Source organism: Triticum urartu, chromosome 4A (assembly GCF_056163025.1).
Source record: "Triticum urartu cultivar PI428250 chromosome 4A, HENAU_Tu73, whole genome shotgun sequence".
Lineage (NCBI taxonomy): Eukaryota > Viridiplantae > Streptophyta > Magnoliopsida > Poales > Poaceae > Triticum > Triticum urartu.
The window spans coordinates 307,789,913-307,862,001 of NC_141876.1; the positions used below are offsets into that span (position 1 = coordinate 307,789,913).

The window sequence follows — 72,089 nt, forward strand, 5'->3', positions numbered from 1 at the left end:
TTTGAGGAAGGTATATGGTGGGTTTAAGGTACCGGCGAAAGTTGCACGGTACTAGAGAGGCTAGCAATGGTGGAAGGGTGAGAGTGCGTATAATCCATGGACTCAACATTAGTCATAAAGAACTCACATACTTATTGCAAAAATCTATTAGTCATCAAAACAAAGTACTACGCGCATGCTCCTAGGGGGATATATCGGTAGGAAAAGACCATCGCTCGTCCCCGACCGCCACTCATAAGGAAGACAATCAATAAATAAATCATGCTCCGACTTCGTTACATAACAGTTCACCATACGTGCATGCTACGGGAATCACAAACCTCAACACAAGTATTTCTACAATCCACAATTACCCACTAGCATGACTCTAATATTACCATCTCTATATCGCAAAACTATTGCAAGGAATCAAACATATCATATTCAATGATCTACAAGTTTTATGTAGGATTTTATGACTAACCATGTGAATGACCAATTCTTGTCATCTCTCTAAATAGATATAAGTGAAGCAAGAGAGTTTAATTCTTTCTACAAAAGATATGCCCGTGCTCTAACAAATATAAGTGAAGAAAAAGAGCATTCTACAAATGGCGGTTGTCTATGTAAAGAGAAACATGCAATCCAAACTTCAAATGATATAAGTGAAGCACATGAAGCATTCTATAAAGCCATACTCAAAAGATATAAGTGAAGTGCAAAGAGCATTCTATAAATCAACCAAGGACTATCTCATACCAGCATGGTGCATAAAAGAAAAATGAAAACTAAATGCAAAAGACGCTCCAAGATTGCACATATCGCATGAACGAAACGAATCCGAAAACATACCGATACTTGTTGAAGAAAGAGGGGATGCCTCCCCAGCATCCCCAAGCTTAGACGCTTGAGTCTCCTTGAATATTTACTTGGGGTGCCTCAGGAATTCCCAAGCTTGAGCTCTTGCCTCTATTCCTTCTTCTCACATCGAGACCTTCTCGATCATCGAACACTTCATCCACACAAAACTTCAACAGAAAACTCGGTAAGATCCGTTAGTATAATAAAGCAAATCACCACTATAAGTACTGTTGCAAACCAATTCATATTTTGTTTTTGCATTGTGTCTACTGTAGTATAAATTTTTCATGGCTTAATCCACTGATATAAATTGATAGTTTCATCAAAACAAGCAAACTATGCATCAAAAACAGAATCTTTCTAAAATAGAACAGTCTGTAGCAATCTGAACATTTACCATACTTCTGATACTTGAACAATTCTGCCAAAATTAGGAAAAATAAACAATTTGTACAGAAAGACAGTGCAAAAAGAATCAGAACCATTTGATGTTCTAGTAAAAAATTAAAATTCATGCACTACAGCCAAAGTTTCTGTCCTGCACCGCACAAACCAACAAGCATCGTAAACATCCTAAAGGCAAACCTTGGCACATTATTTTTATAATACAATGGAATTGTACAAGGGGATAATTATTTTTGCTGAAAAGTTTTGGGTTCCCCTCTTTATTTTTGTTGTTTCTAAACTATATGAAAGCACTCAACAGAAATAAATGACTCTCTAAAACTTTCGGGTTGTCTCCCTAGCAGCGCTTTCTTTAAAACCATTAAGCTAGGCATATAGTGCTCAAGTAGTGAATCCACCCGGATCCCAAGGTATATCAAAGCCAGTTTTAATTAAAAATGATTTGTAATTTAGTAGTGAGCACAAAGCAACATATATCAAGCAATGACGAAGTCTAACTCTCTTCATATGCATCAGCATGTCATAAAAGATCAATTCATGCACACCTAGTAAAGGCCAATGCATAGTATAAACAGTTTCTTGCAATTTTATCATGTGGGAAGCATAGAGAGGTGGAGATATAGTTCCTCTATCATAATAATTGCAAGTAGGAGCAGCAAGCACATGCATATTATATTCATTAAAATCATCATGTGTAACAGTAAAAGGCAACCCATCAATATAATCCTTAATAAGGGCAAACTTCTCCGATATAGTGTAGTTTGGAGAATTCAAAAAGATAATAGGACTATCATGTGTGGGTGCAATAGCAACAATTTCATATTTAACATAAGGAACTATAGCAAGTTCATCTCCATAAGCATAATTCGTATTGGCATCTTGGCCACAAGCATAGCAAGCATCATCAAAAAGGGATATTTCAAAAGAATCGACGGGATCATAGCAATTATCATAATATTCATCCTTCGGTAAGCATGAAGGGGAATTAAACAATGTATGAGTTGAAGAGTTACTCTCATTAGAAGGTGGGCACGGATGATCAATCCGCTCTTCCTCCTTTTGTTCTTCGCTCTCCTCATCATCTTTTTCATCCAATGAGCTCACAGTTTCATCAATTTCTTCTTCCATAGACTCCTGCAAAATATTAGTCTCTTCTTGGACAGCGGAGTATTCCTCAATATATTATTTAACATAGGTATTAGATGCATAATTATCATAGCAATATTTAAGTATAGCAAAATTTTCAGATTTGTGAAAAGTAGCATCATACTTTTCAATCAAAGAAGCAATTTCATAAGCACCCTCAAAAGCAACAAATTCTTCAATTTGTTGAACATCATAGTAACTATAAACACCTTCAGCATAAGAAGATAAGATTCCATTATCAATAAACTCACATTGGTAGGGAAGGTGTTTCTTAGGGTTTTCAGAACAACAAGTAAAATCATATATTTCACATAAATTCCAAGCATAGTATTGCAAACATTGTATTTGACTCCATAACAATTTCCCTTTTTCAGATATACGGTGTCGCACATAACAAGCATGCTCATCTAAAGATTTTCCTTCAACTAAGCTAGTTGGGGTTTCAGCACGAGCACATAGGGATCGAAGATGATCCAAGTAATAAGCTTCAGCAGTGTGATAGATTTTGATTGGTTCTTCAACCATTGGTTCAGTAGGTACAACTAATTTTTTTGGTATTTTGCGTTTCCTACCCATAACTAAAGATAGGAAACAACTAAGAACAGCAAATAAAAATTACTTAGTGACAAAGCAAACAAGCACACACGAGAATATTCACCCCACGCTATTGCTCCCCGGCAACGGCGCCAGAAAAAGGTCTTGATAACCCACAAGTATAGGGGATCGCAACAGTTTTCGATAAGTAAGAGTGTCGAACCCAACGAGGAGCTAAAGGTAGAACAAATATTCCCTCAAGTTCTATCGACCACCGATACAACTCTACGCACGCTTGACGTTCGCTTTACCTAGAACAAGTATGAAACTAGAAGTACTTTGTAGGTGTTGTTGGATAGGTTTGCAAGATAATAAAGATTACGTAAATGAAAAGTAGGGGCTGTTTAGATAAAGAAACAATAAATTAAATATAGCGACTGTGGAAAAGTGGTGGTAGGAGTTGCGAAATTGCCCCTAAGCAATTGACTACATTACTAGACCGATAGCAAGTATTATGTGGGAGAGGCCACTGCTAGCATGTCATCCCTGACTTGGAATTCTATGCACTTGTGATTGGAACTATTAGCAAGCATCCGCAACTACTAATGTTCATTAAGGTAAAGCCCAACCATAGCATTAAGATATATTGGTCCCCTTTCAATCCCGTATGCATCAATTTCTATGCTAGGTTGAAGCTTCTGTCACTCCTGCCCTCCAATACATAGTCCTTTCAACATACAACTAACCCTAGGGTGTGATCCACGCGCGCAATCATATGATGGGCACAAAAGGACAGCAACATAACCACAAGCAAATTAAATCAATCATAGCAATTCATCAACCACCGATAGGACAACGAAAATCTACTCAGACAACATAGGATGGCAACACATCATTGCATAATAATATGAAGCATAAAGCACCATGTTCAAGTAGAGGGTACAGAAGGTTGTGGGAGAGTGGACCACTGTAGATAGAGGGGGGAAGGTGATGGAGATGTTGGTGAAGATGGCGGAGGTGTTGTTGTAGACCGCGGTGATGATGATGATGGCCACGGCAGCGTTCCGGCGCCACCGGAAGAGAAGGCGAGAGGGGGCCCCTTCGTCTTCTTCTTCCTTGACCTTCTCCCTAGATGGGAGAAGGGTTTCCCCTCTGGTCCTTGGCCTCCATGGCATGGGAGGGGCGAGAGCCCCTCCGAGATTGGATCTGTCTCTCTGTCTCTCTCCGTTTCTGCGTTTTCAGATTCCTCCCTTTCACCGTTTCTTATATTCCCGGAGATCCGTAACTCTGATTGGGCTGAAATTTTGACACGGTCTCTATCCGGAAATTATCTTTCTGGCGGCGAAAGAAGGGCATCAACCGCCTTACGGGGTGGCCACGAGGGTCAGAGGCGTGCCTGACACCCTGGGGCGCGCCCCCTACCTCATGGGCCCCTCAAGCATCGTCTCACGTGGATTCTTCTTCCCAAAAATCATATATATTCCAAAAAAAATCTCTGTCAGTTTTTATTCCGTTTGGACTCCGTTTGATATGGATATTCTACGAAACAAAAAACATGCAACAAACAGGAACTGGCACTAGGCACTGGATCAATATGTTAGTCCCAAAAATAGTATAAAAAGTTGCCAAAAGTATATGAAAGTTGTATAATATTGGCATGGAACAATCAAAAATTATAGATACGACGGAGACGTATCAAGGCGACGTACGGCGGCGGGGGCGCGGGTTGCTCGGGGACGGGTGGAGTTCCTGCGGGAGCGGCGGCAAGCTCGGGCCCAGATGGGCTTCCCAGGGCCCGATCTAGGTCATGGCGGGCCGCGCGGGGAGGTGGGAGGTGGAGGCGCGCTGGGGAGGCGACGTGGCGCGTGGGGGTTGGTTGCGCGCGTCTGGCCGGCGGCGGCTGACTCGTTGGTCGACGCCTAGTGGCGGATCTGCAGCGGCTGGGCGTGGAAATCAAGGCCGGCGGCGCTGATTTCGAGGGGGATGCGGCGGCTGAGGGTAGGGGAAGGCTAGGGGTACCCAAAATGACATGGAGGTGGTCTATATAAGGCAACGGGGCTAGGGTTAGGGGGTTTGAGGCCGTTTCTGAGCCGTTCGATCGCCATCGGACGGTCTGGAGCGAAGGGGGTAGGTAGGTGGGCCAAATGGACTGTGTAGAGGGGGGTTGGGCTGAGAAGAGAGGGAAGAACATAGGCCCGACAGCAGTTTCCGGAGACCGAAAACGTCCGACGTATGACCGGCTATAATGTCGCTATATGTTTAACGGTTGGGCTATCAAACGAGCTCCGAATGCGACAAAACTTGATAGGAGGTCTACCTACGCTATAATAAGACCGCACGCCAACTTTCAACCCATTCCGGGAACACTTTCCGGCCACTTATAAAATAATATCTCGGACGTGCCGCGGGCGCGTGCAAGTGTGTCTGGGCTCAGAACGGACAACGGAAGGAACGGGGAGGCTGGGACGGATGCAAGTTTTGAAAACATAATGATGCAATGCACATGATGACATGGCAAGATGCAACACACGAGCGAATGACAAGGCAACAACAGCGAATAACTGGAAGACACCTGGTGCATCGGTCTCGGGGTGTTACTGCCACCCTCGCCTCCCTCTCTCTCCCTTCCCGTTCTTCTTCCTCTCCTCACCGGCTCTCTCTCCCTCGCAGCAAGTCGCCGCCCCGACGAGCTTGCCCTGCCTCTGCTCCACCACCCGGGAACCCACCACCGTCGCGCCCGCTCGAGACCTCGTCCCGCCGTTGCCCGAGCTCACCGCTACTAGAAACGGAACCGCTGCCCTCGGATCCGTCGAGCTCCGCCGCCCGAATGCCGCCCCGCGCCAGATCCGGCGGGATCCAGCCGTCGCCCTGCTTCGAGGAGGCCAGCACCGATCCCTACATTGACCTATTCCGCGTGCTTGATCTATTGCGTGGGCCTCGCCTTTGCCAGATCTAGCCCGCCAGCGCGCCATAGCCTCATCCACCTCAGCGCACACTCCAGAGCCCAGCCACCTCCTCTGACTGGGCCGAAGCCCATGGTGAGGCCAGCTCCAGCGCCTCCTGTTTTTTTCCACTGTTGGGCCAGTAGTTTCGGCCCATGTCATTTTTTTTCATGGTGATTTTATCAATTTCCTGGTCTTTGCATATTTATAGAAAAATGCCATCATATTGATATGCTCACAACTAAATAACTGTGCATCGGTTTAAAACAAACTTTATATGTAAAATGCTTAGAATTTCATCTAGTTTCATTTTATGCAACTTTCATCCATGTTTGAAATGTTTAAATGTGTTGTTTGATTGAATTTTCCCATATGCCATGTTAAAATGATTTATTTCATAACTAAATAATCGTAACTCCAAATTTAATGAACTTTATATGTAAATGGGGTAGAAAAATGCATAGATTAATATGGAACACTTACTTTTCATGTTTAACAACTCTAAAATATGGTTTAGGGCAGAACAGTACCAACTCTAAAATTTGCATATGAGGATTTTCCGGAATTATTGTTTGTTGTTTCCAGCCTCATTTAAACTTGCCTAAATAGCTAGTTTATATATGTTCCACCTCTTGCCTTATTTAACAACATTTAATATTGATGAGTACATAACCAAGAGAGAACTAAATACGTCATGTGGTGTTTCATCAATATGCAACTCGTTGCATATTGAGCTCCGCTTAATTTGTAGTGTTATTTGTGCACTTTGCCGTGCCATGCCTCTTTAAACCGGACATGCATCATACTTGATTGTGCATCATGCTATGTTTATGCTTGTTGGTTTACCATGTTGTTTGCTCCTTTCCGTTGTTTCTTCTTCTTGTTAGTTCTGGTAACATCACGTTTGTGAGGATTCGTTCGACTACGTCCGTTTGTCTTCTTCATGGACTCGTTCTTCTTCCTTGCAGGATTTCAGGCAAGATGACCATATCCTCGATATCACTTCTATCTTTGCTTGCTAGTTGTTCATCCTATCGCTATGTCGTGCTACCTACCACTTGTTATATCATGCCTCCCATATTGCCATGTCAAGCCTCTAACCCACCTTCCTAGCAAACCGTTGTTTGGCTAAGTTACTACTTTTGCTCAGCCCCTCTTATAGTGTTGTTAGTTGCCAGTGAAGCTGAAGTTCGTTGCATGTTGGAACATGGATATGTTGGGATGTCACATATCTATTATTTCAATTAATGCATCTATATACTTGGTAAAGGGTGGAAGGCTCGGCCTTATGCCTGGTGTTTTGTTCCACTCTTGCCACCCTAGTTTCTGTCATACCGGTGTTATGTTCCTTGATTTTGCGTTCCTTACATGGTTGGGGTTATGGGACCCCCTTAACAGTTCGCTTTGAATAAAACTCCTCCAGCAAGGCCCAACCTTGGTTTTAACATTTGCCACCTAAGCCTTTTCCATTGGGTTCTGCAGACTCAAGGGTCATCTTTATTTTAAACCCCCCCCCCCCACGGGCAAGTGCTCCTCTGAGTGTTGGTCCAAACTAGAGCCCTTTGCAGCACCACCTCAGGGAAACTTGAGGGTTGGTTTTAGTTGTATGGATTGCTCATCCGGTGTGCCCTGAGAATGAGATATGTGCAGCTCCTATCGGGATTTGTCGGCACATTCGGGCGGTCTTGCTGGTCTTGTTTTACCATTGTCGAAATGTCTTGTAACCAGGATTCCGAGACTGATCGGGTCTTTCCGGGAGAAGGAATATCCTTCGTTGATCGTGATAGCTTGTGATGGGCTAAGTTGGGACACCCCTGTAGGGTATAAACTTTCGAGAGCCGTGCCCGCGGTTATGTGGCAAATGGGAATTTGTTAATATCTGGTTGTAGAGAACTTGACACTTAACTTAATTAAAATGAATCAACCGCGTGTGTAGCCGTGATGGTCTCTTTTCGGCGGAGTCCGGGAAGTGAACACGGTCTTGTGTTATGCTTGAATGTAAGTAGTTTCAGGATCACTTCTATCTTTAGGAATGTTGTTGTAAGTGCATCTAGTGCCACCCCTGGTTGGTTTTGGAGTATTGACGACAAACCTAGTTGAGGGACTAACGTGTTTGTGAGAATTGCAGGAAAACACAGGTAGAAGTCCCTCATTGATTCGGTTTTATTACCAGAGATGACCCCTAAAAATGTACGAAGACATTGAAGACAATGGTGGTTTATGAAGATATTCATATTGAAGACAATGACATGAGAAGACTCCCTATGAAGCTTATGGAACTCGAAGACTTAGATCCTTCGTAGTTTTATTTCATTTATGTTGTGTCATAGGAATCACCGTACTGTTAAGTGGGGTCCAAGAGAACCAGTCAGAATGACTGAAGTGATGCCTAATTCAAATCCTATGTCTTCGAGCGAAGACTTTGAGAGAAAATCTTGTCCAGAGTCAGACAAGTCAGCTTTACTTGTAGCCCAAGTAAAGTTGCCGTGTGAGTTCAAAATTCGACCGTTGGTACACGTGTCAGTTCCTTAGTGACCCAGGGTCATTTCGGACAGATCAGGTCGGGTTGCCAAGTGGCTATAAATAGTCCACCCCCCACAACCATAAACGGTTGGCTGCTCAGATTTCAGTGCACGGCTTTTGTCGTTTGAGAGCAACCCACCTCGAAGCCTTTGAGAGAAAAATTCCTAGTGAGGAGAAAAGCCCTAACCACCCAGAGCCAGAGTAAATTGGGCATCACTTAAGTCTTCTTGTCTGTGTGATCTGAAGACTTATTACACTTGAGGACTGTGCATCCTCCAGACGGTTAGGCGTCGCGTTCTGAGCATCCAAGAGAAATTGTGGATTGCCAGTGAACGAAGTCTGTGAAGGTTTGGGAGTCTACCTTGAAGACTTACCTGAGTGATTGCGCGAGGTCTGTGTGACCTTAGCTCAAGGAGAAAACGGTGAGGACTGGGTGTCTTGGACTAAGTGTCCTTGACTGGGTGTCCGGGACTGTGTGTCCTTTGGTTTAAATACCTAGCCGCTCCAACCAGACGTACAGTTGTCACAGCAACTGGAACTGGTCCAACAAATCATTGTCTTCAACGTGTCACTGGTTTCATCTTCACTTCCTTTTACTTACAGTTATTCATTGTGAAGCCATTGCATGCTTGCTTTATCTTTTGTCTTCACAACATGAATGTATGATCTGTTTGGCTTCATAACTTCTTCCTACCTGATCCTTATTACACTGAAGCTGTTTGTCATTGTGCTTTCACTCTATTGAATACATGACCATGGCTGGCCTAGTGTAATCTAACTTCCGCTGCATAGTAATAGGCATAATCTTCACTGTTTGTCTTCATAACTCTCACGTTTTGAAGACTTTCATAAAAATCGCCTATTCACCCCCCCCCTCTAGTCGATATAACGCACTTTCAGTTGTGTAGCTTCTCATCTTACTCTCATTTGCGTATGTTAGCCACCATATTTGCTTAGCTCTTGCTGCAGCTCCACCTCATTACCTTATCCTACCCATAAGCTTAAATAGTCTTGATCTTGCGGGTGTGAGATTGCTGAGTCCTCGTGACTCACGGATACTTCCAAATAGTTGCAGGTGCCGACGATACCAGTGCAAGTGATGCTACCGAACTCAAATGGGAGTTTGACGAGGACCTTGGTCGTTACTATGTGTCGTTTCCTGATGATCAGTAGTGGAGCCCAATTGGGACGATCAGGGATCTAGCATTTGGGGTTGTCTTCTTTTATTTTGGTTCCGTAGTCGGACCTTGATTGTACTCTGGATGATGTATGTTTAACTTGTTGTTTGTGTGAAGTGGCGATTGTAGGCCAACTCTTTATCCCTTTCTTATTCAGTACATGGGATTGTGTGAAGATTACCCCTCTTGTGACACAACCACCATGCGGTTATGCCTCTAAGTCGTGCCTCGACACGTGGGAGATATAGTCGCATCATGGGCGTTACAAGTCATTACATCAAATAGATCTCCAAGAGACCATTGTATTGAGAATCAGAAGGAGAGAAGAAGCCATCTAGCTACTGCCTACGGACCCGTAGGTCTATGGTCAACTACTCACGCATCATCGAAGGAGCACCAATGAGGATGATGAACCCCTCTGTGATCGTGTTCCCCTCCGGCGGAGTGCCGGAATAGGGCTCTAGATTGGATCTCGTGGTTCAGGAACTTGTAGTGGGTGCAATTGTGTTTCATTGAATCCCCTGGGGTTTCTAGAATATTGGGTATTTACAGAGCTGAGAGGTGGTGGAGGAGACCCCGGTGGGCCCCACAACCCGTCAGGGCGCACCAGGGGCCTCTTGCGCACCCTGGTGTCTTGTGGGCCCCACGTGCCTCCCCCAGGTGCTTCCTTGGCTCCCAAGTTGTCTTATGGTCCAAAAAAACTCCAAAAAGTTTTGCTGTGTTTGGACTTCGTTTGATAGGGATATTTGCGAAGCACAAAAACAAGCAAAAAACAGCAACTGGCACTGTGCACTAGGTCAATAAGTTAGTCCCAAAAATGATATAAAGTTGCTACAAAATGAATATAAAACATCCAAGATTGATAATATAACAACATGGAACAAGAAAAAAATTATAGATACATTGGAGACGTATCAGCATCCCCAAGCTTAATTCCTACTCATCCTCGAGTAGGTAAATGATAAAAACAGAATTTTTGATGTCGAATGCTGCCTAACATGTTCATCACATATTCTTTTCTTTTGTGGCATGGACATTTGGACTTTTATGGTTCAAAGCAATAGTCTACATTTGACATGAAAACTTCAATACTCAAGAATATCAACAAGCAACCATGTCTTTCAAAATATCCACACTAAAGAAAGTTATCCCTAGCCCATCATGCTCAATCATTGATCCACTCATAAAACACACTCAAATATTAGCTACATCCAATGCTCAACTATGATCATAGTGCTCCCTATATATGAGAAGAGGGAGACTCAAAATTGCGGGAGGAAGGAGAGATTTGTAGAGCTGTCAAAGCTCAAAGCTTAAATTGAGAGATAGAAAATTTTGAGAGGCATACTTTTCCCGTCAATGAAAATGACCGAGTAATTTCCAACACTTTCCATGCTAGATATATCATAGGCGGTTCCCAAACATAAAATAAAGTTTATTCCTTTTTCCACCATACTTTCACACTCCACGGCTAGCCGTATCCACGGGTACTGTCCATACCAACACTTTCCAAGGAATTTATTATTTGCAAGATAAAGTAAATTTCTTTTTCATTTTGGGACTGGGCATCCCTATTACTCCCGTACTATTGTGCAATGACAAGTGAATAAACACTCATCTTGAGAATAACACATCTAGCATGGAAAATATTGGCCACCCCCTGCCGCTTCATGAGCGGTATGAGCACACAAAAAGGAAATTCATTTTGAAAATTAGAGATGGCACATACAAATTTACTTAGAACGGCATGGAAATACCGCATATAGGTAGGTATGGTGGACTTATATGGCAAAACTGGGTTAGAGGATTTTGGATGCACAAGTAGTATTTCTACTTAGTACAAATGAGGGTTAGCAAATAGATTGAGAAGCGTCCAACCAAGAAACGAAAATTCACATAAACGAGCATTAAGCATAACTAACACCGAATAATTCACCTCAAGTAGGATGTAATTTCATTGCATAACTATTGAGTTTCGTGCTTCCATAGGGAATCACAAACCTTAACACCAATATTCTTACTAAAGCATAAGTACTCACCAACATGACTCACATATTACTATCATCATATCTCAAAACTATTACAAAGAATGAAGTTCATTTTGTCCAATGATCTTCATGAAAAAATTTACTATATCCCTCGTGAATACCTATCACTTTGGGACTAATTTCATATGTTGCAATTTCTTTTTGATAAGCTCAGACAAATTTAAGTGAAGAACATGAGCATAAAAATTTCATCTCTCAAAATAATCTTAGTGAAGCATGAGATAATTTCTTCAAAAATTTACTAACATTAAATAAATCTAAGTGAAGCATGAGAGTTTTCTCCAAAAATATTAAAGCACACCGTGCTCAAAAATATATAAGTGAAGCACTAGAGCAATTCCATAGCTCAAAAAATTTAAGTGAAGCACATAGAGCAATTCTAGCGAATCATAGCATAATTTTGGCTCTCTCAAATAGGTGTGTGCAGCAAGGATAGATGAGACAAACTAAAAAGAAAAACAACCAAAGACTCATATAATACAAGACACTCCAAGCAAAACCCCATGATATGTGATGGATAAAAATATAGCTCCAAGTAAAATTACTGATGGTCATTAGAAGAGATAGGGGATGCCTCCCGGGGCATCCCCAAGCATAGTGATTCTCCTTGAATATTAACTTGGGATGCCATGGGCATCCCCAAGCTTAGTCTCTTTTCACTCCTTATTCCTTCATCCATCATGATCTCACCCAAAACTTGAAAACTTCAATCACACAAAACTAAACAAAACCTTTGTGAGACCAGTTAGTATAATAAAGCAAGTCACTACTCTAAGTACTATTGGAAAGCCATTCATATTTTATTATTGCATTATATCTACTGTATTCCAACATTTCCATGGCTTATACCCTCTAGTACAAACCATAGATTCATCAAAATAAGCACATAATGCAATCAAAACAGAATCTGTCAAAAACAAAACAGTCTGTAGTAATCTGGACTTTGTCCATACTTCTATAACTCCAAAAATTTTGAAAAATTAGCACAACCTAGGCAATTTCTATATCAATCTTGTGTAAAAATCAGAATTTTATCACACTTCAGTGCTTTTTAATAATTCTGCTACTCGGCACAAAATTTTTTGTTTTTCAACAAGATCAAATCAACTATCACCCAACATAATCCCAAAGGCTTTACATGGCACAAAAACTAAATTCAAAATAAAAACACAATCATAAAAGTAGAATAATTATGCGAACACTCAAAAACAGAAAGAAAAAGTTAAAAATAAATTTTATTCATTGGGTTTCCTCCCAACAAGCGCTATCATTTTATGCCCCTAGCTAGGCATAATGCATAGATTCAAGTATTGTCATCTTTAGTTTTTGATCCATAGAATGGCCTCATCATTGATTCATATGGTGACTTAATTCTTGTTCTAGGGAAATGTTCCATACCCTTTCTTAGTGGAAACTAAAATTTAATATTCCCTTCTTTCGTATCAATCACGGCACCTATAGTTCATAAAAACGGTCTACCGAGTATAATGGGACAAGACGGATTGCAATCAATATCAAGAACAATAAAATCTATGGGCACATAATTCCTATTTGCAAGAATAAAAACATCATTAATTCTTCCCAAAGCCTTTTTAATCAGAGAATCCGCTAAGTGTGAATTAAGAGAACATTCTTCAATATCGATAAGACCAAGCACGTCACAAAGAGATTTTCAAATTGTGGAAACACTAGCATCCAAATCACATAAAGCAAAGCACTCATAATTTTTAATCTTGACTTTAATAGTAGGTTCCCATTCATCATGTAATTTTCTAGGAATTGAAATCTCTAATTCCAACTTTTCTTCTAAAGCTTTCATCATGGTCCACGATATGTTTAGTAAAAGCTTTATTTTGTTCCTATGCATGGGGTGAATTTATTTTATATTGATTAAAAAGATTTAAATCATTTTTAAAATTTATTTAATTTATTTAATTCAACATTATCCAGAATAGTGTTTGCTGACGTCATCATGATGTCAGCATGACATCAGTAGTCAACAGAGGTTGACTGGTCAACCTGACGTGTGGGTCCCACCAGTCAGTGACATTTTTTAATTATCCAGTTTTACTTAATCTATGCTAGCAGCGGGACAACTCATAGCAGCGGAAAACTTCTAGCAGTGGAAGGATGACGACGGTGGTGAACTCCACTTCACAGGGACTCAGGCTGGGACACGATCTAGCTCGCACGATCGGTAACCTGACAAGCAATCAATCAATCACGGCATCACCTGAAATATGGCATGACACGCCAGGTCAGTACACTGAATATACTTGCAAGCTCACAACAACCAAAAGCATCAAGGCAAGACAACAACATAGCATTTAATAGGTTATTAATTAACAACTACTATGATGCCAAAGCAACTACTTAACATGATATGAAATTACTACAATGTTGATAAACCAACATCCCAAATTTCAATAACCATCTCACTCTTGGCTATCCAGCCAAGCAATATACCATCTCGATCACCTCGTGATCCACCTGATCACCTCGTGATCAAAACATCCACATGATCACCTCGTGAGACCACATCACAACTGAATGATCATCCTCAAGATCATCTTCAACATCATCATCAGCATCCTGCCAAACTGTTACTACTCACAATATCAACATATAAATCACCTATAAGTCATTCCGTCATGTGAGTGTTGATCGAACGGTGTGGCCTAGTACGAACTTGTGCCCATGACCGAGGACACGACTATCGACAGATTAAACACACACTCTACAAAGGTTAGTACATTGTACCCACAGTACGGAACCCATGGCCTCGCACTCCCATTCGGGTGGACCAATGGCGTTCCGACAAAATCGATCTACCGCTGAGGGAGTCCTGGACTAAGGGGTCCTCGGGCGTCCGGCCTGTTATCTATGGGCCGGACTGATGGGCTGTGAAGATATGAACACCGAAGACTGTACCCATGTCCGGATGGGACTCTCCTTAGCGTGGAAGGCAAGCTTGGCGAACAACTATGAAGATTCCATATTATGTAACTGTGACGCCCTCGATTTGACCGTACACTAATCATACACGCAAATGTGTACGATCAAGGTCAAGGACTCACGGGAAGATATCACAACACAACTCTAGACACAATTTAAAATAACACAAGCTTTATATTACAAGCCAGGGGCCTCGAGGGCTCGAATACATAAGCTTGAATACACAAGAGTCAGCGGAAGCAACAATATCTGAGTACAGACATGAGTTAAACAAGGTTGCCTTAAGAAGGCTAGCATAAAAGCAACAACGATCGAAAAGGCAAGGCCTCCTGCCTGGGAGCCTCCTAATTACTCCAAGTCGTCAGCGGCCATCACGTAGTAGTAGTCACCCTCGGGGTAGCAGTAGTCATCAGTGGCGTCTTCTGACTCCTGGGATCCGTCATCTGGTCGCAACAATCGGGTATGGGGGGGAATAAGTAGCAAAGCAACAGTGAGTACTCATCCAAAGTACTCGCAAGACTTACATCAGATCTAAACTAAGTATGCATCTGTATCAAAGCAAGGGGTTGTATCTGTGGACTAAACTGCAGAATGCCAGAAGGGAAGGGGAAAGCCTAGCCTATCGAAGACTAGCATCTTCTGGAAACCACCATCTTGCAGCAACAGGAGGGAGTAGAGTAGCATAAAGTAAAGTAGTAGAAGTGTTATCAACCTCGGCAAGAGATCCTTTCTCGACTCCCTGCGAGAAAGCAATCCCAGAGCAATACTATCCAAGTGTCAACACATTCCAATTCTCATCACATCCAGTTCTCATCACAAGTATCCAGTTCTAGTTGTATCGATCGGGATACAACTCCAAGTGTCCGTTATTGTAGGACAGGCTATCGATAGATGTTTTCTTCCCTGCAGGTGTGCACCAACTTACCCACCACGCTCGATTAACTCCGGTTGGACACACTTTCCTGGGTCATGCCCGGCCTCGGCTAAACAATACGCCGCAACCCGACCTAGGCTTAATAGAGAGGCCAGCACGCCGGACTAAACCTATGCCCCCAGGGGTCATGGGCCATCGCCCCGGAAACTCATGCACATTGTGTGGGCGGCCGGTGAGCAGACCTAGCTACCTCCTTCAACAAAGAAGGAGCTTACGCAGTCCAACCCGGCGCGCGCCGCTCAGTCACTGACGTCTATTAAGCTTCGGCTGATGTATACGATGCAGAACGGCCATACTATGCCCACGTGATGGTTAGTGCTATCAGGCCAGAGGCCCCTCGAATCAAATATCCAAATCGTAGTGGATTAGGAGCACGCGGTAACGAGCAGAGACTCACGATCGATGTGACCCCGTCGCCCCGTCTCGAGTACTTGCGGCAAGGGCTAAGAATGCCCGGCCATGCCTCGTAAGTATCTCGCGGGCACCTTCCAGGTCAACCCGACTCCACATCACTCGCTATTAAGCTCGTGCGGGTACCCCTCAGGGCCGACCCGTCTTTAGTAACATGGTTCAGTGCAAAGTCATAGTAACCATAGTAACTGTGTGTCTAACACCAAGGGGAAAACCCGAGGACTTACCCCCGGTGAATTCCACTCAATGTTGTCATCAAGGTGAATGTAAGAGGATCCACCCTCGAGGTTCACATTTGATGGGTTGCACGACAGAGCTGTAACGGAAGTGGTTAAGGAGGAAATCACCCTCGATGACCTCGACCGTATAGCTACACTACAGAGATCTCATTAGGAGTGATGTAAGAGGTTCCACCCTCGGCACTCGATGGTAACTCTGCAGAGTCGTACAACTAGGGGGGTGATGTGCGGTGTCGGGGCCTGGACGTCGATCACGTTGATCGAGTCATCGAACATAAAGCGAGGCAACTGGGACAAGGTGGGGGTCACTGATGAATCACTATCCAACCTATACTAAGCAGTTTAGGATAAGCAGGTAAGGTATGAAAGCAAGTAACAAAAACAGGCTATGCATCAGAGTAGGATCATACATAAAGCAGTAGCAGTTCTAATGCAAGCATGAGAGGGAAAGAAATGGGCGATATTAGAATGCTCAAGGGGGGTTTGCTTGCCTGGTTGCTCTGGCAAGGAGGGGTTGTCGTCAACGTAGTCAATCACAGGGGCAATATCGGTCTCGAGGTCTACCGGAGAAGAAGAGGGGGGAGAAACAGTAAATATGGGGCAAACAAGCATCACAAAATATAACAAGGCAAAACGCGGTGCCAGGGGTGACCTAACGCGGTACTAGGCGATACTGGCGAAGGGGGGAAACATCCTGGAAAGTTTTCCCGGAGTTAGGCATTTTCGGACAGATGAAACGGAGGGGGGCGGTTGCAGGTTTGCTATGCTAGGGACGTGTGGCGGACAAACGGGCTGCGTATCCGGGTTCGCCTCCTCGTTCTGAGCAACTTTCATGTACAAAGTTTTTCCATCTGAGCTGCGATTTATTTTATATTGATTAAAAAGAATTAAATCATTTTTAAAATTTATTTAATTTATTTAATTCAACATTATCCAGAATAGTGTTTGCTGACATCAGCAGTCAACAGAGATTGACTGGTCAACCTAATGTGTGGGTCCCACCAGTCAGTGACATTTTTTAATTATCCATTTTTAGTTAATCTATGCTAGCAGCGGGACAACTCGTAGCAGCGGAAAACTTCTAGCAGCGGAACGATGACGACGATGGTGAACTCCACTCCACAGGGACTCTGGCTGGGACACGATCTAGCTCGCACGATCGGTAACCTGATAAGAAATCAATCAATCACGGCATCACCTGAAATATGGCATGACACGCCAGGTCAGTACATTGAATGTACTTGCAAGCTCACAACAACCAAAAGCATCAAGGCAAGACAACAACATAGCATTTAACAGGTTATTAATTAACAACTACTATGATGCCAAAGCAACTACTTAACATGATATGAAATTACTACAATGTTGATAAACCAACATCCCAAATCTCAATAACCATCTCACTCTTGGCTATCCAGCCAAGCAATATACCATCTCGATCACCTCGTGATCCACCTGATCACCTCGTGATCAAAACATCCACATGATCACCTCGTGAGACCACATCACAACTGAATGATCATCCTCAAGATCATATTCAACATCATCATCAGCATCCTGCCAAACTGTTACTACTCACAATATCAACATATAAATCACCTATAAGTCATTCCGTCATGTGAGTGTTGATCGAACGGTGTGGCCTAGTACGAACTTGTGCCCATGACCGAGGACGCGACTATCGACAGATTAAACACACACTCTACAAAGGTTAGTACATTGTACCCACAGTACGGAACCCATGGCCTCGCACTCCCATTCGGGTGGACCAATGGCGTTCCAACAAAATCGATCTACCGCTGAGGGAGTCCTGGACTAAGGGGTCCTCGGGCGTCCGGCCTGTTATCTATGGGCCAGACTGATGGGTTGTGAAGATATGAAGACCGGAGACTGTACCCATGTCCGGATGGGACTCTCCTTAGCGTGGAAGGCAAGCTTGGCGAACAATTATGAAGATTCCATATTATGTAACTGTGACGCCCTCGATTTGACCATACACTAATCATACACGCAAATGTGTACGATCAAGGTCAAGGACTCATGGGAAGATATCACAACATAACTCTAGACACAATTTAAAATAACACAAGCTTTATATTACAAGCCAGGGGCCTCGAGGGCTCGAATACATAAGCTTGAATACACAAGAGTCAGCGGAAGCAACAATATCTGAGTACAGACATGAGTTAAACAAGGTTGCCTTAAGAAGGCTAGCACAAAAGTAACAACGATCGAAAAGGCAAGGCCTCCTGCCTGGGAGCCTCCTAACTACTCCAAGTCGTCAGCGGCCGTCACGTAGTAGTAGTCACCCTCAGGGTAGCAGTAGTCATCAGTGGCGTCGTCTGGCTCCTGGGATCCGTCATCTGGTCGCAACAATTGGGTATGGGGGAAAAATAAGTAGCAAAGCAACCGTGAGTACTCATCCAAAGTACTCGCAAGACTTACATCAGATCTAAACTAAGTATGCATCTGTATCAAAGGAATGGGTTGTATCTGTGGACTAAACTGCAGAATGCCAGAAGGGAAGGGGAAAGCCTAGCCTATCGAAGACTAGCATCTTCTGGAAACCACCATCTTGCAGCAACAGGAGGGAGTAGAGTAGCATAAAGTAAAGTAGTAGAAGTGTTATCAACCTCGGCAAGAGATCCTTTCTCGACTCCCTGCGAGAAAGCAATCCCAGAGCCATACTATCCAAGTGTCAACACATTCCAATTCTCATCACATCCAGTTCTCATCACAAGTATCCAGTTCTACTTGTATCAATCGGGATACAACTCCAAGTGTTCGTTACTGTAGGATAGGCTATCAATAGATGTTTTCTTCCCTGCAGGGGTGCACCAACTTACCCACCACGCTCGATTAACTCTGGTCGGATACACTTTCCTGGGTCATGCACGGCCTCGGCCAAACAATACGCCGCAACCCGACCTAGGCTTAATAGAGAGGCCAGCTCGCCGGACTAAACCTATGCCCCCAGGGGTCATGGGCCAACACCCGCCAACCACCTTATGCATCAAGTGCATGTCAGTCGGTGGAACCAATCTCACGTAAGCGTACGTGTAAGGTCGGTCCGGGCCGCTTCATCCCACAATGCCGCCGGATCAAGATAAGACTAGTAACGGTAAGCAAATTGAACAAATCATCGCCCACAACTGCTTTGTGTTCTACTCATGCATAGAATCTACGCATAGACCTAGCTCATGATGCCACTGTTGGGGAATGTAGCAATAATTCAAAATTTTCCTACGTGTCACCAAGATCAATCTAGGAGATACTAGCAACGAGAGAGAGGGACTGCATCTTCATACCCTTGAAATTCGCTAAGCGGAAGCATTCAAGAGAACGGGGTTGATGGAGTCGTACTCGTCGTGATCCAAATCACCGATGATCCTAGCACCGAACGGACGGCACCTCCGCGTTCAACACACGTACGGAACGGAGAGACGTCTCCTCCTTCTTGATCCAGCAAGGGGAGAGGAGAGGTTGATGGAGATCTAGCAGCACAACGGCGTGGTGGTGGAAGCAGCGGGATCTCGGCAGGGCTTCGCCAAGCACCAACGAGAGGGAGAGGTGTCACGGAGGGAGAGGGATGCGCCAGGGACTTGGGTGCGGCTGCCCTCCCTCCCCCCCCCCCCCCCCCCGCTATATATAGGACCCCGAGGGGGGCGCCAGCCCTAGGAGATCCAATCTCCAAGGGGGCGGCGGCCAAGGGGGGACTTGCCCCCCAAGTCAGGTGGGGCGCCCCCCACCCCTAGGGTTTCCAACCCTAGGCGCGGGGGGAGGCCCATGGGGGGCGCACCAGCCCACCAGGGGCTGGTTCCCCTCCCACTTCAGCCCATGGGGCCCTCTGGGATAGGTGGCCCCACCCGGTGGACCCCCGGGACCCTTCCGGTGATCCCGGTACAATACCGATTACCCCCGAAACTTTCCCGATGGCCGAAACTGGACTTCCTATATATAAATCTTCACCTCCGGACCATTTAGGAACTCCTCGTGACGTCCGGGATCTCATCCGGGACTTCGAACAACTTTCGGGTTACCGCATACTAATATCTCTACAACCCTAGCATCACCGAACCTTAAGTGTGTAGACCCTACGGGTTCGGGAGACACGCAGACATGACCTAGACGACTCTCCGGTCAATAACCAACAGCGGGATCTGGATACCCATGTTGGCTCCCACATGTTCCACGATGATCTCATTGGATGAACCATGATGTCAAGGATTTAATCAATCCCGTATACAATTCCCTTTGTCTATCGGTACGATACTTGCCCGAGATTCGATCGTCGGTATCCCGATACCTCGTTCAATCTCGTTACCGGCAAGTCTCTTTACTCGTTCCGTAACACATCATCCCGTGATCAACTCCTTGGTCACATTGTGCACATTATGATGATGTCCTACCGAGTGGGCCCAGAGATACCTCTCCGTTACACAGAGTGACAAATCCCAGTCTCGATTCGTGCCAACCCAACAGACACTTTCGGAGATACCCGCAGTGCACCTTTATAGCCACCCAGTTACGTTGTGACGTTTGGTACACCCAAAGCATTCCTATGGTATCCGGGAGTTGCACAATCTCATGGTCTAAGGAAATGATACTTGACATTAGAAAAGCTTTAGCATACGAACTACACGATCTTGTGCTAGGCTTAGGATTGGGTCTTGTCCATCACATCATTCTCCTAATGATGTGATCCCGTCATCAACGACATCCAATGTCCATGGTCAGGAAATCGTAACCATCTATTGATCAACGAGCTAATCAACTAGAGGCTTACTAGGGACATGGTGTTGTCTATGTATCCACACATGTATCTGAGTTTCCTATCAAAACAATTTTAGCATGGATAATAATCGATTATCGTGAACAAGGAAATATAATAATAACTAATTTATTATTGCCTCTAGGGCATATTTCCAACAGCCCGGCACGATTTCTGGAGACCGAAAACGTCCGACGAAAAGACCGGCTATACTGTCGTTATAGTTATCCGTTGGGGCATCAAACAGACTCCAAATGCGATGAAACTTGACATGCGGTCTATCTACACTATAATAAGACCACGCGCCAACTTTCATCCCATTCCGAGTACATTTTCTGGCCACTTAAAAAATAATATTTCGGACGTGCTGCGGGCGCGTGCAAGTGTGTCTGGGCTCAGAACGGACAACGGACGAAACTGGGGAACCCGGACGGATGCAAGTTTCGAAAACATGATGATGCAATGCACATGATGACATGACAAGATGCAACACGCAAGCGAATGACAAGGCAACAACAACGAATAACTGGAAGACACCTGGCATATCGGTCTCGGGGCGTCACAACACTCCACCACTACGAGAGGATCTCGTCCCGAGATCTAGGGATAGCACCAGAGGGAAAAGGAAGAGGAAGATAAGAGGTAAAACTAAGTTGCTTCTTGACAAAAGAGTGAAACCAAAGAACCTTGCGAGGTTAAACAAATTGAAATAAGGAAGCCAGCAAAGATGCAAGAAGTTGAAAACACTCCGATAGATAAGAGGAACATGGGATACGACGAGAATATAGAGATTAAGTGGCAAGATAGATATTGAAACCACTCCGGTTAAAACAAGATAGAGAAGGAATAAGAATGATATAATTTGGGCAGCACTCTGACTATAAATGGAAGGAATCGAACATGATCTTGACAAAACAAGATGATGGGTCGTAGAGAGCAACATCACAATGCCTCCGAAAGGGAGAATAGAAGATAGATCATTGGAATAACAAAATGGAGAAGAAAATGACAACTTCTGCCACAACTAAGTTTGGAAAGCACCCTTCCAAGAAGGTTAGAGCGGAGTTGTTTGAAAACCAACAACGAAAGGATATGACCCTCGTGGGCTTATGGAGACATCTCAAAACTTGAGGTGAAATTCTGCCACTAAAGAAAACAATTGCTTGCTTGAGATTAACGAAGAGATGAAAGCTTATTCCACCAAGATGAAAATGAGATAACTTGGGTCAATAATAAGCACCAAAATAGCAACGTTCCTTAGGGAAGGCTTTAGGTGAAATCTTTACCAAGATAACTCCAACGAAGAGATTGATGGATTTAAAATACCTCATTCTTGACAACATGTGAATCATGAAACACAAACTCAACTTGTCAAGAATGACATAACACCACCTAAAAAGATGAGATATGAAAGAATTGCACTTTGGCATGCAGGAAGAAGAAGGCTTGAACTCCTCAAACAAAACATGTGTTGGGCACCATGTTTATTTTAGAGTATATCTTGGCGGATCTTAGCTCCGAGAGAAATCTTGAAGAACAATTGAAGAATGAAAAGTATCCTTGCAAACCATCATGTTGAGCCTTCGTGAAGAACTCCGGTAACAAAAGGATGATCAAATGGAAGGAAAGAGAAGTTGAAAACACAAGGTGAAGCCTTGCGATGATTTAGATGGAGCTTCGTGACGAGATAAAGCGAAAAACTTGAAACTCCAGAAAGAAAGATGAACAAAAGAAATCAAGAATTTTGATGAACCTCCAGAATAAGGAATTGAATTTACTCGATTAAACAAGAGTAAGAATTACATTATGATTATCCTTCATCAATTAAATTGATGACAAGCAACGGATTTGGCACTACTTATTCTCGTAGGAAGGTTTAAAAGAGATACAGCGCAACTTGGGAAGGTCTTCAACGAACCACCGGTAGAATTGAAACAACGAATAAATTGATATGATAACGAAGGAAGAGAGATCTTGAACGAACCACCGTAAGGATTAAAAGAACAAACGAAGAAAACAAACGCATCACCAGGAAGAATTGGAAAATGAACAAAGATACTTGAGAGAATTTATTTACAAGAGAACAAAGAGATCACGAGCTGATTAGAGGATATTTGAACGATGCACCTGTAAGATTTGGAGAACGAGAGCTGAAAGCTGGAATGAATAATTCTGAGATGATGGGCTCCGAAGAATCAAACTGAAAAGACTCCTGAATTGCTTCAGATGGGTGAAAAGAATTCTCACGATCGAAAACAATTATGAGAGGATGGCACCAAGCTAGAATCACGAATCTTTGAGAGAACGGATAAGATTTGGAGGAAAAACTCTTCTTCGGTCTTCAAATGTTGAGAATGACGATGAGAAGCACCACCAAGAATTGTTGAGATACTCTGGGATGACAAATTTAAAGGTTGAACCAACGGTGATAAGAATTTGACAGATCTTGGAGAAAGGCATTTGACTGATGATAACTCATTCTTACCTCAAACTATGAAAGATTTGAGAATAACTCCGGAAAGAATTTGAAGAGTCAGGTAAGATCCTGGGAAAAGACATGTGGGTTAGGGCCCACTCAAAAGAAACACTGTTGAAAAGATTTCTTGAAAAGATAGATTGCACCAGTTGATTTAAATGGCTTGAACAAGATATCCCCCTCGAAATAACTTGAACGGATTGAGAATGGAAAAACTTGAATCTTTCGAGATATCTTCAGCACTCCAGAACAATTGAATAGCGAGAGGTGAATAAATAAGAGAGTCTTTGGTAAGGACTTCCAACATGGAAAGCATGTGAACCAAAGAAAAAGATATGATCGACACTGAAAGCTTGCATTGAAACCACCGGAGAAGGAAAAGAACGAAGAATGATGAACTTAAGCTCCGTTAGTATCTTCAAGAGAACCACCGGGTAAGAACATTGATTGAAAAGAATGAAGAGACTTCACATCCATAAAAGGGTACTTGATTAAGAAATCCGAGTCCTTGAAGAAAAAAGGTGGGAGGGCGGGAAAAACAAAGGCAACTTGGTGCAGATGGAACAAACACCAGTGAGAAAACTGAGATTGGATCTTGCAAATGGGGAAAAATGATAGGATCATCTTGAAGAAAAGCACACTGGTAGGAAAGGAATTGACAAGACAATCCCGATAAACAAGAAGGATTTGTACTCACATAGGAATATGAGAACACCACTTAGGAAAGGTATGGAATCAACACTTGACATTGAAGCAACTCGAATACCACAAATAAAAGAAAACAAAGGATTGGCTTGCAGAATAAGCCGGAAACAAACATAAGATAGACCCCATGTCGTATCATGTGTCTATTGGAAGGATATCCTACGAGATACTTGAATTACCACTTATAAACTCCCGAAACTTTCTGGTTATGCAATCGGGTGTTGGGGATACAGGGGAAGCATAATATCTCACCCAAAACTAGCAAATCCTACATCCAGCTATATCCATCCTTCAACACATAACCAAGAAACCTTCGGAAATTGTTTACATCAACCTTCGAAATGCATCCGTTATACGAGTTATGGCAATACTCCCGAACTCACGCCCCAGTACTGGGTGGCGTCGAGGTTATCTCACCAACAACTGCATAAAAGAGATTTTCGATGTCGGCGAACTCAGGTATTCCATAACTGCAACGATAAAATTGTGACGACAACACCTCGGAGCTCAACTCCCCGGGACACTGCCACAACCCCTAAATGTCAGGAGGCACCAAGAACAATGTTCTCGTCACAAAACCATTGGAACGATTCCAAGATACCCGCGTGATCCTAAAAAAATTTCGTGAAATTTGAGAAGAGAAGAGTCAAAACTCTACGTCAGGAAGCCTCACCACAGCGACGAAGGGACTGAGGAGTAAAAAGAATCCTACTCTCCGATATATATAATCCTATAAGACTCAAAACATTTTTTCTAGACTCAACAACGCCAGCGATTCGATCAAGCAGGGGGCTCCTAAGTCGGGGAAGGCTCCGATTACCAACTTGTAACACCCACAATGCGGCTATATCTCTCACGTGTCGGAGCACGACTTAGAGGCATAACTGCATAGTAGGCATGTCGCAAGAGGGGTAATCTTTACACATCCCATGTACTGAATAAGAAAGAGATAAAGAGTTGGCTTACAATCGCCACTTCACACAATACATAAATATAGCATTACATCATACAGAATACAATCAAGGTCCGACTACGGAACCAACATAAATAACGACAACCCATAATGCTAGATCCCCGATCGCCCCGACTGGGCTCCACTACTGATCAACTAGAAACGAAACAACACAACGAACACGATCTTCATCGAGCTCCTCCTTGAGCTCGGTTGCGTCATCTGCACGGGCATCATCGGCACCTGCAACTGTTTTGGAAGTATCTGTGAGCCACGAGGACTCAGCAATCTCACACCCGCGAGATCAAGACTATTTAAGCTTATGGGTAGGAAAAGGTAGTGAGGTGGATCTGCAGCAAGCACTAGCATATATGGTGGCTAACTTACGCAAATGAGAGCGAGAAGAGAAGCAAAGCACGGTGGTGAACTAGAAGTGATCAAGAAGTGATCCTGAAACTACTTACGTTCAAGCATAACACAAGAACCGTGTTCACTTCCCGGACTCCGCCGAGAAGAGACCATCACGGCTACACACGCGGTTGATGCATTTTAATTAAGTTAAGTTTCAAGTTCTCTACAACCAGACATTAACAAATTCCCATCTGCCCATAACCGTGGGCACGGCTTTTGAAAATTCAAAACCCTGCAGGGGTGTCCCAACTTAGCCCATCACAACCTCTCACGGTCAACGAAGGATATTCCTTCTCCCAGGAAGACCCGATCAGACTCGGAACCCCGGTTACAAGACATTCCGACAATGGTAAAACAAGACCAGCAAAGCCACCCGGATGTGCCGACAAATCCCGATAGGAGCTGCACATATCTCGTTCTCAGGGCACACCGGATTGTCCAAACTTCCGGTAGGCCAACCCAGAGTTGCCCCTAGTGGCCACCGGCGGCTGACAGGTTGGACCAACACTCAGAGGAGCACTGGCCTGGGGGTTTAAAATAAAGATGACCCTTGAGTCTGCAGAACCCAAGGGAAAAAGGCTTAGGTGGCAAATGGTAAAACCAAGGTTGGGCCTTGCTGGAGGAGTTTTATTCAAAGCGAACTGTCAAGGGGTTCCCATTATAACCCAACCGCGTAAGGAACGCAAAATCAAGGAACATAACACCGGTGTGACAGAAACTAGGGCGGCAAGAGTGGAACAAAACACCAGGCATAAGGCCGAGCCTTCCACCCTTTACCAAGTGTATAGATGCATTAATGTAAACAAGATATAATAATAATGATATCCCAAACGATAATCATGTTCCAACAAGGAACAAACTTCATCTTCACCTGCAACTAGCAACGCTATAAAAGGGGCTGAGCAAAGCGGTAACATAGCCAAACAACGGTTTGCTGGGAAAGGTGGGTTAGAGGCTTGACATGGAAATATGGGAGGCATGATATAGCAAGTGGTAGGTATCGCGGCATAGCAATAGAGCGAGAAACTAGCAAGCAAAGATAGAAGTGATTTCGAGGGTATGTTCATCTTGCCTGAGATCCCGCAAGGAAGAAGAACGAGTCCATGAAGAAGACAAACAGACGAAGTCGAACGGATCCTCACAACTCCGGAACGGAACCGAAGCTAACGAGAGAAGCAACCCGGAAAGAAACAAGCAACATAGTAAACAACCAACACATAATCATGGCATGCTGCACAACCAAGTATGATGCATGTCCGGTTTAAAGAGGCATGGCATGGCAAAGTGCAACAAACAAAACTATAAATTAAGTGGAGCTCAATATGCAACGAGTCGCATATTGACAAAACACCACACGACTTATTTAGTTCTCTCTCGTTCAGGTACCCCACAATATTAAATGTTGGTTAGCATGGCAAGAGGTGAAGCATAAGTAAACTAACTATCTAGACAAATTTAAATGAGGCCGGAAATAACAAACAACAAGTCCGGAAACTCCTCATGTGCATATCTTTGGTTATGGTACTGTTCTGTCCTAAAGCATATTTTAGAGTTATTAAACATGCGAAGTAAAGCCACCATGTTAAACTAGGCATTTTTCAACCCCATTTACATATAAAGATTATTTAAAACCGAGCTATGGTTATTTAGTTATGAAATAAAGCATTTTAGCATGGCATTAGGTAAGTTATAAGCAAACATCATTTTAAACATTTTTAACATGGATGAAAGTTGGAAATTATTAATCTACACAAAATCCTAAGAAAGTTTCATATATAATTTATTTTTAAACCGATGCACGGTTCTGAAGTTATTATATGCATGAACATGGAGGGGTTTTCTGAAAAAACTGCACTCCCTGGAATAATAGCTAAATCGCAGAGGCGGGAAAAAAGGATATGGGCCGAATCTGAGATCTGACCCAACTGCGGGAAAAAAGAAAAGGAAAAAAAGGAGGGTGCACGGGGGTGGCCTCACCATGGGCCTCGGCCCAGCTGGTGGAGAGGCCCCGCAGGCCTGGCACGGCCTTGGCGCTGCTGGGCTGATGCGTGTGAAGGCGAGCGGTGGCCCAGCATGCTGGCGGCACGGTCAACGCGGGCGCTCCTGTTCGTTGCTGCTCGAACGAAAACAGAGGAGCGGCACTGGAACAGGAGTGCGGCGGCGAGGAAGAGACGACGAAGGGGCGCGGCTCCAGACGCAGGACGGCGGCCTCGACGGGACGATGGCGGACTTGGCGCAGGAGGTCCACACTACGGCAAGGGGAGGCGTGTGAGAGGAGGCGATGCAAGCCAGCGGCAACACTGCTCGATGCAGGGCAGCAGGGCGTTCGGCGTAGGCGGGGCAGTATTACTCCGACGAGCGGGGCAAAGGGGCGGCGAGGCGAGGGACTTGGCGCGGGCTTCGGCAGGGACGCAGAATCAAGCTCGGTCAACGGGAGCAGGACAGGGCGCGGCGTCTCCAGGCGATGTAGGCGCGGCGGTGACAAGTCTTGGTGAAGACGCAGGCAGCGGCGGAGCTGGAGCGAGGGAGGCGCGTCCATGGCGAGGCAGGTGCGCGGACGACGCGGAGACGGCCAAATCCGGGCGGCGACGCTCCCGGCAAGAATTTGGCGGCGGCGGTTCCTTGCTGTGGCAAGTACAGGGAGAGAGAGCGTTAGGGAAGGGAGAGAGAAAGGGGAGGAGAGGAGCGGGACGAGGCCGGACCTGGACGTTGTTGCCGACGGCGGGGTCGCCGGAGGGCGCGGCCTGCGGGTTGGTCGCCGGCTCAGGCAGAAGAGCCCGCCGGCTCGCGCGAGGGTTGTGGACACGGGGCGGCCCGGCCTCGGGAACCAGAGGAGGCGCACAGGGAGGAGCTGCTGGAGGACGAGGAGGTGGCACACGAGGTGAAGCTCAAGGTGCTCGTCGATGCGCGGCTGGACTGCGGAGAAGATCAGTGGAAGGCGCTGGTTGGGTGGATCACGTCGTGGTTGGGCAGATTGGTGGATCTAGAGGGATCCCAAGGAAGGAGAGGACTGGCGGCGGGGGTGAGGGGATTTGTTGGATGGGACAAGGCTCCTAAATTTTAGGGTTTTGTCTGGTTATATAGGTAGGGGATTATATGTTAGACTATTTGGTCCCTCCGATAAAAATCGGACGGTCCGAGATGAATAGGTTAGGTAGCCCAAATAACAAAACAAAGATATTTTGTAGATGTTTGGGGATGATTCGGACCCAACGGTGACGACTGCCCGGGTCGGGTCCGGGGCAGCTTTCGGACGCGCGCGCGAGGAGGGTCCGATGCACTGTGCAAAGAGGGGTAGGCATGGGCCTAGGTGGACTGTGGAGAGCGGGTTGGTCTGAGAGAAGAGGGGAGAGATGCGGCCTGGCACGATTTCCGGAGACCGAAAACGTCCGACGAAAAGACCGGCTATACTGCCGTTATAGTTATCCGTTGGGGCATCAAACAGACTCCAAATGCGATGAAACTTGACACGCGGTCTATCTACACTATAATAAGACCACGCGCCAACTTTCATCCCATTCCGAGAATATTTTCCAGCCACTTACAAAATAATATTTCGAACGTGCCGCGGGCGCGTGCAAGTGTGTCTGGGCTCAGAACGGACAACGGACGAAACTGGAGAACCCGGACGGATGCAAGTTTCGAAAACATGATGATGCAATGCACATGATGACATGACAAGATGCAACATGCAAGCGAATGATAAGGCAAAAACAACGAATAACTGGAAGACACCTGGCACATCGGTCTCGGGGCGTCACACCCAGAGAAGTTAAGTGATGCCATAGGAACCCAAAAGGAAGGCACAATCCCAAACATGGTGAAATACTGCTCACAAAGGGTTTTCCACACATTAGGATTTTCGCTGGAAAATAGTGGAAACGAAATGGATGGATGCGCTTGACCAAGGCTCGTGAGCATTTGGCTAGCATGGGAAACAGGGACAGTGGAGCAGGAGTAATGGGAGTTGTGGTCGTACCGTTTACCGGAAGCGGAGGTGGCGGCGCGAGGGACGCCGCCGGTGGCTCTTGTTGAATATGGAATTCACCGTGGTCATCGGGCCCTTGAGGGTTGATCGCTATGCCGGCGCCCTCATGCACCGGATCCGTGTTTGTCCTCTTTGGTGGAGGCACCTGCGCCAGTTGCAGCGCCATGACAGCATTGCCCAGATCTGCCATGCGACGCTCGAGATCGGGGCGCCACGCGAGCAGGTCGTTCATCTTCGTCGCCGTGGACTGTTGCGCCTTGGTGAGGCCGTCGACGGCGGCCTCGATCTTCGTCTCGAAGCGGGTGGGGAAGGCGGAGACACTGGGATCCATGGCCTCGCGTGCTTGCCGAAGGCCTCGCGTCTCGATGAGATGCGCCAGTGCGGAGCGGGGAGAAGTGGTGGCTGGTGTCTCTGATACCAGATGATAGGGACTCGGTTATATTTCTATGGATCAATGGCAATATCTCTTTCGATTACAAGATGAGCAGCTATTACAGAATTGGTAGAGGAACTAGGGTTCGTTCGTGGGAGGAAAAGCGGAATTGTGAGGTAGGTGGCCGCCTGGTGCCGTTGCTGTGATTCTCTGGATCACCATGATGCCTTCGTGCTTCTCCCTTGAAGTAGTCGTGTTGTGTGGGCTTTAGTTGATCCACTCTGGCCCACGGACGCGCTGGTTGGGCTGCTTGGTCCTGATGGGCCACTGGGCAGTTGAGGTGTCGCTGTGGGTGCTGCCCAGTGGGTCACGCTTACCCTAAGGACCCGGCTCTGTTGTTACAGAATTTTTGCACCCCCCAAAAAAAGCACTTTCTACCTAGCTCCGCCACTGCACATGTACCATGTACATAACAAGTCACGTTACAACTCAACATGATCATGCACCAAGGTCACCTCGTTGAGATGTGGTGCAGGAGATAACAGGCCTTCCCATTTCATCGACCCGGATTTGTGGGGAATCGCCGAACAATTTGCCCACACGCAGTAACAGTCTGCAAGCGATCAGAAAGGGCATTCTCAAGCCATTTATGATCACAATTTCCACACGTGATGAAGATGAGAATATTCTCAAGATCTAAATAAGGATGGATAGTCTAGCTTGGAGCTGTGTCAGGAAAATATGTATGTTGGTACTTCCTTTTGCTGTAAACGATACTCAAATTCCAGACCGTCAAATTTTACAACTGACACAACCATCGTCATCAACTCTATGCACAAAAATCATCCCATTTCTACACTTGCACCACCACAGCACATCCAGCCTGGTCTAGCAAGAAACCATAGCTTCACTATACTGTCTGTTGAAGGGTTGGCCATGCAGCCTCCTCGTCGTTGTTGTAGCCATTAACAAGAAAATAAACGCAGTTCTTCTGCCAGCCTTGGTTATAAGGATTCCTGAAGCGTCCATCAGGCCCACGAAGATAAGTGTAGCGCGACTGGTTTGCGGCCTCATTAGTTGTGAGATTCCTCGCTATCTGCATCAAACATGGCATGTAATGGGTAAGCACATGTTATGTAAAGCCTGACGGTGTTCCGTCTTGGGTCTTTCTAGCATATTGGGGACAAATGGGAGAATCAATATGGGACTGCTGAGTGATAAGCAGAGATTCTCTTGTGTCATGAACTATATAGCAAGGTTGGAAGTGTTGCAGGCATAAAATACAAGTCTATGCACTTATGCTTCTTTGCTATTCCCGTTGTAGAAAATGTCAGGCCATAATAATAGAACAATGCATGCAAACCTAATGTGTGGAACAAGTCGGCGTGATAAACCAATATTGCAGCAAAGTCCTACGCAATTAGTCAACAAGGCAGCTTACCATTACTGCTTGTGCCACCATCAAAATAAGAGCTCCAGTTAATAAGAAAATATCCATGAACATGAACAATACAGCACCAGGATGTTTTGTCACCATGAAGTGAGTCCACGACTCAGAAGATGAGAGTATAATGGGCTCCGTCCAAAGTCCTGTCGTCAGATGTCCATGAACTGTTACTACACTATTAAAAGAAATGAACGTATATTCACTATGTCTCCTTACTGTGGAATCCAACGGCAGCACCGAGAAGGGTTGTAGCTATCCCCATACAAAGAAACACCAAAAAGTCCCACTTATTTCTCTATAAACAAAACATATGTTAGTTATACGGAGATCCATAAGATCTGATGCAAAATACAGTTGAACATAAGGCATGCGTATTCTTTATTTTTAAGTTCAAAAGGAAGCACTTTAAATATCAACTGCAGTCAGATTTGAAAATGAATTCCATAGTCCCCAGCTATAGCAAAGTATATATAACATAATAAAATGTTCTCTCAATAATTTCCAGAGTCTACGAATAAGAACAAGCAGCACGATGCACCAATGCACAAAATTACTGCCCCCTATTTAGTCAATGGGACATTCCAAGAATATTTCCTGCTACAGCTGGAACAGCACGTCAGGGATTAATGCCCCTTTTGCTAAAGAGTACGGTACATTTGGCTCCATAACTTAAAATGAAGCATTTCATGAAACAATTGGATAATGGAAAAGCGCTAGCTAAGAGTAAAGTACATTATGGTTAACTTGAATAATTTGCAACTACCACTGGTACAGCCCGATGTGAAGTTTTCTATTCTAATAGAAGATAAGAGTAAAGTTGAAAACTTTAACTAGATTCAAACTCGACATATCCACATCTTATACCTTCCCAACACAATTTGATATCCAGGGGCAGTGATGGTCAAACTGTTCAACACACTGCTTACAAATTGGACAATGTTTGGAGCGCACAGGGCGAACTATCTGGTAAGTACAATTACTAAAAAATTAGTCTGGTAACAATAAGATGCAGTAGCATCAATGACATAAGAAAAACAATGGAGAACCTTATGTAGCTACGTTCGCATGATATATTTTAAAAATAAAATGTCGTGTCAATATGAATATCCAAGAGAAAATAGTAAAAATGAAAAGTAAAGTGAAAATGGAAGTAAACTACAACATTATAATACCTTGCAAGTAGGGCATAGCTGAGACCAATTGCCTGTAAAAGTAGAGGAACTAAGATCAATCCCCATGAGTAGTTCCTGCAAGTATAACACAGCTCAGTAATGATGCTGAAGATATTGAAGAAAAGTCCCTAAGAATATGACGTAAGTGCTGAGTACAAAATATTCAGTACAGATGCTCACGTTACCAGAGAGAAATACAACTGAAAATAATCTACTTCTCAGATGGCATCTAGTGGTTGCTGCCCACAGCAGCCCTGCCAACCCATCGGTATGCCAAAATATTGGCGACCGATTCGACCACCAGCATCTCGCCCAGGAATCGGCTATCAAATGAACTGGAAAGAGACAATGGGCCTTGGCAAGCCAAAATTTTGGAGCCCAGCCAAACGGATACCAATACAGCGGTCAACGCCAAAAAATTGGCTGGGCAGCTCAGGGTAGCGATCCAAACAGACCCCTAGTGTCACGACCCAAGCTCCAGAGAGCGTAGTCGTGAGGAGGCTGTTGTGCCGTAGCGTGGAGAGGTGGGCAAGAGGGTTGGTGGAGGTGAACCTCTGTTTTCTGGTTTTCCTCAGCACTTAAGGTGTACACGGCTGTCCAGTATATGGACAACAGGTACTTGATTCCCAAGTTGGATCAGACCCTTTCCTAGCAAAACTTCTCCCATGTCAAGTTTGATCTACCCCGACCTCTCCTGACATTATCAGCACGTGTAACCATCCACAATGCACTGACACTTCGGGAGGCCTATTGTATATGCCCAAACCATCTCAGTTGATGTTGGACAAGCTTCTCTTCAATTGGTGCTACCTCAACTCTATCGCGTATATCATCTATCCGAACCGATCCTTGTGTGGCCACATGCGCATCTCTGCTACACTAACTGTTGGACATGTCGCCTTTTAATTAGCAGCACCATACAACATTGCAGGTCGAATCGCCGTCTTGTATGTTAAGAGTTATATTTTGTCCACCCATAGTGTATTTTCCCCATTTTATAGGGGTTTCCTTGTATAGGGGTTTCCTGCATATTTACCACCTCTACATGTATATATACATATTGACCGTTGGCCCTCGGGAAATACAAGTTGCGTATATCCTAACATGGTATTAAAGTCCTAGTGTTTTTTTTTTTGCAAGCACAACTCGTGCTGAGATTCAATTTTGCGCCGTCCATCGCTGCTCCTCTTCTTCGCACCACCGCGTTACTGCTCCTCTTCCCCAATTGCGCCACCGTGCTACTGCTCCCTGTCCTTATCAACCCCTGCTGACGCCGCTCCATTGCAAACGACAGCCTGTCCAGCAGCCGCCTCTCAGATCGACTTACGCGAAGCCCACCTCCAGGCCGCCGGCTGAGTTAGAGAAGCCAGCCACAGTTGCCGCTTGTTGTGCAAGCTAGCTACGTTCGCTCATGGGATCAGCCGCCGCCCGTACAAGCTAGCTGCATCTGCTAGTGGGATTCACACCTTTGCCCCTTTGGATCCAGCCCTACAGGTCAACGCCCCAGCAGCTTTGGCTTCCATCCTGCCTCGCCCCGTCGATCCAGCCCTACTATTTACAGGGAGGTCACATGTTCTCCCAGACAGCCGCTACATGTCCATGCTGCGCTGCCTCCCGTGACTACGCATGCCCGCATTCGCGATCCGCGACGGTCGCCGATCTCCGAGCGTCGACCTCCCGTACAGGTCGACCTCGTGTTCCGTCGGCGTCCTGCCGCTGCATCATTCCATTGGGATTACATCTAGCCGGCGCCCTCCTATGTGATTCACATCTATTCGAGCCGGCTTGCTTCAGTAATATACTTTGACATTTCGCGGTATCTTATCGTAGGTCTTCTCCAAGTCAATGAACACCATATGCAGGTCCACATTTTGCTCCCTGTATCTCTCCGTAAGTTGTCGTACCAAGAAAATGGCTTACATAGTCAACCTCTTAGGCATGAACCCAAACTGGTTTTAGGTCAAGCTTGTCAATCTTCTTAAGTGGTGCTCAATGACTCACCCATAGCTTCATTAGCTTAATTCCATGGTAATTAGCACAACTGTGAACATCCCCTCGTTCTTGAAGATTGGTACTAATATTCTCCACCTCCATTCTTCAGGCATCTTGTTTGACCAAAAATTGAGGTTGAAAAGCTTAGTTAGCCATACTATCGCAATGTCTCCAAATCCTCTCCACACCTCAATGGGGATACAATCAGGGCACATCGCCTTGCCTCCCTTCATTCTTTTTAAAGCCTCCCTGACCTCATACTCTTGGATCTGTCGAACAAAACTTCTCTTGGTATCATCAATGGAGTTGTCCAGCTCAATGGTAGAGCTCTCATTCCCTCCACCGAACAACTTGCCGAAGTATTCTCGCCATCTATACTTAATCTCCTCCTCCTTCACCACAAGTCGATATGCTCCATCCTTGATGCATTTGACTTGGTTGACATCCTTCATCTTCCTCTCTCGGATCTTGGCCATCTTACAGATGTCCCTTTCGCCTTCTTTCGTGTTTAAACGCTGGTAGAGGTCCTCATACGCCTTACCCTCGTTTCACTCACAGCTCGCTTTGCAGTCTTCTCTGCCACCTTCTACTCTCTATTTTGTCTAGTACTCCTATCCAGGTGTAGGCATATGAAACAGCCTTTCTTCTCCTCAATAGCCTTGTCAACATCATCGTGTCACCACCAGATATCTTTAGCTTTGCTTCTACTTCCACTGGTCACCCCATACTCCTCTGCAGACACATCCCGAACGCAAGTCGCCATCTTCATCCACATTGTTTGCATCACCTCCTTCCTCCCAAGAGCCCTCCTTAATAACCCTCTTGTTGAAAGCCTGAGTTGCCTCCCCCTTAAGCTACCACCACTTCGTTCTAGCGACTTTCACGCGTTGATCCCATTGGACACGAATCTGAAAACGGAAGTCAGCCACCACAAGTTTGTGTTGTGGGACAACACTCTCTCCAGGTATCACCTTACAATCAAGGCAAGCAAGCTTGTCTTCCCTTCTCAAGAGGACAAAATCAATTTGGCTAGAGTGTTGGCCACTACTAAAAATTGGATTCTCTCTTCCTAAATAGTACTATAGTACTATGTACCAACTGCGATATCAGAAGCTCTGTTTGAGGATGGAGTTTGACGTCCGCTGGCACGTCTCCTTCGCGGCGGACCTTGCGTCCGCACACACCGTCCACTTCACCGACGGCGAGATCCTCCTTCGCCGGGGAGCGCTCCGGATCGTCCTGATCGACGACAAGGGGGTGACGGTGGACGCACGTTACTTGCGCGAGGGGGAATCCATCGACATTGGCCAGGTCATCTCCTTCCCCTGCCACTTTGCTAGGGTCCGAGACCGTATTCCGACGAGCGACACGGGTGCGGGTACACGGGAACATGCGGCGCGTGGTGGCGTGCGCGGTGCACCGAGCCGCGTCCTGGACGGGCGGTGACGGGGCCCTGGGATTCTAGGGCCACATCCAGGCGCGAGTGGGGCGGCCGCCATTGATGCTCGACACGTGGACGGAGATCCACGCGGCCATGGGATGCTTCAGGATGCCGTGGGTACAAAAGCCGCTCCCACTCCGATCCGTGACCTAGACGCCGCTCTATCTCACTTCTGGGAGACTCCGAGAAACCCTAGATCGAGATTCCCCTCCTCCTTCCTCTGGTGGGAGGGGAAGATTGGAGGCGACCACAGATCCTACGCAGCGGTGGTTTCTTCCAAGCCAAGCAAGCCGAGCGAGATGGAGAACCGCGGCGACCATGCCTTCCTCGGAAATCGTCGGGAGGGCTTTGGATCTGGGCGGATGGGGCGTGGAGCTGGTCGATTTGACCGAGGCGGTCGGGGCCGCTTCTCGTGGTCCAGGGAGGTCGACGGCGACGACTTCTCCACCAACAAGAAGACGGCGTCAGCATCGGACGACACCGAGCGGTGGGATGAGGCTGCGGAGAGAGCCAAGAGGGCCAGATCTGGGGGGGGGGGGTGGAGAAGAACCCTAACCCTCCTGGTCTCAACGCTGCAGAAATCCACAAGAAGAAGCAGATCTACGACTCCATCGCCCGAGCTGAGCCTTCTTCTCAGGTGCCCCCACCCAAAGCTTATGATCCCTGTTTAATCTGCAAATCTACTAGCCATACTCCTGCTAGTTGTCCGCAAGCCTTTTGTGAGAGATGCAGTAAGATGGGACATCTAGCATCGGTTTGTGTTGCTTTCCTGCCATGGGAGTGTGGCACCGATGTGTGCTTTTCAGGCCAAGGGCCAGGGGTTTTTCTATATTCCAGACTCATGTACTGCTAAGCAACTAAAAGAGAGAGCTACTAGTGTAGTTATCACAGTGATCGAGGGAGAGGCTAGTGTGAAGGATCTTGAGGATGCTTTCTCTGATTATATCAGGACCAAATGGCATTGTACTGCTCGCTCTATTGGTCCCAATACTTATGTCATGCGCTTCCCTAATCAGAGAGATGTTAAAAAAGCCTGTTATAATGATAAAATGACGCTGAAATCTTGTGGAGTGGTGGTGAAAATTGTTCCCTGGTCGGCTAATGTTGGGGCTAAGGGTGTGATGGAAATAGCTTGGGTCAAGGTAGCAAACGTTCCATTGGAGAGGAGGAATGAGAGAAATTTGGCTTATGTTGCATCTCTGGTAGGTGTACCACTTGAAATCGACATGGCCACCCTACATAAGCCAGAATTTGTACGGGTACGGCTTGGATGTCGCAATGTGGATGAACTACCTGGAGTTGCAGAAGCAGTCTTGGGCACACATTTCTTTGACTTCTTTTACGAAGTTGACAAGGTTTTGGTGAGAGACCCAGAAAGAGAACTTGAGAGTGCCCAGGTTGGCAATATAAAAGGGAACTCATCATATGATAAACAGTTTCCTCGGACATGCCCCAAGTCCAATGAGAAAGAAAGAGGGACTGGGCCCAGAAAATATATGGACGCTGGGAAAAATGCTCCGATTGAATCTGTGGAAGATGAGCAAGATGAATCTGAGGAAACTGATGATAATACTCTCTTGATTGAAACTATTGCTGATGAGGCATGTGAAAGAGAGGACCTGTTTAAATCCATCACAATTCCTGCTGCAAAGATTTTTGAGCAGCATATGGATGAGATACAGGTAGTTAAGAATCTTTCTGGTAATGACTTGATTTCAAAAGATATATCTGCTTTGCATATATCTCATTTGGATCAACAAAAAAATGAACAGGTCGAGGAGCTTGAGGGAGAGGAGTTTGAGAAGGAAGGGGGGAAAACTTACTATATGGTACAGTTCCCCACATCTTCTGATGATATGGGGGAAGTGATCCCTACTCCTCTTATTCCAGAAGCTGGTCTAAGACTCAGTGTGAGGACTATGCAGAATATGGAGGCCAAGGTGCAGGATAAAGCTACTGCTATCTCCAAAAAGAGAAATCTGGAAGGTAATGAGCCGACCCATAACTCTTTTGAAGTTTTGTCTAATCATGAGATGATGCTTAGAGCAACTAAAATGGGAGTTTTGATCCCTGATAATAATTTTTCTAGTATTGATATCTTAAGAGAGTTGGATAGAATAAGAAGCGAGGGAGAAAAAACAGATACTATATCTGAAAAAGGTGTAGAAGGAAAAATGCTATACATCACTAATGGCAAAGGAGATATAACTCCTGTCAGTGATGATTGGGCAGAAGAAGTGGATGAATTAGAAGAGGAATTCACTCTGGTCAGGTCTAGGAAAAAGAGAAGTCCAAAAGCCCATGTGGTTATTTCCAGGCCAGTGACCAGGAGTCAAAACCCTGATAGGGGTGGAAAAAGAAGACTTGGTAGCCCTGTCCATCATTCTAGGGCCACCAGGGGAGGGGGGAGAAAGAAAACTGGTGTTAAATGATAGGTCTCTTTTGGAATTGTAGGGGGGCAGGGAAGAAAGGAAAAGACCTTTATATGGCAGGTAGATGTGTGGTGACACGATCTGGCAATATTGCCAGGCTTTGGAGGGATCCTGTTGGGGATCAATTACCATTTTGTGAACAATTCCCCAGATTGTTCTCTATATGCAATTATCCTGAATGTACTGTCAATACCTGCCTATCGGCTGATCCTCTGTCCTTCTTTCGAAGAAGGCTAAATCATGAAATGGAGGAGCAGTGGCATCAGATAGTAGATACAGTCAGTAAGATTTGTATTTCTAGTGAGGGTGACAAAATCAAGTGGGGGCTGGGGCCTAAAACCTACTTCACCACTCGCTCAGTTTATGCTTTCCTAGAGAGACACACCGTGGGATGTAACTATAATTGGATTTGGAGAGCGAGTATACCTTTGAAGATCCAAATCTTTATGTGGCAATTATCACAAAATGCAATCTTAACCAGAGATGTGATGAAGCACAGGGGGTGGAAAAAAAAATCCTAAATGTTCCTTTTGTGCTGCAAAAGAAACATCCCAGCATCTCTTTTTTACCTGCCCAGTGGCCAGGGTAACTTGGAGAGTGTTGGCTTGTATGTTTGGGACTGATTTATGTCCAAATAACCTATGGCAAGCGTATGCGTGGTGCCACTCGTTTTTCCCAGAAGGGGAAGTGTTCCACACAGTGGGCATTGCTGCCGTATGCTGGGCGATTTGGACGTGTCGCAACAGATTTACTTTTGAGTTTATACCTCTCAGAAACCCATTTGAATGCACTTTCTCTGCTTGTGCTCTTCTTTGTTACTGGGCAGGGCTGATGAAACAGCAAAAAGATGCGGAGGACCTGAGGACTGGAGCGAACATGCTGAAGAGCAACGCCTCAAGACTGATGCAGATCTGTGCCGTGGCGCACCAGGAAGATAGGGCTTACTGAAGGTCAACCAGGCCAGAGCAAAAGAAGAAGAATGCAGGAAGAGATGCTGTTCTTGCTGGTTATGTGTTGGTTGGGTGCTTAGGCCTTTTGTGCCTGGCTAGTTTAAACTAAACTGTCCGTTGGTTTCGTTTGATGTGGTGATGTAATGGTGTCGTCGGGTTTTCGCCCCACAGTAGGTAATCTCGATGGCGAGTGCTTACAGTGGGTTTCCCGGCGATGCCTGAACTCGCTTTCCCCTTTCCCGCCTCTTCTCTGGACATTTGATGTATTTCCGTTATGTCGCAGTAATGGAAAGGGGTAATGCCCGGTTCAAAAAAAAAACTATGTACCAACTGCAATAATAAGTTTGAACTCTAAAGTCTGAACTCTTACTTTACACAGAATCACTATGACAAGATTCTTTAAATATTGAGGTGGGCCATTTTCTTAAAGTGCTTGCGTACAAAAATTAAAGTTTGAACACCACTAGTACTCTAGTAGAACATTCTACCTTCGGATCAACCCCCTCGGTATTGGTTTTGATGTAGCCTGGAGTGTTTCTGTCCAAAGACCAAAACAGCAAAACTGACATTAAGCAGTAAGCAGACAGAGTACTTTAGAAGAAAACAAACTTAACATCTACAAATCAGCTACTGAAAATTAAAAAAGGGGTAATTCTGGACTATTAACGTTTGAAAGAAGTGTTCAATGTTTTCCTCATCATCTTTCTAAATATTTTACATAAGTACAGCAATCGCCAAGCATCATTAGTGGTAAAAAGATTCCAAACAGTGCATCCAAATGATCCAGTTAAGTAAACTTCATATGACGTAGGCTACCTGCTAACTCTGTAGAACACCACTTGTGACGCCAAGGCAAGAGAAATAGCAGCCCATGACCAAAGACCAACAGCAGCAGTGATTCTAGAAAAATCAGATGCTGGAAAGGTTTCATAATCAGGTCAGATCATGAACGACGCTTTACAAGTCTTAAGCTTGAACATCAATAACAAAAACCTCACAAACAATACTCACCAAAAACAATTGATTTCAGGAAAAGGATCATGAGGATAACAAGATAAGAAAACAGGATAGGTGTGTATCCAACCTTGCCCAGCCTCCCTGAGCAGTACTTGTCTCCAAAGCTTACTTTTGTAGCATTAGACTAAAAGCGGAGAAATGAAACTTCCATTAGTGGAGCTCAGAAGATTAGTACATAGTGCACACAGTAATTAGTCTTAAGTCATTTTGTCGGAAAACATCTCCAAGAGGAAGGGGAGAAAGAAGTAGGGAAAACAGGAAATATGAACAAATGTGAGTGCACCAATCCAAATACAAGTTTATATCGATGTTTGACTGCAAATATTTACCACAGCCCATGCCTATCTAGCTGCAGTAGTCTATCAGCAGAGTGAACATTAGCATTTAGTTAATTTTTGGGGTCAAACAATGTTATCTCTTATAAGTCAAGTAACAATTCCAGGAGAAAACTTACAAGTATATTGGAAAGATGCCGTTGACCTTTGTCTGCTGCAAGTTGCAAAGGAGTAAACCCACCTCTATCCCTCAATGTTAGTTCCTGCTTGGTGCCTGCATGTACAAGAAGGGTGCAAACTTCTAAACTTCCTCTTATAACAGCCCAGTGTAAGGGAGTGCAACCTGCATGACACCATAAAAGGAGCTTAGTAAAAATGTGGATTGTAGGTAGGATCTCTACCTCAATAAAATTACCAGCAACTCCTGATATATAGTTCGTCTATTACCATAACACATGCAACTTCACATGGTTTAAAATCTAACCAATGATTCATCCCCTTACTATGTACTCCCACCATCCCAAAATAAGTATCGCTGATTTAGTACAACTTTGTACTCAGGTTGTACTAAATCAGCGACACTTATTTTGGGACGGAGGGAGTACCTCCTAATTTTGGCATTAAAAATTGTCCTGCCATTTTGTTGACAACAACCCCAGATGAAATCCACAAACAACAACCCTAGCAAACCCTAATAATACTGTGAGTTTGTCCCAAACAGAGCCCTCTCACCCATGAGCACCCGCCAGTGTGCCTCTTCCCTTCCTCTATTCAGCTACTACTGCTCATTGTCAAAGCTCACCTGCTGGCTCCTGGACTGGTCAGAAATGATAGGACAGTGGATATGTGGTCTCGCACCAGAGTTGGGCTAGGCAATCCACATATACACTTCAACACCCCCTCTCATGTGTGACCCGGGAAGTCAACACGTGAACAGACTCAGAGGTATGGCTCAAGAGGCCTATACGTGGACACAGATGGGGCAACAGCAATTTTTAGATAAATTGCAAATGCCAGAACTTGAACTGAAGACCTTCGGCCATGATACCATGTTATGGATGCAATTTATGTGTGTCTGTGTCTGTGGGTGGGGGGGGGGGGGGGGGGTACATCAACGTTTACGAGTCGAGGAGTCGTTCGAAGGTTGAGACTCATAGACTAATCGTGACTAGTCTAGACTACAACTGGACTAGTCGACATGGTACTGTAGTTCACAACTTGCAGTAATCTAGTATTAATATGTAATATATACTATAAAAGTGCATTTGAGCGTCAATTTGTCCTGCAGATTAGGCCAATAAGCATATTTCTATGTTGGATCCTTGCCCTCGTTGGCTTCTTGCAGGATCCTTCGATGGATCATATTGCTCATTGGCCTGATCTGCAGCTTCTGAATACACTACTTGAGATATTTCCAGCGTAGACATTGCAGTTCAGACCTAAAGATCTTGAAACTGAAGCAAACAAAACGAAATAAGGAAGAGGGCAGGGGGTAAAAATCGAATCAAAGAAGGCAAGAAGAGAAGGGAGAAATTACTTTGCTAGAATGCTTGCTTGCTTGCTGCAACCTGAGGGACGAGCGGATCCAGTAGCCAGAAGACAGCACAGGGAGGGAGACCGTAGGGGGGCAGATCCAGGGAGAGCAGAAGCAATGGAGGGAAAGGGACAGAGCAGAGGAGCGCAGGAGAAAGGGCCAGAGCAGAGGAGCACAGGGGAGAGGACCAGAGCAGAGGAGCACAGGGGAAAGGGCCAGAGCATAGGAGCGCAGATCCATGGAGAGCAGAAGCAATGGTGGGAAAGGGGCAGGGTGGCTGGCTCCCAATCCCTAAAAAAATTTAAAAAAAAATTGAGTCGAACGACTCAAGGTGCACGACTAGTCCAGACTAGTCTAGGACTACTTCGACTCCTCGACTCGGCGAACTAGTCTACACGAGATTTCTAGTCGACACCCAGAATGCGACTCATAGACTAGTCTAGTCTCGACTCGCAATCACTGCGGTACATACATACATATAAGACTTGGGGCACAAGGAAAGGAAACATAGCCTAATAGGACTCCAAGACCTATACTAATACTCCTTAAATGCAAAGCGTATGCAATAGCGTTGCATTTGAAGAAGTGTAATACTAAAAAAAATGGTAATCCAAATTCGCGTTTTGAGAGTATCGTCATAGCATGAAGAGTCTTCAAAACCTGTCGAGTCAAGCCGAAGGGGATAACGAAGACGATGGAGCGTCAATAGAAGATACAAGAGAAGACGGGTTGTCAAAAGAAGATGGCACATCAAGAGAATGAAGCATTGCGCAGAAAATCGTAGCCCAAGAAAACCGGCGGCGAAAGAAGCTTGGCGGCAAGCGAATGGGCGTAGATCAACAATGCAAAGAGAGGCCACGAAAATCAAAGGACAATGACCAGAAAAAGTCTGACGGACAAAGGCATGGTGGACTGGCATGACATCAGAAACACGAAAGAGCAACGAACTTGGTGGACGCAGCGGAAAATGTAGAAAACTAAAAGGCACATACTAGACTATGACGGCAAGGACCAAAACCAATTAGGAAAGATGCCGACGAGGAACAGCAAAGAAAAGCACACAACACCCATGAACGGTGGATGTGCGAGAAGGGATCCAACGTCGTCAAGAGTCAGCGGGCAGCGAGGGAGATGCATACCCGACGAGAACATCATATCTATATTTTTTAGATGAGATCAAGACAGCAGCAGAACGGTACAGTAGACCATGGAACAGCGGGTGACAGGAGCACCACGTAGCAGCAGGTACACCCATGCTACTAGCAGGGACACCCGGCGAACATCATCGGACAGCAGCAATCAAACAGACAGACCGGCACGGCAGCAAAGAACGGCTAGGCAGGCACATGTCACGGGCGCATGTTACGGGCGTCACCAGCTTCACAGACAGAGCAGCTGAGCGGCAGGTGCCCACACGGCAAGCGCCCATGCAACTTGCGTGGATCACGCGAGCGGAGCAGTCAACGCGGCTGTCACGGGCCGGGCGGATCACGGGGGGGGGGGGGGGGGGGGGATATCGTGGAGCAGCGGCGGCCAACCAGATGGGAACGATGGCGGAAGACGAGATCAACCCAGAGGAACAGATCAATCAAGAGGGAAACAAAAAAAATATTGGATCATAAGGACGAGTTGCGGTGTCCAGAGACCTAAACCTAGGCTCTAATATCATATTAAGCTTCATGCACTAGCCAACGCAACCAAAAGTCCCAACTGATGGAAAGGGCTAGGCAATCCACATATACACTTCAACAATCCATGTGAGGTGAAGCCAAAGGAGCCATCCAAATGTGATCTCACGAAGGGCGACAAGGCTGTGTACTCATGGCGCCGGCTACAAAGCAATCTGAATGGACTAGTAAGACAAATAGATAAGGGAGAGCAAAGGAAGAGAATGGAAGTCTGGTATAAAGTGTGAAACAGAAAATAATCGGATATAGGGAGCAGACAGAATGCATCAGAACACAAGCCAAGTAGGAGCTTCCAGTGACATGTGCTTTCCTATCAAAAGGCTCACCTCCACCTTGTAAGATCTGTCTTTATTAAAACCTGCTAGCTCTGTAACATGTGCCCTATCTCCGATTTCTTTATCACATGGCTCCTCATACATGCTCATACCACCCTGGGTAGACATCTATTGTCAATATTCTATGGTAACCTAATTAGAGAAAAGAGTACATTTCCAACCATCCATAATTTTCAAAGGAAAATAACTGATCCCCCCACCCCCCACCCCCATATTTTGTGATTTCATTAGCTAAAAACTTAAAAAGGCACACACACAAAATATGCCTTAAGATAGTGTGATGAGCAGAGAACCTGGCAAGTACAGTTTACTCTTAGTACAGGACAGCTCAACATTCAAAAAATCAGCAATTATTCCTAGCGTAAGATTTGTGTATGCGGGGAAAAAAGTGGGGGCACGAAGAGTAACTAAACAGCACAGAAAAGATAAACACTGCCAAGTGAAGGGTACCATTTTTGTCCTGCCTTACTTGATTAGCATCCATAAACAGTAGTAACCTGATTGTATCTGCATTTCCCTTGTACGCAGCCCTGAATATGACAATCTGTTAGAGAAGATGCAGTTTTACAATGCACAAAAAAGCCAAATATCAAGATATGGATCAAGGATCCATCCTATTTGTGTCTTAGAGACAGAAGTCGAGTAGATGATAAATTAACTGATTCTTCAGGATGATAAATGAACCTAGTTACTGGTAACTGATATTGGTAACATCAAATAGTAAGCCTTCTTAACAATATCCCTACCCAGCACCTAACCAGGCAGCTATCAGTTACCAATATCCGGAACATTGAATATCTATTACCTACTAATAAAGCACGGAGTGCTTCTGTCCATTCACCGTCGTGCCATTTTACAAAAAACCCTCTCTGTTCTCTGTAAATTAACCCACAACACATGTTTAAGTCACAGCCGAACCGTCTTTTTGCATTTTCTCACAAAACCCCCTGACGTCCAGGCAACAACCCACCGTCCATATTTAAGTCGGACGAATCGTTTTTTTTTTGTTTTAACAGAAAACCACTGACACTTCGGTTAATTAATCCGCAGCTTATCTTAAAACAAAATTATCCATATCTTTTAAACCGTAACTCCAATTTTAACATGTTATATATGAAATCTGATTAGAAAAATGTGTAGAATATAAATATGATATTATTTTTAGCTGTTAAATGATTCTAAAATATTATTTTTGGCGCAAACTTAATCTATAGTGCACGGTCCGTTTTTCTTTCGTACCGGCGGCGATCCGAGAGAGAGAGAGAGAGACGGCTTAGGACTGACCACATCCAAACGCGTTTTCATTGTGTGAGCACTGAGGCCACCGCCGGCAACACAAATGTGATGCCATGTGAAAATAAAGGGCGTGGACCTATTAGGGTCTTGAGTCATGGTTATTGGGTAGAGCGTGTGTTATTTTCTCTCCCGTTGCAACGCACGGGTTGCTCAGACCTCAATGCAACAAACCATTTTGCAGTAGCATTGTATCAGGTATTCATGGTGGCTATGTTACTTGGTATAAGGTAGGCAACAAATCTTGAAGTATCAAACAAATCATACAATATACACTTACGTTGTTGGTGGCAATGTTATGTGAAGCCAGGCAAACATGCATTTAAAAGGTAAGAAGTATTCTTCATATTCATGTACCAGTGCAAAGAGCTCCTCCCGTCATTGTCCAAAGCTTCAAAGTCCGCACCATACTTTGAGATGATGTGATGCAAGAATGTTGTTTGGCCATACTGAGCTGCAACATGGACTGCCTAACATAATGTTCCAAAGGAAGAATTGTAAAACACAAGATCTACTCACGCTACCAAAATTCAGACCTACAGTGCATGGACTTAGGATGACTAGCACCAAACTTATGAAAAAAAATTGATTTCCCAAGAAGCTGATGTGAAACTAAGCCGAAAGCTGCATGCTGCTAACAAAAGTACCCTATCAAGCCTCGGAAAATTTCCCAAGAAGTTTTTACTCTTTTTATAAGTACGCTGGTCGATTATCCAGTAGCAAAATTCTGTTTTCATAGCAAATTCCCATAGTAACTCTACGAGCAATAATGTTAGCTCAGGTCAACGAGTAACATATTTATCCAAATTACAGTGACATAATGAATTCACTAATGGCTGATCCCATCATATAACCAATGTAATATAATTACTTGCTAAACAGAGATAAGCTAACGATATATGTTATTATCTGCTTAAAAGTTCAAACACTACGAATTATACAGCTGAACTGTCTGATCAAACAATAACCAGCATGCGTTCTGCAACTTTCTATGGGCAAACACATCTTTCAAAAACCAACCTACAGCTTTTTGCACAGAGCTATCGGTTTTAAGCTCCTGACCAATCAGGCACTAAATCATACTCTATTTAGTGTCTGAATTACGAATGATCGGAAGGGAGCCGCGCATTTCTCAAAAACAAAATATCAGACACTAAATCCAACAACACTGCAAAATATCGAAAAAAGAGAATACAAATTCAGAACAAAAAAAAAACGATTGCATACCCGGTAGCCGTTCACATCGGCTGCCTCTAGCCTCGCGCCGTTCTCCAGCAGCACATCGGCCGTGGCCGTGGCCCCGCGCACCGCCGCCCAGTGCAGCGCTGTCTGCTGCGAATTGTCTTCTGCGTTCACGCCCCCTCCATGCTGCAAAAGAACAATCAACCACACGCGCACCCACGAATCCATCAGCAAGGAAGGTGGTCCAAAGCAGCGCCCGATTCGAGGCCGGCGAGTAGTATAAGTCGAACCTCGATGATGTAGAGCGCCACGTGGGGGTAGTTATTGAGCGCGGCCCACTGGAGAGCGTGATAGCCGTTGCCGTCGGGCGCGGCGAGCGACGAGCCGCCGCCGTCAAGCTCCACGAACCGCCGCAGTCGCTCCAGATCCCCGTACGCCGCAGCCGAGTAGACGTTCACCACGGGGTCCGGCTGCTTCTCCCCCTCCGCCGCCTTCCTGGCGCCGCCGTCGGTCACCACAACCTCGATCTCCGCGACGCGGGATGACGACGACATGGCGCGGGCGGAGGAGCTGAGGGGAAAGCCGGCTCACGACCTCAAGTCTTAGAGCATCTCCACTCGTTTGCCCCCAGCGCACCCGGCGAATGCAATGCGTTTTTGCATTTGCCCCACACGTCAAAAAAAACGTGTCTTTTTCAGTGTCAAAAAAACGCCACAAGTTCGGCGATCACATCATAAGTCGGCAATCATCATGCCACAGTTCAGCGATCAAACATGCCCAAAAGTTTCATGATCAAAAGGAAGGAAGCAAGACACGGAGCGTATCAATAGACGGGCTCCTCTGACATGGGACTGGTTGTGGTCGGCGTGGACGCAGGCGTCAGCGTCGCTTCTGTGCTCGGCGTCGATGTGCTCGGCGTCGGCATGGCTTCTGTGCTCGGGCTGGTGGTCGGTGTCGGCACCGCTTCATCGATCGGGCTGGGCGTCGGCGTTGCTGTCGGCGTGGACGTTGGGGCGGTGGTCGGCGCCGGCCCGGGCATCTGGTTCAAGATGAGGCCGCGCTCCGCCAGGTACCACGCCTTGACCTACTCATCCATCATTGACATGTCTACCCCCAGCAAGAACACCAGGTCGGTGTTCCTCTTCTTCGCGGCGACGCTGGTCCTGAGAAGGTCGAGCTTCACGTCTTGCTTCGTCATCAACGCCGACCACCGCGCGTCGGATTTCTCCTCCCTCTTTATGGCGTTGTTCTTGGCGTCGACGATGCACTGCTCGATCGATGATTGTAGCCGCTCGGCCGCCGATGTCGCGTCCCTCGCCGTCTTGGCTCGTTTGTTGCCATCAGGGCTCCCATCCACTGGCCCCGGGGCGGGGCGCATCCAGCTTGCACGTCTCCTTGCCCTTGGTGAGGGTGAGCAGGACCTCCCTTCACTTCTCGCATGACTCGATGCGGGAGAACACATGAAGGAACTTGAACTCTTGGTCGTTGTTGTCCTGGCGATACATGTTAAACATCCGAACCATCTGCGCAGACGAAGAACAAGTGCGGCGACATACACGGCGAAAGAAAGTGAGCCGGCGGCTGCACATACCTGACCCTCGATGTTAGCGCCGCTTTTCGGGCGAGCCACGATCTTCTCGACGATCCCATGTCATTTTTTGCAGGCCTCCTAGATGATCGCCAAATGGTTCGACATGGCCTTGTCGCCGCACTCCATGTGGATGGTGGCAAAGTAGGGGTCGACCAGCTTGCGCTCATCGAACGCCGACTTGATGCGTCTCTAGTATGTGTCGACGTTCTGATTTGAGATGGTGATCGGGTCGATGCTGACGGTCTTCCATGCTTCGGCGAGGCACTCGTCTTCCTTGGACGTCCACTTGACGCGCGGCTCGCCCGGCCTGGCATTGATCGCCCGCTTCTTCTTTCTCCCTTTCCTCGCCGGCGCAGGCGCCGGCTCCATCTCCTCCTCCTCTTCCTCTTCCTCCTCCCCCTCCTCGGCATCGTCGAGCTCGTCGTCCATGTCAACAGCAGTGTCCATTGTTTCGTCTTACGCTTGGAAGTCGGGGTGGGAGGCGGCGACGACCGAGCCCCTCGTGATGATCTCGTCCATGTCGGCGTTGGTCGCGTCGGGGTTGACGAAATGTGGCGCCGACGCTTGAGCGAAGGGCAGGGCGCCCCGACACGGAGGCGGCGTCGGCGAGGCTGAGTACGCCAACGGCGAGTAGCTGTACTGGGTGTGGAGGCTGGCGAACGCGGGGAGGAGGGAGTGCGCTGGTCGGGGTTCAGGCCGGGAGGGGAGGCACGTGGCGGCGCGCCTTGCGGGAAGGTAATGTTGGGGTTGAAACCACCATGTGTGTCATCGTCGGAGTAGCCAGGCGAGGGTGCTTACCCCTGAATGTATCCCATGCACCTGCACTTTGTGGTGCTACTGATGCACCGGATGCCATAGAATATATTTTTAAATCTAAAAAATCTAGCATGTTAACACAACATCAATGTATGATGTCACAAAATTTCGCATAAATATTGAAATATTTAGTAGGATACAAAAATGACAATTTTGACATAAGTGTGATAATGGGCCAAATCTAAAGCCCAAATTATGTTATGTACTATTCGTTGTTGAATTTATCATTTTTTTTAGTTATGTTTTGAATTTTGACTTGAATTTTTGTGATAATCTACATTGATATTATGTGAGTGTGTTAATTTTTTTCAGAATTTTTTGAACATTTTAAAAGCATAATGTGAGTTCGGTGCACCGGTAGCACTACAAGCTCCGGTGCACCAAATATTTTCCTGCGTACTCCAGGGCGGCGGCGGCGACGCGGTGCTTTGTTGGCTCCCCCACGTAGCCTACAGGCAGTGGCTGGGCTGATTCATCATCCCTGCATGAGACGCCTCTACCTGCTCCGCCTCCTCGCCGCCGCTGACGCTGCCGTATCCCCGGCCTTCTTGACGTTGAGCCTGTTCCGCCGGTCGGTGGTGATAGCCTCCCGACACTGACTGTCCGCCCACCACTTGGCGTTGGACATGCCTGGTGGTTTTGCCATCGGCGCCCTCGGCTTCCTCTGCTTCGGCTGGGTGGAATTGACAGCGCCAGCAAGGCGAGGGTCCGAATACTTCTTCGACGGCATTGACGGTCGGATGGCGGGGCGCCGAAGGAGAATGGCGGGAGCGGCGGGGCAGAAGGGGGGCGCAATGAGGAAATGGAGGGAAAGGGGGAAACAACGGAAAAAGGCATGTCTATCCCTAACAGAGCGGGCCCACGCGCCTTTTCGCTTTGGTCGGCTCCCTCAGGCGCCCCTGGGGGGGCTGGGTTCGCGGGCTATTATTTCGGCCCAAACCGGCGATAAACAAGGACCTGGGGCGCAACTACGCCGAATTTTCGCCGTCGGCGCTAACAAAGGCGTCCTAAGGGCCTGTTGGGGTGCGAGTGGAGATGATCTTAGTCTTACCAACACATCAATGCGAGAGTCCACAGTGAAACAATTTTTTTAGTAAATTGCACAAAATCACCATTTTAAAGGCTAGGTTTGCAAAAAACACTACGTTACATTTTTGTTGCAGAAAATAATGTGTCTACTGTAATGTTTTTGCAGATAACACTGATCTGCGAATTTGCCTCCGTTGAGTGTGTTTATGACAGATGGGGCCCGTTAGTCAGGCTGGCATGGCACAAATTTCTCACACTATTAAATTGAATCGTTTTGCTGGACATGGGGCCCGCTTGTTAGTGTAACATGCTCTATTGAGTATTTCATCGAGCAGCTTGCGTGCAACACACAAGTTGTTCTCATTGCACCCACCGCACTGGACCGTCTCCTTCCCCTCGCCGTCGACGTGCGCCTTGCGGCTGTCGTTGCAGTCCCTGCACATGACAAACCCCATGCCGCCGCAACCCGTGAGTCCGCGACTGCCCCTGGAGCAGGGCCTTGAGCTTTCCCTCCTTCTCCATCATCGTCACCTTGGCCGCGTCGCCGATGTGCTTGTCCCAGACAGCTGCAGCTCCTCCCAATAGTGGATTCGTCCCGCTCGATGACCTTCACGGCGGCTAGGGCACGTCAGGCGTAGCCATTGTCGTGCGTGCACGCCATCGATGGAGCCGAGTAGGGGCTTCACTGCTCTATGATGGAGTTGGCCTATGCCTCGGCCGGGAGCTGGGCGGGCTGTGGTGTCTGGTGCGTGCGAGTAGCAGCAACAGGGGCGTAGGTGTGTGCGAGCAACAGCAAGGGCGCATGTGCACTAGCAGAAGCAGTAGGGCCGCGGGTGCATGCGAGCAGCAACAGGTTCAGCTCCTGGTGGCGCTGCATGTGCAGGCGCTGGAGCTTGCAGTCATGGTTGGCGAGCCCATCTCCTAGCCCACTCCCATGAGCAACCTTGCGCAACCGACCCTCTCTAGCAACGACGTGCATGGAGAGCGTCCGCCGAGTACCAAGGGCAACAACGACCACGCCGGAGTAGCAGCATGACGGAGACGGATCTCACGGAATCCGGTGTCAGGTGGGACAGGTGAGGTGGGTCTGGCTGGATCCAGCATGCGGCACGACGGCAGCGGCGTTGGGAGCGCCGGAGAAGCGGTGGCGGTGCTGGGATGTTGGGAGATTTTTTTATGCAGTAAAGAGGAAGATAACATGAGCACGAACCATATTTTTCTTCCAATGACAGGTGGACCCCATACAGCCACACATGCTGGCAATGTTAACCAACCTCGCCATTACATGTGGGATGTTAAATGGTGACACGCCACCCTGACTAGCGGGCCTCATCTGTCATAAACACACTCAACAAAGGCAAAATCCGTCTATCAGTGTTATTTGCAAAAAGATTATGTTAGACACGGTGTTTTTTGCAACAAAAATGTAACATAGTGTTTTCTGCAAATCTAGCCTTCAAAGTGATGGTTTTGTGCAATTTATTTTTTTCAAAAAAAGATTCACAAGCTCATGAGAGCATCTTTTCCCTAAAATAGAGCACTCAAAAAATTATTTAGGGCATCAAAAGTGATTTTTAGGCACATAAAAAATTCAGTATATCTAACCGGCGAACATTCGCTAAGAGGGAGCTCCCATCGAACGATCTTAAAGTCGTTTGATCGTGATCAAATGCATGGCATTTATTAGAAAAATTACACCGTAAACATGGCAATTTTCACTTCCGCAAATCTCACAAAAATGCATGGTAATTTAGTTATTTGGGCATGGCAACTCCGACATTCGCTGGCAATTCCTCTCGAGCGAACTTCACCGTATAAATGGGTCATTTTCTTCTCCAACAACTGTGCCAAAATAGGCACCGCTGCTCCAACAACAATGCTAAAATAGGGCACCCAAACACCCAAATTAAACTAGACTGTTGCAAATTCGTTCCAAACATCCAAACATTTGAACCTTTAAACAAGAAAACTTAAACATAATTTGAGTACTAGCATCCAAACTTAAGATAGTTCGACTACAAACATGCAAACTTAAACTACTAACAACTACTCGTCAATGAGATTGTCCTAGTGTAGCACCCCGGCTCAGGGAGACCGGAACGCCCCGTATTCCAGCCCAGAGATCGAGGTGAACTCTTCTGAAATACGACACTACTCAGCATAGAACAAATCAGCTCTTATTACAAAGAATACTGGTACAAGGGTCTGATGTTACAAAGGATCACATCAGCACGGCGACACTACACCTGCTACGGTAGCTCTATGCTAGCAGCGGGACAACTCGTAGCAGCGGAAAACTTCTAGCAGCGGAACCATGACGACGGTGGTGAACTCCACTCCACAGGGACTCTGGCTGGGACACGATCTAGCTCGCACAATCGGTAACCTGACAAGCAATCAATCAATCACGGCATCACCTGAAATATGGCATGACACGCCAGGTCAGCACATTGAATGTACTTGCAAGCTCACAACAACCAAAAGCATCAAGGCAAGACAACAACATAGCATTTAACAGGTTATTAATTAACAACTACTATGATACCAAAGCAACTACTTAACATGATATGAAATTACTACAATGTTGATAAACCAACATCCCAAATCTCAATAACCATCTCACTCTTGGCTATCCAGCCAAGCAATATACCATCTCGATCACCTCGTGATCCACCTGATCATCTCGTGATCAAAACATCCACATGATCACCTCGTGAGACCACATCACAACTGAATGATCATCCTCAAGATCATCTTCAACATCATCATCAGCATCCTGCCAAACTGTTACTACTCACAATATCAACATATAAATCACCTATAAGTCATTCCGTCATGTGAGTGTTGATCGAACGGTGTGGCCTAGTACGAACTTGTGCCCATGACCGAGGACACGACTATCGACAGATTAAACACACACTCTACAAAGGTTAGTACATTGTACCCACAGTACGGAACCCATGGCCTCGCACTCCCATTCGGGTGGACCAATGGCGTTCCGACAAAATCGATCTACCGCTGAGGGAGTCCTGGACTAAGGGGTCCTCGGGCGTCCGGCCTGTTATCTATGGGCCGGACTGATGGGCTGTGAAGATATGAACACCGAAGACTGTACCCATGTCCGGATGGGACTCTCCTTAGCATGGAAGGCAAGCTTGGCGAACAACTATGAAGATTCCATATTATGTAACTCTGACGCCCTCGATTTGACCGTACACTAATCATACACGCAAATGTGTACGATCAAGGTCAAGGACTCACGGGAAGATATCACAACACAACTCTAGACACAATTTAAAATAACACAAGCTTTATATTACAAGCTAGGGGCCTCGAGGGCTCGAATACATAAGCTTGAATACACAAGAGTCAGCGGAAGCAACAATATCTGAGTACAGACATGAGTTAAACAAGGTTGCCTTAAGAAGGCTAGCACAAAAGCAACAACGATCGAAAAGGCAAGGCCTCCTGCCTGGGAGCCTCCTAACTACTCCAAGTCATCAGCGGCCGTCACGTAGTAGTAGTCACCCTCGGGGTAGCAGTAGTCATCAGTGGCGTCGTCTGGCTCCTGGGATCCGTCATCTGGTCGCAACAATCGGGTATGGGGGGGAAATAAGTAGCGAAGCAACAGTGAGTACTCATCCAAAGTACTCGCAAGACTTACATTAGATCTAAACTAAGTATGCATCTGTATCAAAGGAATGGGTTGTATCTGTGGACTAAACTGCAGAATGCCAGAAGGGAAGGGGAAAGCCTAGCCTATCAAAGACTAGCATCTTCTGGAAACCACCATCTTGCAGCAACAGGAGGGAGTAGAGTAGCATAAAGTAAAGTAGTAGAAGTGTTATCAACCTCGGCAAGAGATCCTTTCTCGACTCCCTGCGAGAAAGCAATCCCAGAGCCACTATCCAAGTGTCAACGCATTCCAATTCTCATCACATCCAGTTCTCATCACAAGTATCCAATTCTAGTTGTATCGATCGGGATACAACTCCAAGTGTCCGTTACTGTAGGACAGGCTATCAATAGATGTTTTCTTCCCTGCAGGGGTGCACCAACTTACCCACCACGCTCGATTAACTCCGGTCGGGCACACTTTCCTGGGTCATGCCCGGCCTCGGCCAAACAATATGCCGCAACCCGACCTAGGCTTAATAGAGAGGCCAGCACGCCGGACTAAACCTATGCCCCCAGGGGTCATGGGCCATCGCCCCGGGAACTCCTGCACGTTGCGTGGGCGGCCGGTGAGCAGACCTAGCTACCTCCTTCAACAAGGCAGCAGCTTACGCAGTCCAACCCGGCGCGTGTCGCTCAGTCGCTGACGTCTATTAAGCTTCGGCTGATGTATACGACGCAGAACGCCCATACTATGCCCACGTGATGGTTAGTGCTATCAGGCCAGAGCCCCCTCGGATCAAATATCCAAATTGTAGTGGATTAGGAGCACGCGGTAACGAGCAGAGACTCACGATCGATGTGACCCCGTTGCCCCGTCTCGAGTACTTGCGGCAAGGGCTAAGAATGCCTGACCACGCCTCGTAAGTATCTCGCAGGCACCTTCCAGGTCAACCCGAGTCCACATCACTCGCTATTAAGCTCGTGCGGGTACCCCTCAGGGCCGACCCGTCTTTAGTAATATGGCTCAGTGCAAAGTCATAGTAACCATAGTAACTGTGTGTCTAACACCAAGGGGAAAACCCGAGGAATCACCCCCAGTGAATTCCACTCGATGTTGTCATCAAGGTGAACGTAAGAGGATCCACCCTCGAGGTTCACATTTGATGGGTTGCACGACAGAGCCGTAACGGAAGTGGTTAAGGAGGAAATCACCCTCGATGACCTCAACCGTATAGCTACACTACAGAGATCTCATCAGGAGTGATGTAAGAGGTTCCACCCTCGGCACTCGATGGTAACTCTGCAGAGTCGTACAACTAGGGGGTGATGTGCGGTGTCGGGGCCTGGACGTCGATCATGTTGATCGAGTCATCGAACATAAAGCGAGGCAACTGGGACAAGGTGGGGGTCACTGATGAATCACTATCCAACCTATACTAAGCAGTTTAGGATAAGCAGGTAAGGTATGAAAGCAAGTAACAAAAACAGGCTATGCATCAGAGTAGGATCATACATAAAGCAGTAGCAGTTCTAATGCAAGCATGAGAGGAAAGAAATGGGCGATATTAGAATGCTCAAGGGGGGTTTGCTTGCCTGGTTGCTCTGGCAAGGAGGGGTCGTCGTCGACGTACTCGATCACAGGGGCAACATCGGTCTCGGGGTCTACCGGAGAAGAAGAGGGGGAGAAACAGTAAATACGGGGCAAACAAGCATCACAAAATATAACAAGGCAAAACGCGGTGCCAGGGGTGACCTAACGCGGTACTAGGCGATACTGGCGAAGGGGGGAAACATCCTGGAAAGTTTTCCCGGAGTTAGGCATTTTCGGACAGATGAAACGGAGGGGGGTGGTTGCAGGTTTGCTATGCTAGGGACGTGTGGCGGACGAACGGGTTGCGTATCTGGGTTCGTCTCGTCGTTCTGAGCAACTTTCATGTACAAAGTTTTTCCATCCGAGCTGCGGTTTATTTTATATTGATTAAAAAATATTTAAATCATTTTTAAAATTTATTTAATTCAACATTATCCAGAATAGTGTTTGCTGACGTCATCATGACATTAGCATGACATCAGCAATCAATAGAGGTTGACTGGTCAACCTGACGTGTGGGTCCCACCAGTGAGTGACATTTTTTAATTATCCAGTTTTAGTTAATCTAAACAGGGTTAATTAGGGGTGGGCCCCACTGTCATTGACTGATTAATTAGTTAATTAACTAATAGTTTAATTAGTTAATTAACTAATAGTTTAATTAGTTTAATTAGCAGATTAGTCATATTAATTAAATAATTAGTTAATCTTAACTAATTATTTAATTAAGTATTTATTTATTTAATTTATTATTATTATTATTATTTTAAACAAACGTTCTGGGTGTGGGCCCCGGCTGTCATTGGGCCAGGGGCCCTAACGGGCACGGGCGCTGGGCGCTGCGAGCGCCTGAGCTGGCGGGCAGACCCGATAGGGCGCGAGAGCAGGGAGATGCCGGTGGCCACGGCGATCTGGCAGGGCGCGGGGGTCTCCGCACGGCATAGCGGGGCGAGGCCACCGTGGCAACGGGGCACGCGCAGCCCGACTAGTCCTTGGCGCCGACTGGGCCAGAGGAGGGCGCCGGCCAGGGCAAGGGACAGGGGTGGAGCGGGACGGCGGACGGCACGGGCGTGGCGTAGATGGCGACTGCGGGGCATGTGCGGCCAGGCGGCGGTGAGCACGAGTGGCGGCTGTCCGGAGGAGGGGGCGGCCGCGGGAGCGTGCGGCAGGGGCGGCTGCGGGGCGCGTGTCCGCGGGCAGCGGAGCCGGTTGCCGCGGCAGAGGGCGGCCGAAGCAGCGGTGGCACGGGTGAGCGGCGGTGACGCGGGGCGCGGCCGGCGCAGCGGGACGGCGAGGCCAGGGAGCAGCCGTAGCAGCTGCAGTGGGGCGGCGCAGGGCGTGGGCAGCACGAGGGCGCGTGCAAGGGGGCGGAGCGGGTAGTGCGGTGGCGCGGAGCAGCAGCAAGGGCGAGGCTGCACAGGACGCAACGCGGTCGCGTGATCTGCCAGGAGAGGAGAGGAAAGGAAGACGGCGGCTCACATCGAGCATGCAGGGTACGGGGCAGCAGGGCGTGAGGGGGAAGACGGAGACGACGGCGGAGAGGAAGCAGGCCGGCGAGGGAGGATGATGAGGACATGACTACCTTGGATACGACCAAAAATATTGCATACATGCATATTTGTCAGGTGATTTCTAATGCAAACTATTCAATAATCTATTTATGTTATCCAGAACAAAAATACTTCACACACTTTTGTGTTTTGTCTAATTGCAGGTGTATGGGACATTTGTACAATCCACATATGAAGACAAGGGAAAAGGAGAAGTTTAGGTTGTGTTCAGAAAGTCCTCTCACGTCACTTTTGGGCCAAGAGAAGATAGAGTCCAAGTCTCTCACGTTCTGGATTCAGATTCGGACTGCACATACATACCTGACTCAAAACACCAACAACTTTTTCATACGGACTCCGAATTGGGTGATTCTTTTTTTGTTGGAAACTAGATTTCGTGCTCTTTCCAACCCAATTGGATTCACCTTCAAATTCATCTGGAGCGTTGAGTTACGAACGAAACAATCTGATGTTGCAGTAGAATCCGAGTCAAACTACAAGCCCAAAGGTGTTGCATCACCTCCACTTGGGCCCATGAGCCTTGTACGACCTAGGGTTAGTTTTAGGCTGCCTTGGGACGTCCTCCCACCTCCTTGGCTGCCACCCCTTGCTTCTATATAAGTAGATCCATCTAGTAGCTTTTTGCTTGGGTTTTGTTTAGATTAAAAGTTCGCCATAGCTGCAACTTCGCGTACTTCGTTTGTGTCCAACGACCAGACCAAGACGTCACAGAACCCCACCTTGATCAATAAAGCTTTCATCTTATATTCGCAATATCCAGATTGCAATCTCAGTTTCTTGCTTGTTCTTCGTTTGCTCGCAGGAAACAGGCCCTCGTGGTCAGGTTGATCGTGCTCCGGCGTGGTCAATAACCCCTCGGAAGTTGGTTTAGCGATTGCTAAGGCGCGACGTCTCGCACGTTCGTAGTCGGATCGTCAAGGTCGACTCCCACAGAAAACGATAGCCACCATCTCATCGAAACATCGGGACACCTTTGCTCTGATACCACTTGATAGAGGCAAAGGTGTCCCGATGTTTCGATGAGATGGTGGCTATCGTTTTCTGTGGGAGTCGACCTTGACGATCCGACTACGAACGTGCGAGACGTCGCGCCTTAGCAATCGCTAAACCAACTTCCGAGGGGTTATTGACCACGCCGGAGCACGATCAACCTGACCACGAGGGCCTGTTTCCTGCGAGCAAACGAAGAACAAGCAAGAAACTGAGATTACAATCTGGATATTGCGAATATAAGATGAAAGCTTTATTGATCAAGGTGGGGTTCTGTGACGTCTTGGTCTGGTCGTTGGACACAAACGAAGTACGCGAAGTTGCAGCTATGGCGAACTTTTAATCTAAACAAAACCCAAGCAAAAAGCTACTAGATGGATCTACTTATATAGAAGCAAGGGGTGGCGGCCAAGGAGGTGGGAGGACGTCCCAAGGCAGCCTAAAACTAACCCTAGGTCGTACAAGGCTCATGGGCCCAAGTGGAGGTGATGCAACACCTTTGGGCTTGTAGTTTGACTCGGATTCTGCTGCAACGTCAGATTGTTTCGTCCGTAACTCAACGCTCCAGATGAATTTGAAGGTGAATCCAATTGGGTTGGAAAGAGCACGAAATCTAGTTTCCAACAAAAAAAGAATCACTCAATTCGGAGTCCGTATGAAAAAGTTGTTGGCGTTTTGAGTCAGGTATGTCTGTGCAGTCCGAATCTGAATCCAGAACGTGAGAGACTTGGACTCTATCTTCTCTTGGCCCAAAAGTGATGTGAGAGGACTTTCTGAACACAACCTAAACTTCTCCTTTTCCCTTGTCTTCATATGTGGATTGTACAAATGTCCCATACACCTGCAATTAGACAAAACACAAAATTGTGTGAAGTATTTTTGTTCTGGATAACATAAATAGATTATTGAATAGTTTGCATTAGAAATCACCTGACAAATATGCATGTATGCAATATTTTTGGTCGTATCCAAGGTAGTCATGTCCTCATTAGAGGTCCGGCGAGGAGGCGGCGGCGTCCGGGGCGACGGGCGTCGAGGCGCAGCCCCTGATCCAGATTGGATCGGGAGGGAGGCGCACTGGTGGGGGGAAGTGGGGCGAGTGGGGTGAGTGGGGGGTTAGGGTTACGGGACTAAGGGGTTAAGGGGAGTGGGGGTGGGCTTGGCCGGTTTGGGTCGGGCCACGAGGCCCACGAGGGAAGGGGGTTTCTGTTTTCTGTTTTTATTTTAACTTTAACCTTTTCTGTTTTCTTTTTGTTTTTTTATATGCTCTGTTTTGTATTTTATTTTAGTACCAAATGAGTTTTGTTTTGAACAAAACTTGGCACATAAAACTAACACAATACCTTGAGATGGAACAAAAAGTTTGGGGGCAAAAGGAGTTGCCTAAATAATTTTAGAAACTGAAAAGGCCAATTTAAATGTTGCTGGAGCACTGAATTAATTCCCATAGGCATTTTGGGAATTCAGAAGAGGTTGGTTCCAACATGACAATTACTCAGTGATTATTTGCCACACTTTGAACATTTTAGTTTTCATGTTTGGCAAATTTGAATTTTTGACTTTGAGTTTGAGTTTGAACATGAACAGTGATTTGGATCAAGTGAGTATTAGCAACGTTAGTGTGATGACATGGCACCATCAACAGGGGATTACTGTAGCATGACACTGGGGGTGTTACAGTAACCGACTCTATGTAACCCTAGATCCCCCCGGTGTCTATATAAACCGGAGGACTTAGTCCAGATTGGGGATACTCAATACCGTAGTCATACAAGCTAGACTTCTAGGGTTTAGCCATTACGATCTCGTGGTAGATCAACTCTTGTAATACTCGTATTCATCAATATCAATCAAGCAGGACGTAGGGTATTACCTCCATCAAGAGGGCCCGAACCTGGGTAAAGCTTCGTGTCCCCTGTCTCCTGTTACCATCAACCTTAGACGCACAGTTCGGGACCCCCTACCCGAGATCCGTCGGTTTTGACACCGACATTGGTGCTTTCATTGAGAGTTCCTCTGTGTTGTCGCTGAAAGGTTTGATGGCCCCTTCAATCATCAATAATGGCGCTGTCTGCGGAGAAACTTTCCTCCTCGAGCAGATCTTTGTGTTCGGCGGCATCACACTGCGGGCCAACTCGTTTGGCATCTGGAGCAGATCGAAAGCTACGCCCCTGGCCATCAGGTCAGATTCGGGAGCTTGAACTACGTCGCGGACATCCGTGGAGACTTGATCTTCGCCGGATTCGATACCGTGGTAGCCGCTCCCGATCACCCCGATGATCATGACTTAAATCTGTCATCGGGCCGCATCCAGGAGATCGCTCCTATAACCGCTCTGGCCCTAGAGCCGGAGCAGGCCGCTCCATCCAAAGATGGGAGGATTAACCCCACCACGGAGGCCACATATTCCACGGCGTTGGAGCCGCGCAGGGACCTAGTCACTCGATGCCTATGCCACCGGAACACCGGACTCGTCTCCGGCTGTAGGTTCCGAACCACGCGAGCCCTCGGACGCCGAGCTTGATCGTTTATCGATCCTCGAATTCAGCGCCGCAGACATCTTCCAGCACTCACCTCTGGGCGATATGCTAAACTCGTTAAAAATCTGTCCTTAGCGGAGGACTCTCAGCCGAACTATATCCGGCTCGAACTAGGGGCTGACGATGGATCCCACCCGCCACCCACTTTATAGCCACGATCGAGGATTTGGCCGACGAACTTGATTACGACTCCGAGGACATCGACGGTATGGACGACGATGCCGGAGAAGAAGAAGAAGACCAGAACCTACCGTTCACCGGACGCTGGATGACCACTTCCTCGTATGACGTATACATGGTGGATGCACCAAAGGAAAACAACGGCGACGACAAGGAAGACCCAGTTGAGGATAAACCTTCCGAAATACAGTCCAAGCGTCGGTGTCAGTGGCGCCGCTCTAAGTCACGCCGCACTAAAGATAGCAACACCGGCACAGGAGAAGATGACACTCCAGAAGGTGCCGAAGACAACGAAGACCCCATCGACACGACAAACGAATAAGATGAACGGGAAGATGCGCAGGTTAGCCCTATTAAATAGGCCACGTACAAAGATTTGGAGGATGATAGTTATCTTCCGCTCTCCGAGGACGAGGTGAGCCTCGGCACCGAGGATTTCATCGTGCCTGAGGAACCTCTTGAGCAGGAGCGCTTCAAGCGCCAGCTAATAGGCACTGCAAGGAGCCTGAAGAAGAAGAAGCAACAGCTTCAAGCTGACCAGGATCTGCTCAACGATAAATGGACGGATGTCCTAGCAGCCGAAGAATACGGCCTCAAGCGCCCAACCAAAAGCTACCCAAAGCGTAAATTGCTACCTCAGTTCGACGAGGAGGCGCCGGAATATATACCACCATAATACAATGTGGCCGACCGACCACCGCGTGGTCGGGACAAAACGGCAGCTCATGCCGAACACCAGCCCGCCCCGCCTCGTCACTCAGGCAAAGGTAAATTTGCCCACGTCCATACATATGACCTCTGGTAGAACCTAAATAATAAAGCAGGACCTACCAGATCAATCTACGGATCGTGAGGACGCACCTTGACATGTGACAACGGCCACCTATTCGGACGTGAAAAACCCAGTCATGCGCAGGCCGAACACCACAGACGGACTCCATCAGAGCTGCATCACGATACGGCCCAATACAGAGGCCCCGCACACCCTCATTGCTTCACTGATGAGGTCCTGGACCATGAATTCCCCGAAGGATTCAAGCTCGTGAACATAGAATAATACGATGGGACCACGGACCCCGTGGTGTGGATCGAAGACTTCATTCTCCACATCCATATGGCACGCGGAGATGACCTCCACGCCATCAAATACCTCCCTCTCAAACTCAAGGGGCCCGCTCGGCATTGGCTAAACAGTCCGCCTGACAACTCCATTGGCAGTTGGGAGGACTTGGAAGAGGCTTTCCTCGATAACTTGCAAGGTACATATGTTCGACCTCTGGACGCTGATGACTTAAGCCATATAGTCCAGCAGCCCGGAGAGTCCACCAGGAAATTCTGGACAAGGTTCCTAACTAAAAAGAATCAAATCGTTGACTGTCCGGACGCTGAAGCTCTAGCAACTTTCAAACATAGCACCCATGACGAATGGCTCGCTCGCCACCTCGGCCAAGAAAATCCAAAATCCATGGCAGCCCTCACGGCACTAATGACCCGCTTTTGTGCGGGCGAGGACAGTTAGTTGGCTCGTAGCAAAAACAATGCAAGCGATGCCGGCACCCCTGAAGTTAAAAGTAACAAAGACAAGTCTCGACGCAATAGATACAAGCGCCGAAACAGTGGTGACAACACCGAGGATATGGCGGCCAACGTCGGATTCAGTGGCCCTAAGTCCGCCAGCGGAAGAAGCCATTCCAAAAGAACAATTTGGGCCCATCCAGCTTAGACCGCATACTTTATCGTCCATGCCAGATTCACGGCACCCCCGACAAGCTTCCTAATCATACAAATAGAGAGTGCTGGGTTTTCAAACAGGCCGGCAAATTAAACGCCGAGAACAGGGAAAAAGGATCGCAAAGCGAGGACGACAATGAAGAGCCACGACAGCTAAACACAGGGGGACAGAAGAAGTTTCCCCCTTAGGTCAAAATGGTGAACATGATATATGCCACCCACATCCCCAAGAGGGAGCGCAAGCGTGCGCTTAGGGACGTCTACGCGTTAGAGCCAGTCGCCCCAAAATTCAATCCATGGTCGTCGTGCCCGATCACTTTCGATCGTTGGGACCACCTGACCAGTATCCGTCATGGGGGCTCAGCCGCACTAGTCTTAGACCCAATAATTGATGGGTTTCACCTGACCCGCGTCCTTATGGACGGTGGTAGCAGCCTCAATCTGCTCTATCAGGATACAACGCGGAAAATGGGCATTAACCCATCAAGGATCAAGCCTACAAGGACTACCTTTAAAGGAGTCATACCAGGTGTAGAGGCCCGCTGTACGGTCTCAATCACATTAGAGGTTGTCTTTGGATCTCCAGACAACTTCCGTAGCGAGGAGTTAATCTTCGATATTGTCCTATTCGGCAGCTGCTATCATGCACTGCTCGGACGAACTGCGTTTGCTCGATTCAACGCAGTGCCACACTATGCTTATCTCAAGCTCAAGATGCCCGGTCCACGCGGCGTCATAACAGTCAATGGCAATACAGAACACTCTCTCCGTACAGAAGAGCACACAGTTGCCCTAGCAGCAGAAGTACAAAGCGGCCTTCTCAAGCAAAACCTTCATTCGGCTGCCGAGCCCGCGGACACCCTTAAGAGGGTCCGAACTACTCTGCAGCAGGAGAGCTCGGCTCGTCAGGATCGCGACTAGCAATCCGGCCTCCGTCTCAGTCTCGATCAAGTGGTGGCATTCGTGCCGCGCGTACATAACTACACATTTAAAATTCCATGGGCATTGACGGAGGCACAGATAACTTGTGACCCATGGCACGGGTCAACCGACATCGGATACACACATACTGTCACTTTTACTTGTTTTCCTTCCAGGTCTCAATCCCACAGGCCCCATCGGGGGGTCTGGTCATCGGTCCTCTCGTAGGATAAATACACCAAGACGGCGAGAAGCGCAGACATATGGGGAACTTTTTAGGTGATTCCGTTAACGATAACTCTACCTGTTTTCCAGGACCCATATGCAGCTCTCCCCTGGTTTCGGGATGTTAAATAGTCTATTGCTTATTGCACTATTTGTATCAATGCGCCTTGATGTACTAATTACATTACAATGAAAACAATTTGTAGCTGGAGCTTTAGGACCCCAGCTTTTCACCTTTACGTCTTGTCTGTTTTCTTTCTCTCTTTTTTTTTCAGATTCCATGTGGATAACCCCATCAGGTAGCACCCGTACACTTTGGTACGTTTGCCAGGGGCTTTATAGCACCTTACACCATGGCAACAAAAGTCCGAACACTTTCTATAAGTATAGTTCGGCACCCCGAATTTAGCATTATATGCATTGGCTCCGAATCTTGTCTTTGGTCAATAGTTGGGTTGCCTGGCTCCTATGCTTGCTACCGTACGTTCCGCTACATCGCCTAGGGTAGTAAAGGGAGAACTACTGCGACTGTGTCCTGGTCTAAACTGGATGAGCACCTCAATAGAGAAAGCCGAAAACTGACTGTCATGATGCGGCGAGAGCTGGTCAGCTGTTCGGAGGTCTCAAATCGTTGGAGATTTTTCCGCATTTCACGAAGGATCGGTACTGCCCGATCAGACACTGACAACACTCTGGTTCGTATACCAGGGGATGCGCCTATGTTTTATTATAAAACTCCTATCGCTAAGTGGGGGCGTTCAAGCCGTATAGTCTGGTTGCCTAGTTCATTGCACTAAACAACTCCTTCAAGGACCATATAATTGGATCAAGATTGTTTAGATTCCATCCCAAACACCTCCGTACTACCTGTGCGAGGGCTGAAGCCGATGACTGGTTAACCCTCAAATTTCATACAACACGGCCGCATAGGAGGAAACAATCAAAACATAATAAAAATTATATATTACAAAGCTGATTTGTTGTCATCATACAAGACAAAATACGAGTGTATTCACTCAAAAATAACATCCTGCCTACACTGCGTGCCTACAATACGAGACCCCTCGAGGACATCTACAAAATAGCGCTCGGGTGTACGGTGCTCCTTGCCCTTCGGCGGCCCCTTGGTCAGCTCGATGGCGTCCATTTTCGCCCACCACATCTTGCAGCGAGCAAAGGCCATCCAGGCACCTTCAATACAGACCGACCGCTTTATGACCTCAAGTCGTGGGCAGGCACTAACAAGCCGCTTCACGAGCTTGAAGTAGCTGCTGGGTACCGGCGCGGCAGGCCATAGTCGGACTATCAGGTCCCTCATTGCCAGCTCAGCTGCCTTGTGTAGCTCGACCAACTATTTCAGCTGGTCGCTGAAGGATACCAGATGTTCTGGTCCAAGATATTGAGACCAGAACAACTTCTCCGTCGAACTCCCTTCCTCGGCTCGATAGAATTCAGCAGTATCGGATACGCTGCACAGCAAATCCGTAAACGCCCCTGTGGAGCACCAAATTCGGGTAAGCAACAGGAGCGTTCCCTTCATCAACTTGCTTTGCATAATGAAAAACTTACCCGCCGCAATCTTCTTAGCCACCTGGAGTTCCTAAAGAGCGCTCTGGGCTTCGGCTCGAGCCTCTTGTGCGCTCTGGCGTGCCTTGGCAAGTTCGGACGCATGCGCCTTAGAATCACGCTCGAGGGACTCGTACTTCTTAACGGCATCCTGAAGCTCTTGCTGCACCTCACTGACCCGGGCCTCGTGCTTTTCGCGTCCAGCGCGTTCCTTGGCCGCTTTGTCCTCGGCCTCGGCTAATTCCTTCTTGAGGGCCGCGACCTCGGTCGTGGCCCCTAGCATAGTCCATGACACTTTAGTCAGCACGAAGTATTCATCCTTCCTAACATACACGCACAGGTTACTGCATACGTTTGCTGTCCTCCAACTGCGTCTTCACAAGACTGAGCTCTTCCTCGGCCTGCTCCAGGCTCCGCTTCAGTTCGGAGACCTCCATAGTATGAGCGACAGCAGCCAGCAATGACGCCTGCTTATTCACATAGACATCATATGTTAGACTCCTGCGAAACTTGTTTTGATCCTTCGTTCGGCTTTTCTTTCCAAACACCGAACAGAGCATCAGGGGCTACTGTCTACACTATGATATTCTTTCTACAATTATTATTACCTTAAAGCCTGTTAAAAGGCTAGTGCAGGCTTCAGTTGGTCCACTTTTGGTAGACTGAACCTTTTTGATCACCGTACCCATGAGGGCACGATGCTCATCTACAATGGAAGCGTCTCGCAGCGCTTCCAGTAGATCGTCCGGTGCCTCTAATCGGACAGAGGTCACCAGCGTAACAGGCACACCCCCTCCTTTCGGGGAAGGTCGTTCGCTAGACTCCAGAGCCATACAGGTCTCCGAAATGATATCCGGCTGAGGGCCGAATGGAACTCGGCCCCCACCATCAGTCTCCATGGGGGTTTCTTCCCCCATGTGTCCGGTGGCCATGGAATCACCCTTGGACGCCGCCCTAACGATCTCCGGAGCCTCCCCTTTGTTGGGGAAGGCCCTTTGGGACACCACCTCGTCATCACCCTTGGGCGAGGCAGAGTGAGCAGGTGGCGGCGACACGCTAGCCATCTCCTTTGAATCTAGCGGGCCCTCTATCGAGGACTGCGGAGAACCGTCGCGGGCCGGACTGCAATAGCATAAATTAAACATATTAATATTGCAAAGGGGAAGGGCCGAACATTTGGACGAGCATAAGGTCTTGGGTACTTACGAAGCGGCCTGAGGCTTGGTCCGGGGCATTCGTTCCGGACTGCTGTCGACATCCCACGCGGAGTTATCTACGAGGGAGCCCTTGCCCCTCTTAGGTGCCTTCGCCTCCAGGTTTGTGGAGGCCACCCTTTTCTTCCTTCCCCCATCTGGGGGGGAGTTGTCTTCCTCCTCCTCCTTGTCGCCGTCTTCGGCGACCGAAGGGTCAGTCTCGTCTTCGGACGATAGTTCCGAAGAATCCTTTCAACGAAGGCCACTCCTGGTCCCCTTGGCTGCCTTTTTGGTCTTCTTCATGTCATAAGGCGTCGGGAACAACATCTTCATCAGGAGTGGGGTCTCTTCGTCTTCGGATAGCGGGGCTGGACAGTTAATCTGCCTCGCTATGTCGACCCAGGCCTAAGGAAAAAATTGATAGGAGAGCTTAGACTTCTTTCTCACAATACGCTAGTAAAGGTTATGCCTTGAGAGCGTGAAGAAACTTACCGAATTAGCTTGGCGCTTTGAGATAAGCCCACGATCCTTGGTTGTAGGCGGTGGCATCTCACCGGCCTTGAAGAGCACTTTCCAGATATCCTCGTGCGTTGCGCCGAAGAGCTCTAGCAGCGTCTGGTGCTTGGCCGTATCGAATTCCCATAAATAACAAGTCTGGCGTTGGCACGGGAGGATCCGGCAGATGAGCGTAACCTGGATCACATTGATAAGCTTAATCTTTCTGGATATCATGTTCTGGACGCACGTATGGAGCCCTGTCAGCTCGCCCGGAGCACCCCAGGTTAGGCCCTTCTCTTGCCAGGAGGTGAGCCGCATCGGAAATCTGGATTGGAATTGGGGGGCCGCCGTCCAGTTAGTGTCGCGTGGCTCGGTGATGTAGAACCACCCTGATTGCCACCCCTTCACCATCTCCACGAAAGAACCTTCGAGCCAGGTGACATTGGGCATCTTACCCAACATAGCTCCTCCGCATTCTGCCTGTTGGCCTCTCACCACCTTTGGCTTCACATTAAAGGTCTTCAGCCATAGGCCGAAGTGAGGTGGAATGCGGAGAAAGGCCTCGCGCATGACTATAAATGCCGAGATGTTGAGGATAAAGTTAGGGGCTAGATCATGGAAGTCTAGCCCATAATAAAACATCAATCCACAGACAAACGGGTGGAGAGGGAATCCCAGCCCGCAGACAAAATGTGTGAGGAACACCACTCTCTCATGAGGCTCGGGGGTGGGGACAATCTGTCCCTCGATCGGGAGTCGGTGAACGATCTCCTTGGCCAGATATCCGGCCTCTCAGAGCTCCTCTATATTTTCCCTCTTAACAGAGGAGGTCATCCACTTGCCGCCGGCTCCGGATCCGGACATCATTGGGTGCTGGTTTGAATGAGGACTTGGGCTTTGGAGCTCGAGGACGAAGAGGCTGGAGGAAAGCGTGGGGGAAGAAAGGGGAATCTTATCTCCTTATAAGGGTGGTGAATATTGAACGCCCCCCATTCGCCTACTCCCGAAGCTGTGTAAACAGCACAGTTGGGTTACCCACACCCGTATTGATGAGAATCCCGTGATAAGGGGACACGATATCTGCTTTGACAAGACGTGCCAATGACAACCGCGTCTCGAAACGTGGGGCAAAAAATGGTTTGAAATTATAACCGGACAGGCGTGACGTCACATTACTAAAGTTTTCAGCGGATGGGGCTCGTGTGTTATTATATTCTCTCTACGGTTGTGTGCGGTGTGTGTTACAGGTCTGGATACAATCAATTTGTCTGAAGACTATTCGGGATTTCGGAAGGAGGAACCCTCCTTGCAATGCCGAAGACAACACTATGCGCCGGATACCTTGTCATTGAAGCCAGGTTCAGGGGCTACTGAGGGAGTCCTAGACTAAGGGGTCCTCGGGCGTCCGGCCTGTTATCTATGGGCCGGACTGATGGGCTGTGAAGATATGAAGACCGAAGACTGTACCCGTGTCCGGATCGGACTCTCCTTGGCGTGGAAGGCAAGCTTGGCGAACAACTATGAAGATTCCATATTATGTGACCGACTCTATGTAACCCTAGATCCCCCCGGTGTCTATATAAACCGAAGGACTTAGTCCGGATAGGGGATACTCAATACCGTAGTCATACATGCTAGACTTCTAGGGTTTAACCATTACGATCTCGTGGTAGATCGACTCTTGTAATACTCGTATTCATCAATATCAATCAAGCAGGACGTAGGGTATTACCTCCATCAAGAGGGACCGAACCTGGGTAAAGCTTCGTGTCCCCTGTCTCCTGTTACCATCAACCTTAGACGCATAGTTCGGGACCCCCTACCCGAGATCCGCCGGTTTTGACACCGACAACCGCCATGACACTCTCCCGGCCACTCCGACAAACTCCCCTTTGGGCTAAGTCATGGGTGGCCCCAATGTCAACTCGTGACATCCGCCACCTACGTGGCCGACCACCGTCGTGGTAAAACAAAATTGTCCCAAACGGGGATAACCCGGGTACAACAACAATGGGCACACAAGGCTTATGTCCGCCTACCTAATGAGGGTAGCGTGCGCCCATAACCTTCCCTCATTGGAGGCACCGGTGAGAGACATGACAATAGACCGCATTAGGGCCTTCCCATAAAGGCAGATGTGGTTGCACTGGAAAAGCTCAGTTCGGTTGCACCTGGCCAACTTAATGACGGAATTTATCCCCAAGGTAGATCTGATACTCCGATATCATATATCCATCTGACAATCAAGTCATAGGAATATCCAACAAATAATCCAAAGCATAACCTAGTCATATCATAATCTCCGACGATAACAAAATACCGAGAGCATGCTGAATCCAAGAACGATAATGCTACTGCTCCAATAGCAAGAACAAACTCTCTAGCTAAGGTCCACATGCAAGCATCATATCCAACATCATACTCCAAAACATAATATCAACTACCATCACAATGAAAATAATACTAGCCACTAATAATCCAATGGCAACATGATATCCATCAACTAAAGCATAAATCCTAGCAATCCAAACACTAGCATGGCAATAGCAAGACCAGAACAACTCCAAGAACTGCCATGCACATAGTCATGTAGCTAAAGCAATATTTTAAATAAGTTCAAATAAATAAACCATGTTATTGCATTGCATTCATGCAGGTGGAGCATGTGGCTTGCCTGGAAGGGTTGGATTTATCGGGAAGAAGTGCGAGAAGCTCGCGGAAAGAATCACCGGAAACAGTTCTCTCTCGGAGGGGGTTGATTAAGAGCAAGGGCAAAATGGTCATTTTCAGAATGTGACATCATCATGAAAATGATACCAACAGAACGGGCTCGACGAGACGAAGGAGTGGGCTTTGGAATCACCTCATTTGGAGTTGTGAGCAAAAAGTTATGATTGTTTTTCTGCCAGGGACCTATCTATAAGAAAAATCTTCACAAACGGGCCCCTAACTGGAAAACTGAAAATGCACTCCTGGAAATACGCTTTCATGGAAGTGAAAGTGCGTTTTGGGCTGAAGTAGAAGAGGAATACGCTTTTGATAAGCGAAGACGTAATCCAGTGTATTACACCTCCACTTATCCAGCGTGGCAAAGGCGGGGCCGGCCTCTGGGTTGACGACAGGCGGGTCGCACCGCGTCTTCTCTCTCCCCCGTGCTTCCTTCTTCTTCCCCCGACGGTGCGCTGAGGTAGAGGAGAGGCCATCTGCCTCAACGACGACGACGACCTACCAGCGTGATCAGCGGTCCGAGCCGCGTCGCCCTGGACCATCCAAACATCTCGAGGAGATCGACGTCGAGGAGGGCCGCGACTGCAGCCGACGGAGGCTTCGGTCACCGGAGAACTCGTGGCAGAGGCCACTGGAGGAGGATGGGGAGCGCTGGGGTGGATCTAGGGTGGATGTGGAGGTCTCTGGTGGTGGTGGAATGGACAGAGAAGCCCGGGCTCGCTGGAATTTAGGCCGAGGCCAACGGCGGACACAGCGGCCATGGGGGGCGGGGAGAGTTCGAGAGGCTCGGAGAGTAGCGGGGCGGGGTCCCGGGAGGTGGAGGAGTGGCTGGTGAGGACGGGGAGGCTTGGGCATGACTTATATAGCCGATGGGAGAGGAGGTCGAGCTGGCATCGCCGTGGACGCATGGCCGAAGCCGCGGACGCGTGTGCACGCGCACGAGCTCGGAGGTAGATGACACGTCTCCAACGTATCTATAATTTATGAAGTATTCATGCTATTATATTATCAACCTTGGATGTTTTATATGCATTTATATGCTATTTTATATGATTTTTGGGACTAACCTATTAACCTAGAGCCCAGTGCCAGTTTTTGTTTTTTCCTTGTTTTTTAGTTTCACAGAAAAGGAATACCAAACAGAGTCCAATTGACGTGCCAATTTTTGACGATTTTTATGGACCAAAAGAAGACCCCGGAGTAAAAGAGTAGGGCCAGAAGAGTCCCGGGCCGTCCACGAGGGTCGGGGGCGCGCCCACCCCCAGGCGCGTGGGCCTGCCTCGTGGACGACTCGGGCACCTTCTTGACGTGAGACCGACGCCAAAAATTCCTATAAATACAGAAACCTCCAGAAAATAACCTAGGTCGGGAGTTCCGCCGCCAGAAGCCTCCGTAGCCATCGAAAACCAATCTAGGACCTCTCCGGCACGCTGCCGGACATCACCGGAGGGCATGGAGGAGGATCCCGGAGGGGCCATCATCGTCATGAAGGCCAAGGACCAGAGGAAGAACCTCTACCCATCCAGGGGCGAGGCCATGGAGGAGGAAGCACAAGGGGGAGAACCTCTTCTTCTCTCTCTCGGTGGCACCGGAGTGCCATCGAGAGGGGAACCATCACCGCGGTGATCGTCTTCATCAACATCACCATCCTCATCTCTTTTACGTGGTCCACTCTCCCGCACCCCTTTGTAATCCCTACTTGAACATGGTGCCTTATGCCACATATTATGATCCAATGATGTGTTGCCATCCTATGATGTTTTGAGTAGATATCTTTTGTCCTTGGGTTGATTGATGATCTAGATTGGTACGAGTTGTATGTTTTATTTTGGTGCTGTCCTATGGTGTCCTCCGTGTCGCGCAAGCATGAGGGATTCCCGTTGTAGGGTGTTACAATACGTTCATGATTCGCTTATAGTGGGTTGGCGAGTGACTGAAACACAAACCCAAGTTAGGGGATTGTTGTGTATGGGATAAAGGGGACTTGATGCTTTAATGCTATGGTTGGGTTTTACCTTAACGATCTTTAGTAGTTGCAGATGCTTGCTAGAGTTCCAATCATAAGTGCATATGATCCAAGAAGAGAAAGTATGTTAGCTTATGCCTCTCCCTCATATGAAATTGCAATGACGACTATCGGTCTTGTTAACAATTGCCTAGGACAATTCCGCATACCGATCCACCATTATTCCACACTCGCTATTTATAATATTTAGTAATATATTCTAACTTTATGATAACAACACCTACTTTAATATTTTAGCTCTCCGATATCATGCAAAGTTATCCTCTTCATACCCACAACATAGTTTTATTTCTCATTTCTAGTTGGAAGCAAACGTTCGGTATACGTAGAGCCGTATCAGTGGCAGATATGGCTTGAGAGAATATTGATCTTACCTTTAGCTCCTTGTGGGTTCGACACTCCATACTTATCACTTCCACCTTTGGAAATTGCTACGATGATTCCCTACACTTGGGGATTATCAGTAGGCGAGGGGGAGGAACAGAGGGAAAGCTCATGGGGCAGAGGAGGCCATGGGGCATGGGAAGAAAGAGCCAAAGGAGGAAGACGATGGCCGGCTACAACGCGTCCATGGGCGCGCGACGACGAGTGCCACCGAGCGAGCTGCCGGAGGTGGGAGGGGTCCAGGGAGAAGAGGACGACACGGGTGAGCTGTTGGACATGGTCACGCGCGTGAAGACGACGAGA

General features: G+C 47.2%; 1 protein-coding gene across 4 annotated transcripts; it reads right to left on the reverse strand.

Moving 5' to 3' along the window:
• Positions 1-30,560: 30,560 nt before the first annotated feature.
• LOC125530868 (Ankyrin repeat family protein with DHHC zinc finger domain-containing protein) lies at positions 30,561-47,242 on the reverse strand. 4 transcript variants are annotated; one of them, XM_087518287.1, is made up of 14 exons: positions 46,880-47,241; positions 46,635-46,775; positions 45,765-45,877; positions 44,565-44,644; positions 40,737-40,900; positions 40,350-40,406; positions 40,082-40,181; positions 39,754-39,802; positions 39,464-39,515; positions 32,451-32,525; positions 32,143-32,241; positions 31,495-31,573; positions 31,273-31,421; positions 30,561-30,927 (listed from the first exon to the last, which is right to left on the reverse strand). In XM_087518287.1, the coding sequence occupies exons 1-14, from the start codon at positions 47,141-47,143 to the stop codon at positions 30,742-30,744; spliced, it is 1,608 nt and encodes a 535-aa protein (XP_087374413.1). In that variant the 5' UTR covers positions 47,144-47,241; the 3' UTR covers positions 30,561-30,741. The 4 variants fall into 4 exon arrangements, with proteins under 4 accessions (XP_087374413.1, XP_087374415.1, XP_087374412.1 ...); XM_087518289.1 differs by lacking the exon at positions 32,143-32,241 and having other exon boundaries at positions 46,880-47,242; XM_087518286.1 differs by lacking the exon at positions 39,464-39,515 and having other exon boundaries at positions 40,277-40,406; positions 46,880-47,240.
• Positions 47,243-72,089: the final 24,847 nt, after the last annotated feature.

Coding starts and splice junctions, on each gene's coding strand:
- LOC125530868 (XM_087518286.1), bottom strand. CDS start 47,143: ATGTCGTCGTCATCCCGCGTCGCGGAGATCGAGGTTGTGGTGACCGAC. Junction 44,645..45,764: donor GGGAGGAGCTCTTTGCACTG/GTACATGAATAT, acceptor TGTCATATTCAG/GGCTGCGTACAAGGGAAATG. Junction 31,574..32,142: donor TATCAAATTGTGTTGGGAAG/GTATAAGATGTG, acceptor TTTTGTTTATAG/AGAAATAAGTGGGACTTTTT.